The sequence below is a fragment of the Hylobates moloch genome, unplaced genomic scaffold, assembly GCF_009828535.3.
Source record: "Hylobates moloch isolate HMO894 unplaced genomic scaffold, HMol_V3 SCAFFOLD_21, whole genome shotgun sequence".
NCBI lineage: Eukaryota > Metazoa > Chordata > Mammalia > Primates > Hylobatidae > Hylobates > Hylobates moloch.
The window spans coordinates 23,207,564-23,278,235 of record NW_026652296.1 but is presented as its reverse complement, the minus strand read 5'-3'; the positions used below and the strand labels follow the sequence as shown (position 1 = coordinate 23,278,235).

General features: G+C 47.5%; 2 protein-coding genes, 1 long non-coding RNA gene and 1 pseudogene across 7 annotated transcripts; 2 read left to right on the top strand and 2 right to left on the bottom strand.

The window, feature by feature from the left end:
* Positions 1-25,674: 25,674 nt before the first annotated feature.
* Positions 25,675-40,285, bottom strand: LOC131382202 (uncharacterized). Its single transcript, XR_009211464.1, has 3 exons — positions 40,100-40,285; positions 29,238-29,622; positions 25,675-25,971 (listed from the first exon to the last, which is right to left on the bottom strand). It is a non-coding gene; the product is annotated as an uncharacterized LOC131382202 (long non-coding RNA).
* Positions 40,286-40,291: 6 nt separating this feature from the next.
* Positions 40,292-59,173, bottom strand: BLCAP (BLCAP apoptosis inducing factor). Of its 3 annotated transcripts, XR_009211463.1 has the most exons (4): positions 59,039-59,173; positions 50,516-50,634; positions 46,315-46,405; positions 40,292-42,375 (listed from the first exon to the last, which is right to left on the bottom strand). XR_009211463.1 is itself a non-coding variant. In XM_032141820.2 (2 exons), exon 2 carries the CDS (start codon positions 50,456-50,458, stop codon positions 50,195-50,197), a length of 264 nt encoding a protein of 87 aa, XP_031997711.1. In that variant the 5' UTR covers positions 50,459-50,634; positions 59,039-59,159; the 3' UTR covers positions 48,701-50,194. The 3 variants fall into 3 exon arrangements, 1 of the variants encoding a protein (XP_031997711.1); XR_009211462.1 differs by having other exon boundaries at positions 40,292-46,405; positions 59,039-59,160; XM_032141820.2 differs by lacking the exons at positions 40,292-42,375; positions 46,315-46,405 and having other exon boundaries at positions 48,701-50,634; positions 59,039-59,159.
* On the top strand, positions 52,219-54,954 carry NNAT (neuronatin). Of its 3 annotated transcripts, none has more exons than XM_032141817.2 (3): positions 52,219-52,686; positions 53,622-53,702; positions 53,931-54,954. In XM_032141817.2, the coding sequence occupies exons 1-3, from the start codon at positions 52,363-52,365 to the stop codon at positions 54,021-54,023; spliced, it is 498 nt and encodes a 165-aa protein (XP_031997708.1). In that variant the 5' UTR covers positions 52,219-52,362; the 3' UTR covers positions 54,024-54,954. The 3 variants fall into 3 exon arrangements, with proteins under 3 accessions (XP_031997708.1, XP_031997710.1, XP_031997709.1); XM_032141819.2 differs by having other exon boundaries at positions 53,622-53,697; positions 53,931-54,898; XM_032141818.2 differs by lacking the exon at positions 53,622-53,702.
* A 2,103-nt stretch (positions 59,174-61,276) lies between the features above and the next one.
* LOC116460741 (peptidyl-prolyl cis-trans isomerase A-like) lies at positions 61,277-61,782 on the top strand (annotated as a pseudogene).
* The last annotated feature ends 8,890 nt before the right edge of the window (positions 61,783-70,672 follow it).

Below are 70,672 nucleotides of genomic sequence, written 5' to 3'. Positions count from 1 at the left end.
CATCTCCGCCTCAGTCCCGAGCAGCTGGCTCCAGAAATCCCGCTGGCCCTCCTGCTCAGCTGGCTGGTGTCTGGAACCCATCTTGACATTGTCATGTCTCCCACTGCGTTCTTGCTGGGCCTGCTCAGCCCCTTCGGTGCAGAGGACTCCACCTGCAGACTCACTTGGTTACTCTCCACATGGTGGCTGGAGGATCTTTAAGAAATGGAAGTCAGTTCTCAGACCCACAATGCCCCCCACCGCAGTTGGAATAAACTCCAGCAAGGCCCTGCGTGAAGTGCCTCCGTTTCCCACTCCACCCTCCTGCTCCCTTCCCCTTGCTCGCTGGTGCAGCCACACCAGCTTTGTTGCCTGTCCTGGAACACACCAGGACATGGACATCGTGGGGACATGCAATTCAGCCCATTTACAGGGCCCTTGCTTTACAGGATCCCTGTTAATGGGCTGAACTGCACGCCCCCACAATTCATGTGTTCAAGTCCTAACCTCCTATACTCCAGATTGTGACCTTATTTGGAAATAGGGTTGTGCAGGCTGGGAGCGGTGGCTCACACCTGTAATCCCAGCACTTTGAGAGGCCAAAGTGGGTAGATCACCTGAAGTCAGGAGTTCAAGACCAGCCTGGCCAACATGGTGAAACCTCGTCTCTACTAAAAATACAAAAATTAGCCAGGCATGGTGAGACATGCCTGTAATCCCAGATACTCTGGAGGCTGAGGAAGGAGAATCGCTTGAACCCAGGAGGCAGAGGTTGCAGCGGGCCAAGATCACGCCACTGCACTCCAGCCTGGGTGAAAGAGCAAGACTAAATCTCAAAAAAGAAAAAAAAAAGAAATAGGGTTGTGTAGATGTAATTCACTAAGATGATGATATGGTTTGGATCTGTGTCCCCACCTAATCTCATGTTGAAGTGTAATCCCCAGTGTTGAAGGTGAGGCCTGATGGGAGGTGATTGGATCATGGGGCATGGGGCGGTTTCTCATGAACAGTTTAGCACCATCCCCCTCGGTGCTGTTCTTATAAGTTCTCACGAGATCTGGCTGTTTAAAAGTGGGTAGTGCCACCCTACTCCATTTTGATCCTGCTCTGGCTAGATAAGATGAGCCTGCTTCCCCTTCACACCTTCTGCCATGATTCTAAGTTTCCTGAGGCCTCGCCAAAGCAAAAGCTGCTGTTTCCTGTATAGCCTGCACAATTGTGAGCCAATTAAACCTCTTTTCTTTATAAATTACTCAGTCTTAGGTATTTCTTTACAGCAATGCAAGAACAACCTAATACAGATGAGGTCACACTGGAGTAGGGTGAGCCCCTAATCCATTATGACTGGTGTCTTTATAAGAAGGAGAGATTTGGACACAGACACACACAGGGAGAACGCCATGTGAAGGTGAAAATGGACATGCTGGTCTACAAGACTGGGAATGCCGAAGGTCGCCAGCCAACCTCCAGAAGCTAGGAGAAGGCCTGGGACAGATTCTTCCTCACAGCCCCCAGAAGGAATCAGCCCTACTGACACCTTGATCTTGGACTTCTTGCCTCCAGAACAGAGACAATACTTTTTTGATATTGAAGCCACCAGTTTGAAGCACTTATTCTCATAGACCTAGCAAATTAAGACAGTCCCTCTGACAGGCATGCCTCCCTCCCCCAATCAGCACATGACTTACTCCTCGTGTCATTGAGATCTCGGACAGAAAGCTACCTTTTCCAAGAGGCCTTCCCTGAATATCCCGTCTAAATGGCTGGGCCCTTCCCTCGCCCATTGCAAGCGCAGGCTCAGGTCATCCTCCAGCCTGTTGCCCTCATCCTGCATGTTCGCCCTCACACTCATGACCACCTGAAGAGAGAGTATGTAGTCATTTGCACACCTGGTTTTTTGTCTGTCTCCTCTGCTAGTTTAAGACCTTTGTGTGGTCCAGGGCTTCTGGCATCTTCTGCTGTGTCTCCCGTGTCTGGCACAGGGGCTCTCAAATAAGATCTCCATTTGGATGCTTTTAGCCAATCAACAAATATTTAGTGGGAATCTATGCTGGGGAACAAAACAGCCCCAGTCCCTGAGGCAGGGCAGGGAGGGAAGTCAGTTTTTTGTGGAAAGTAGGAGAATGTATGGAGTAGTTGCTGGGGAATGTGGAGGGAAGCGTCTAGAGAGATGGGGAAGGACAAAGGCCCGTTTGTACCCGGTGAGCTGGAGCTGCAGCTGAGCGAGGCATCTGCTGCACCAGGCGACTTCTGATGCTCACATCCCTTGGGTGTCCCCCAGCCCAAGATGTCCTAAACCAAACCTGCCATATTCCACGGAGGACTCTCAGTTCGCCTCCTGCAAGGGATACTACAAACACCCACCAGGTCTCCCGGGTGGGAACCTGGTCACAAGCATCCCATTGTTCTCCCTCCTGTACCCCACATCTGATGGGCCAGCTCATCCTGTGCACCTCCAATCCCCCCTTTCCAATCCTTCTCCTCCACCCTAATGCTAGCTCCTTGAAGCCCTCAAGGATTCATGACATCCAGGTGGCTGTGGTAGCCTCTGGGGAATGAGGGGGGCACTACCTCCATAAATGTATTAATTTTTCAATTATAATATTGAAGTTCAGGCTGGGCATGGTGGCTCATGCCTGTAATCCCAGTGCTTTGGAGGCTGAGGCAGGAGGATCACCTGAGCTCAGAAGTTTGAAACCAGCCTGGGCAACATAGCAAGATCCCATTTCTACAAAAATTTTTAAAAATTAGTATTAGCCTGCCATGGTGGGGAGGAAGGATCACTTGAGTCCAGGAGTTTGAGGCTACAGTGAGCTATGATTGCAGCAATGCACTCCAGCCTGGGCAACAGAGTGAGACCCTATCTCTAAAAAAAAAAAAAAAAAAAAATTAAGTTTACATAAAGAGTGTGAGTGTCTGATGGCAGTTTTCCCCTTCTCAGGGGTCATAACCCTTCACAAGACTCACGAAGGCCACTCCCCAAAGCAGCAAGAGTTGAGGGTCCAGGTGCTGTGAAGGTGGCAGGGATGGTGCTGGTGGGAGTAGCCTGGCCAGCCCCTCTTGTTGCACAGTGATGCTGTTCTAAGGCCCACTTGAGAACTTTACCTGGTTCCCCAAGGATATACCTCTCAGGGCTCAGGCAGACCCCAGGGCCCATTCCCACCCCTTCAACCTGCCAGAGACTGTCTTGGGGGTGCCCACTGACCCCTTGAGCCCCCTTGCTCTGGTTCCATGACTGTGATGTGTACTAGACAACAGGGCTCTGAGTGGCCTCCAGGGCATCCGCTATAGACAGGGAAGGTGGCCTAAGGATCCCGAGAGTCCACCGTGGTCAGGGCCCAAATTGCTGGAAGAAGGGAGTGGTGGCTCTGTGCGCACTCTCCCAGAACCACCTGCCCACTGTTTCTACAGTCAGAGAGACTGAGGTACAGAGAGGGGTGGCCATCCGCCTGGAGTCATGGGGTGAGGCAGGGGTCACTCTGTCCCCTGAGGCCTTTCCTCTGAAAGTGATCCTTGCCCTGAGCCCATCCCATAACCCCGTGGGCTTCCTGTTAGGCCGGCACCTGCCTCCAGAGTTGGGGGCTTTTGAGGCAAGGGAGGACAAACTTGCCCTGAGAATCCTAGTCCTAGTGCATGCAGCCTTTATTTCCTGATCCCACAGGAACCCCAGGAGTCAGGAGCCCTCCCTGTCAACAGCCTCTTCTCCCCTACCCCACACCTACTCTCCCCCAAACCCAGCCTCTGCTCACTATGTCTTCTTTGACACCCCAATTGGTTTCCATCATTTTTTTTTTAAAGATTGAACTGCATTTCAGACATTTGCATTTCATATCAGAAAACGTGAATTCAGCAGTCGCCAGGATGAATGCCAGTCACCAGGTGCTGAGGGTGAAGGTGAGGGCCAGTGTCTCCAGCAGTGGGGCGGGACAAAGTCCCTGTGATGCCAGCTGCGACCAGGACCCAGGGACAGGCGAGAGGGCCCCAGAAGAATGCCGAGCTCACGTTACTTGGCAGAAAGAAAACGATTCAATTTTGTTGTATTCACCGAAACACATGTTCTTGTCCAAAGCTAATTTCCTGCTGCCCCCAGCTTGATTGTGTCTCTGTTTCGTCGCTCACTCCGAACACCGTCCTCTTCTTAAGAACCTTGGGATTCTGAACTGCTTTTCTATTTCCAGAATTCCACATTGTGATTTTCATTTTTCTGTCTCTGCAAAGATATGCCAGTTGCCTTTACAAAGGGGGCCTGAGGGGCTGGAGGACAGGAGGGAGACTTTTTTCTGGGCGGCCTTTTGTGGATTTTGAATTTTGAACCATATAAATGTAGTTTCTAATTTAAGGAAAAACATTTAAAAATTAAAAAATTGTTTCCACTTAAAAATAATACCTTTCGGGACCCTGCTCCCCTGTCTCTCCCCCTTGTCCCTCCCTCCCTTGTAGCTAGAGCCTTGACTGCCTCCCTTTTTACGGCTCCTCTGCCTTCACCCGAGGCTGCTCTGACAAGGATCCCCCCAAAGCCTCCCCAGGGCCAAGTCACCTCCTCTGACCTCTCTGGACACAGCACATGGCCAGCCAGTTCACCTTCTGGAAACCCTCCTCCTTGTGTTCCCGTGTCTCCTCCTCATGTCTGTCCTCTGGCCCTCTCTTTTCAATCTCCCTGGGGGGCCCCCTAAATGCTGGCATGATCTGGGCCTCTGCCTGGACTCTCTCCCGCAGTATCACCCACCCCTGACGCTTTGACACCCTCCTGGACCCAGCGACTTCCAGTGTACACTCCACACCAAATCAGGTCCTGCCCTGCTTGGATCCACTCTTACCCCTCCATCCCTGCTGAGCCCCAGATCCCAGATCCACCTGCCTCCTTGACACCCCATTTGTTTACTTCAGGGAACTCACTCCAACATGTCTGGATGGGCTGGCTTCAAGTCTGAACTCTGCCACCTCCTTGCTGTGGGCAAGTTTCTCAACTTCTTTGTGTCTCTGTTTCCTTGTGTGTAAATGATGATAGATGAGGTAGTATCTACCTTATGGGATAGTTGTAAGTATGAATGAATTAACATTAAGTAACACTCCTAGAACAGTGTCTGGCACATCGTAAATACTAAAATGCATTTGTTGGATAAAAATGTCCCAAATGGAGCTCCTGATTTTCCTCTTGCAAACCTGATCCTCTTGTAGCTTCCTTTCCCGCTGCCATTCAACCCATTCTGAATGCCAGAAACCCAGGGGTCCTGCTTGACACTGCCCTCCTCTTCCTCCTCCTCCTCCTCTGCTTCTCCTCCCCCAGGGTGCACCCCATCCCCAACTCTGACCCATTTTATTTCCTAAATCTCTCTCCGTCTCCACCCTTTCCCTGGCCCATAGTCCCCTGAAATTGCTCTTGTTAAGTTCATCAATGTTCCACTAATTGCCAAATCAAAAGAAATTTTCAGCCTTCATCGGTTTGGATTTTCTGCTACATTTGGTCCTGCTGATCTTGCTCTCCTAGAAACGCTTCACTAGCCCAGTTTCCATGACAACCTGCTCTCCAGCTCTGCTCACGTGGCCACGTGGCACTGACATTTCTTTCTCTTCATTGCTTTTGTAGGTGCCCCAGGCTCTGCCAGCCCCTGAAATGATGGGTTGGAGGTCCTTAGATTCCAACAGGACTCTCCCTACCTCTCAGTCTCCCCAAGACATGGCCGCCCCAACTCTGCATCTCTGGTTGAGATGTCCTCCTGAAAACCAGACTGCTGGACCTGACTTCCCACTGGCCATGACTTCCCACTGGCCATGACTTTCCACTGGCCATCTCCCCTAGGTGTCCACAGGCCCCACAAAGTCAACTTTGAATTGTGGCCATTACTCCTCCCTGATCCACTTGCTTCTCCAAGTCCCGGTGAGATCGTCATAAGACAAATATCTGCCGGTGGCTCTTGCCTGTGGCTCTTGCCTGTGGCTCTTGCCTGCTCAAAACCCTTCCACGGCATCCTAGTGCCTACAAGATTAAGTCCAAGATGTTGAGCATCTTTTTGTATGTTAATTTGCCATCTGTTTATCTTCTTTGGGGAAGTGTTTGTTCAAATCTTTTGCTCATTTCTTATTGGGTTGTTTTTTTTTTAATCATTGAGTTTGAAGACTTCTTTATACATATTCTGGATACAAGTTATTTATCAGATATATGATTTGCAAATATTTTCTCCCAGTTTGTTGTTTGTCCCTTCATTCTCTCAGCAATTAAAAGAGCATACTTAAAAAAAAAATTTGATGGAGTCCAGTTGATCAATTTATTGCTTCATGAATCATGCTTTTATCATTTCATTCTTTTATGGTGCTGTAGCTAAGAAATTTTTGCCTGACCCAAGGTTATGAAGGTTGTTCTCTTATATGTTCTATCCTAGAAGTTTTATCATTTTGGTTTTACCCTTTTTATTTTTTACTTATATTTTTATGCCCTAGTTAGAGTTGGGTTTTTGGTATTGCAAAGAAGGGAGACCCTGCTAATATTGTAATCTATTTGAAAGGCGAAGCTTAAAGACCTTCAATGGCTCCTTGTTGCTCTTGGGATAAAAGTCCTAAATTCCCTAGCATGGCTCAAAGGGCCTGCATGAACTTCCTGGCCTGATTCCCAACCTTTTTCCTTTCTGGCCCCTCATGGTGCCCTGTGTCCTGGCCTGATTCCCGACCCTTTTCCTTTCTGGCCCCTCATGGTGCCTTGTGCTCTGGATGTACACACTGAATGGCATTCCTTGAGCTCAATGCCCAGGGCAATTCTTTCTTGGAGCTTTAGGGCAGGCTAGATCAGACAGGCAGGCTGAAACAAGACTCCATTCCCCCTCTCCTCCGAATATGAAGTTGTTTTTTATGTGAGACTACACCCAGGACCCCACTTGAGCATCTTCCATTTATTTCTCTTTCCCCCATCAAAGCTGACCCATCCTGAGCCCTGTGCCCTTAGGTTCAGGGTCCCAGTGCACTTCCTCCCAGTCTTTATTTGGATGTTCTTTTGTGTTTTCCACAGCTGAGATTATATTCTGCATATAATTTGCACCCTGGCTTCTCAGTTGCTGCTCCACTTTTTATATTATAAGAATTTTCAAGGTTTTTGTAAAAATACAATTAGCGGATGAATAATTGTCCATTTGAGTGGATATAAAATAATTTGCTTAACATTTCCCCTACAGTTGGTTTTTTGGGTTGTTTCCATTTTTTATTAGAAACAAGGGCATACTACATCTCTTTGTACATAAATCTTTGTCGATTTGAGATTATTTCCTTCTGATGGAGCACCATAAGTGTAATTACTGGGTCAAAGGCTGCAGTAATTTACATTCCCATCAGCAGTATTGTCTGTTTCATCACACCCTAGCCAGCATGGGGTATTCTCATTAAAATTTTTTTCTTCACTCTGTGATGGGCAAAAAGTGTTATCTCACTGTTGTTTTAATTTACTTTTTAAAAAATAATTAGATATTGGAAAATGGGTTCAACCTATGAGCCATAAAAAATTAATCTTCTGTTAATTGAGTGTTCATCCCTTCACATTTACCCAGCAGTGATTTGAATTTTTAAAACTCAATTTGTATGGATTCTTAAACACCAAGGATATTAACCCTCTGCGTGACATTCTCGGAAGTTGTTTTCAATTTCCACACAGTTAAATCTAAAATTTTTAATCTATTTTCTTCTTATTTTCTTTGTGATTGCTTCCCTCGCTTTTAAGCTTAGAAGGCTCACCAAGAGTTTGGGGTGAATATTCACTTCTACTTTATTCAAGTGTGATTTTTAATTTAAATCTTTAATCCATCTGAACTTGATGCTGATGTATGACATGAAGTGAAGAATGAGTGGATTTGCTTTTCCAAACAGCTTAGCGATCGTTCCAACACCATTTATTAACTAATCCCTTCTTTCTTCACTGCTTCATGGTGTCCCTTCTTAGCTCTGTGGAGTATGGTAATATTTTTCTGTTATACTGTGTGTGGGTTTAATATCCTCTACCCTCATTCTTCGCCCCACTGTCCAAGCTTCCTGGGTGCACTGTTTTTGGGGTACTGACATTACATAGAGTCCCTGGCTTGGCCTTTGAGCTCCTCTGTGGGCTTTTGTGAATCTGTAGCACAAACCACAGTTGTGTGGACTATTGTCCACAGGGGAGTCTACAGGAATGAGAGCCGTAGCTTTTCAGGGCAAGAGCTGAGACTTGAGAAAGGAAACATTCTAGATTCTACAAAGCTTGGGGGATTTGGAGTTAAAGCCAAAGGAAGAGGCAAAGAGTTTATGCATAGACAACAGATGGAAAAGACAGTTCACGATGGTGGTGGAGCCCGAGCCCCTTGAAGGGGGTAAGAGTTCAACCTGTGGGCAGAAGGAGAGAAATCCAAGGAGATTCAAGCAGAACATTAGTACTGGCTGGATCCCCCAGAAGAGAATCATCTTCCAGCCCCTGAACTGAATCCCAAGGAGGAATATGATGGGGTCCCAGACAAGTCTGGGGGATTCCAGAGCAGAAGCCTTAAGTCTAACCTGGTGGTTACATCAAGGGGAGCAAAGGCAGCAGAATTCCCTGAGCAGCCTTGTGGAGTCGAGCTGGCACCAGAGGGTATCTGGGCTTGGTTGGAGCCGAGAGTGAGCTTGCCGACCCAGGGAAGCTAGGGTTTGCCAAACTCGGGAGACAGAGGCTGTGGTTGCCAGGAAGTGAGGATGGGACCAGAAGAGGCAAGATCCTGCCAGGCAGAGCAGAGCAGTCTATGTATCCTGTCTGTGACAATGTGGCATTCACGCCCATCACACACAAGTCGCCTTTCCCTGAGTCCTGGAGCTTGGACCTGCACCCTGCCACTGTCATCTCATTGATGTGGTTTTGGGTTATATTTTGCTAGCCAGGAAGGCTGGTCAAACCTCCCACTCCAGACAGCCTTCTGGTGAATGCCTTCTCCTCATGACCTGCAAACTCTGCTTTCATCTTTCATAACTTTGACTTCTGATTGTGGACTAGATTCCCCCCGAAGTCAGCTTCTGGACATGAACCTAGTTGGAGCTCACCCTGGGATGTAGAGGGGCTGGGACACTGGAGTCAGAGGCAAGAGGCGCAGAGGTTGAGTCTGCTACCTGCCACTAGTGTGCCCTGAGGCCTTCCACAGCTAGTGCCCTGTGCAGAGTCTCGTTTTCCTTCTTTGCTTCTCCGTGGAATCCCTGTGAGCCTCGTGGGGTTTGTGAGGATCATATTAAACTTAGCTCTGACTCAACTGTGTAAACTGTGAAGTCCCGTGCCCAAACTGGGGTGGGTGATCCTGGTTCTCCCTGCTAAGCAGACCTCCTGTCCCATACCCCATCATCCCTACATGACAAGGATGCCAACCACACAACCTCCTCCCCCAACTCTCCTAGCCCCTCCTTCACTCTGCCGTGCAAAATTTAGCAAACACACTGAATTTGTTTGTTTCAATAATCACAAAGTCTTTTTGGCTAAAAATTTTTGACCTCCTATTTCAGACATTTTATTTCAAATCAGAAAATATCTGTTCAACAGCCCCAGTTGGCTGCTCCAGACTGGGGAGGATTCCAAAACGAATGAGACAGGGTCCTGGCCATGGAGTGGGATGAAATTCCTGCCAAAGGGAGACACAGTTAAAACACAAAGGTCACATACAAGTTCCCAGACAGAAAGTGGAATGCAGATTACTCAGTAAAAGGCCAGTCGAACGCTGTCCCGGGAGGTTGGATGCGTGTTACCACCAGGGTGGATCTCTCTCATCCATGTGGCCGCATTTCCTTGGAGGCCTCATTTAGCTAATTGCCTCTGCTCCACAGTAACTCATATCCCACAGGTACCTTCCTTTGGGAGAATTAATATGCAAATGTTGCCCTTTTATTAAAACCAAAATGAAACAAAAAATTCTGCCCCCCTTTGTTGACTCTCCTCTCTTGACAGATAGACCCTGTATCAACCTTGCTCCTGACCCACCCCTCCACATCCCCGAAAAACTGACAAATGGCCCTGAAGGCCAAGTCCAGGGTCACCAATCAACTGTTACCTCCCCCGAGCTCCCTGCCACCGCCACTGTGTCCTTTTGGAAACTCTCTTCCATGGGCCCCAGGGAGTCCCCCTTGCTGCTTTCCTCTCTGGTCCTTCCTTCTTGGTGTCCTCTTCCCTAACCCAGCCACCTGAACCCGAGTGCTCGCCTGGGCTCAGCCTCTGTCGTCTGCTCATTCCTCTGCACTCTGTTCCTTAATCTCACCCATCTCTGAGCTGCTTCAACACCGCCTCCACCCCAGCTTGGACCCAAAGGCTCTGCAATCTCCAATTCCAGCCCAAGTTCTCCTATGGACTCCAGAACCCACAAGTCCCAAAGGCACCTCACGCTCAACTGACTCAACAGACAACTCTTCTCATCCAAATATGGTGCTTCACCAGAGTCCCACATCTCATGGAGAGATGCCACCAGCCAGTAGACCCAGGAGACACCTGGCATCTTCCTCCACAGCTCACTGGCTCTCACCACCCACCTCCACAGTCCAGCCTCAAGCCTGGAGACATCTCCCAGTGGCTCCTGGGCCCTTCCAGTTCTCTTCAGCTCCACCCCCTCCTGCACTCCTGCCATTCCTTCCTCGCTAGACGCCAGAGTGATTCCTTCCTTCCTTCCTTCCTTCCTTCCTTCCTTCCTTCCCTCCTTCCTTCCTTTGTTCCTTCCTTCTTTCCTTCATTCTTTCCTTTCGTTCTTTCGGTTTCCTTCCTTCCTTTCATTCTTTCATTTTCCTTCCTTCCTTCCTTCCTTCCCTCCTTCCTTCCTTCCTTCCTTCCTTCCTTCCTTCCCTCCCTCCCTCTTTCCTTCCTTCCTTCCTCTTTCTGACAGAGTCTCACTCTGTTATCCAGGCTGGAGAGCAATGGCATCATCTCAGCTCACTGCGTTCTCCATCTCCCAGGTTCAAGTGATTCTCCTGCCTCTGCCTCCTGTGTAGCTGGGATTACAGGCATGCGCCACCACGCCCAGCTAATTTTTTTTTTTTTTTGGTATTTTTTTAGTAGAGACGGGGTTTTGCCTTGTTGGTGAGGCTGGTCTCGAACTCCTGACCTCAGGTGATCCACCGACCTCAGTGTCCCAAAGTGCTGGGATTACAGGCATGAGCCACTGTGCCCAGCCCAGAGTGATACTTTCAACATGCAAATTGGAACAAGTCATTGCCATGCTTAAATGTCTCCAAAGACTCCCAATCATTCTTGGAATAAAGCCCCAAACCTTTCCAGCTGGCTGGCTCTTCCATTCAGATTTTTTACCCTGCTTCCCCTCATCCATTGTGTTCCAGCCTTACTGGCTTTCTTCCCCTCCCAGAACACACTCTGCCCCTCCCAATGCTGGGCCTTTGTCTGGGCTGTTCCCTCTGCCTGGAATGCTCTTTCTGATTCCTCCTAGCCTGGTTGATACCCACTCATCTTTCAGATCCCTTCCGGTGGTCTCCTCACTGTTTTCAGTACCACACACTTGCCCTTCATGAGTATCAGTGTTGCTAATTATCCTTTTATTCATGTAATTAATTCACATCTGTTTCCCCTTTTAGGGGAAGCAACAGGAGCCCCTTTTAGACAATAAGCTCCACATGGGCAGGGATGTGTGTCTGTCTTTTTCACATGGTCTCCCCAACAACTAGCCAGCACACAAGAGGTGCTCAAAAAATATGTGTGGAATTGAGTTGAAAACTTTCTCTTGACTCCACATCTCACTTTCTAGCTCCCAGACAATCCTTCTCTAAACTTTTCTAATTATCGAAACTTAATTATCTAAACTTCTGTAAAAGGGCTGTCTTCACTGACTGACTATCTATCATCCTCAGGCACTGCAGTCGGGGTTCTGCTCCATCACACCCCTGAAACTGCTCTTGCTGAAGGCTCCGATAACCTCCTAATTACCAACTTGAGTGGGTGTTTTTCCAACCCTGTCTTATTGGAATTCTCTGCAGGGTTTGATATTGTTGATCACTGTCGCCTTCTCGAAATGCTGGGCTCTCTTGGTTTCCATGACAACACCCGCTCCTTGTTTTTAACCTGTCTCTATGACGACTTTTCCTTCCCAGTCTCATTAATCAGAACCTCTGACTCAACCACCCTTGAAATGTTAGGGTCCTGAAGATTTGATATTGTAAAGATGTCAATTCTCTCAAAATTAATTTAGAAATTCAATGTCTTCCTCATCAAAATCCCACTAGGATGTTTTAATGGAACTTAATAAGCTGATTCTAAAAGTCATATGGTACAGGAGATGGGCAAGAATAGCCAAGATAATTTTGAGAAAGAAAAACAAGTGGTGGAACACAGTAGGAGAAAAAGGACTGGATTTGCCCTACTAGGTAGCATATGACAAAGCAACAAAAGGATTAAACAGTGTGGCAATGGCACAGGGATAGACACACTGACCTACAGAACTGAGGAGCTCAGGATTTGACCTGCGTCCAGAGGGAATTTGCCATATACTAGAAAGGGCATTTCAAATGATGGACATTGGTCGCCAGGAGCTTGAAGCTCCCTCCCTGTTCTTTAGCTCTGAGGTTTTTTGAAGAAGGCCCACCCAGGCAGCCTCCTCATGCAGAACCATTTTCTTTCCTTTCCTGCCCACCCCCTCCACGTCCTCACCCCTTCAAAAATTGCCTGATGCAGGTACCGTTTCCTTAAGACCTAGCTCTTATTTTTTTCTTCTTTTTCTATTGTAAAAAGAAATACACGGATGGATGAGTATACTGTATTCATTATATTGGTTAGATGGGGAGTATATTGTATTCATTATATTATTCTTGTTCTCTTCTGCACTTTTGAAATATATTATCATATTTCTTTAACAGTCTAAGCAAAATAAATACGGGAAAAATGAAATATATTATCATAAAAACAGCGATATCCAAATATGGCAGAAAATTTGGAAAGAAGTAAGTCATGAAGAACTAAAACATCTTGACAAGAATCCCAGCATCCATTGTCAAGTTCTGTAAAAATGCGCCGGAAAAGCACATCTCTTCTTAGCCTTTTTAATGCATTTATTTACAATAGATGCTTTTATTGTATGTAATTTTGCACCATCCTTTTCCACTGACTATATGCTAAACATTTCCCCATATTAGTCAACATCCTTTGTAATTATTATGTTTAATGGCTGCCTAATAATCCAGTTAATGAACGGAACATAATTTGGTTAACCGTTCTCCTGGAGCTGGAGATTTTGATAACTTCCTTTTTTCTTTTTTGCTATGATACCTAAAGCCACAGTGCACATCTTTTTGCAGAAATCTTTGGGCATTGCTTTAGATCACTTCTTGGGATGAGCTTCCTGCAAATGGAATTACTGAGTCAAACAGTAAGAACCTTTTTGAGGCTCTTCACACATCTTAAACAAATTGCCTTGTAGAAAGATTTTGCCACTTCACAGTCCTGCCAGCTGTGCAAGAGAGGGCCCATGCCACCGGGGCTGAATGAGCTCTGTGAACTCTTGCTTTGTAAAGTACTCATTCGATGGGCCAAAAGTGGTATCCCTGCATTCAAATTTACCTTTATTTTATTATGAGTAAGTTCAACATTTTCAACTGAATTTGCCTTTTGAACTTCATCTTTCATAAATGGGCTCTTACCGCCTTTTATCACCCCAATGTTTCATTATGAAAATTCTTACTGCCTCTGTGAATGTTTTATTTATGAGAATTTCCAACACACAGAAGCTTTACATTTCCTATAGCCAATTATATTTGTATTTTCCAGCACAGTTCTCTGTATTGCTGTAAATGCTACAATGGCCTTCCTCGACCATAGTTTGGATAATGAATCATTTCCAATTTTTTCTAGTTATTACTATGCTTTTTTTTTTTTTTTTTTTTTTCATTTAAATCATCTGACACGGCCGGACATGGTGGCTCATGCCCGTAATCCCAGCACTTTGGGAGGCTGAGGTAGGCGGATCACCTGAAGTCAGGAGTTCAAGACCAGCCTGGCCAACATGGCGAAACCCCGTCTCTACTAAAAATACAAAAAAAAATTAGCCGGGTTATGGTGGTGGGTGCTTGTAATCCCAGCTACTTGGGAGGGTGAGGCAGAAGAACCACTTGAACCCAGGAGGCAGGGGTTACAGTGAGCCAAGATCATGCCATTGTACTCCAGCCTGGGCAACAAGAGTGAAGCTCTGTCTAAAAATAAATAAATAAATAAAATAAAATAAAAATAAAAAAAAATCACCTGACACTTACTGAAAAGATGACATCAATTAAAAAGTAAAGAAGACCAAAAAAAACAGAAAAAAATTTTTAATAAATCACAGGGCATTGATGTTGGTGGTTGGTATAAAGAGAGATAAATAATTGCTTTTCGTTTCTGAAATAGATAAAATAATTTCCCAGCCTCACTAAATGACAAATCATTTCATTCCCCCTGCCTGCCCCCATTCATTTGCAGTGCCTCTGCTCTCATAAGTCATAGAATTAGACATTCTAGGGATCTGCATCTGGGCTTTCTATTCTGTTTCATTGAGATGTCTTTCTTTCTGTTACAAAATAATGGTTATTTTGTTTTGTTTTATTCTGCAATGTCTGTTAGGGTTAGAACCCTTGAAATCTCTGTTTCATATCAGATCACTTCCCCAAGCATCTAACTCCCACACCCAATTTCCCTTTTGGTAATCTAACCTTGGGTTTCCCATAGCACGACTTTTTTACACAATACATGTTTTTCTAGCTACCTCCTCTCCCTAGAGATCACATGGTATTGTTGTGCTCCATAGGGGCAGGCCAGTGGTGCACTCAATCCTGAAATCTTGGAGGCAGGGTCAGGAGATGTGGCTTTGAGCCACATCCCTGCCAGTCATGCACTGTGTGGGTCCTCCCCACACTACTTCGTCTTGGGACATCTCAGCTTCCTTTTCTGTAAAATGGGGTTGTCAAGACCACGTGAGATAGAGAATGTCAATACAGCCTTATTCTTCACTCAACAAATGCGTGCTAGGTGCCAGGGATAAAAGAGCAGGCAGGGTAGAAATGGTCTCTGAAGAAACAGCCTTCAAGGAGCTTACGGTCTATTAGGGGAGAGTCCTCTAAAACAGAGGAAACGGCAGTTGCCAAAGAAGTGATTGCAAAGGCTGTGGAGGAAGCAAACAGAATGTGAGGGAGAGTATGGGGTACAAGCCCCACTTAAGATGGGGGGTTGGGGAGGGTCTCTCTTGGGAAACATTTAAGCTGAGCCCAAAAGTCTGAGAAGAGGGTGGTGGGAAAGTGCTTTCCAGGTATGAGGAGCAATGGGAGCCAAAGCTCTAAGAGAGGAATGAGCTTGGTGCACTGGGGGACTAGAAGAATTTTCTTATGGGTCGGGTGCGGTGGCTCATGCCTGTAATCCCAGCACTTTGGGAAGCTGAGGCGGCCGGATCACCTGAGGTCAGGAGTTCGAGACCAGCCTGACCAACATGGTCAAACCCCATCTCTACTAAAAATACAAAAATTAGCTGGGTGTGGTGGCACATGTCTGCAATTCCAGCTACTCAGGAGGCTGAGGCAGGAGAATCACATGAACCCGGGAGGCAGAAGTTTCAGTGAGCCAAGATGGCACTACTGCATGCCAGCCTGGGTGACAGAGCAAGACTCCGTCTCAAAAACAAAACAAAACAAAACAAAACAAAACAAAACAAAAAAAAGGCTACTCTGGCTGCTCTGTGGGGGTTGGATTATTGGGAAGAAAGTTAGCAAGTACCTGCAGTGACCAAGCAAGAGATGACGGCTTGCACTGAGCCATTGGTCATGATGATGGAGTTGGTTAGGAGGTAAGATCAACTGACCTTTCCATGAGATGTTGCAAGAGAAGAAGGCAGAGATTCTAGGGGACTGCTAAGTGTCTCCCAAAATAGGAGACATCAGTCAAGAACAAATTTGCAGAGGAAAGATTAGGAATTTGAATTAAAGAGCATAATGAAATGAAAAAATAACAAACCAAGAATTTCATTTGGGATATGTTGCTGATATCTGAGATGGCTGGCCATCAGGTTCTGGAGCTCAGACGAGACATCTGGGCTGGACCTGGAAGAGGATGTAGAGAGGAAGATGGGTGTGTTGGACTGCAGCTTAAAGGAGCCCAGTGTGGACTATCAGTTTTGGGAATCAGCCTCCAGGAGGGAGGCAAAGCTTCAAGGATGCAGGAACTTGAGGGAAAAGGTGCACAGTGAGAGAGAAGGCTGGAGTCTGAGCCCTGGGCAGCACCAGCATTGGACAGGGGAAAGGGAGCCTGAGAAAGAGGGGAAGACAGGGAGAGTCCCAGAAGCCCATGAAGGAACATTTCCAGAAAGACAGTGGCCACTGGTGGGCCACATGCACAGAGGTCAGCCGAGGCTCAGGCATCTCCTAGACCTGGCCTTTGGGGACTTTTGTCACAGCAACTTTGGGGCAAGGGGCAGAAGCCCCTGTTGGTGTGGGGGGAATGAACTGGATCTGGCTGAGAAAGGAGGGAGGGGGGTTCGAGCAGGCAGCAGGTCCAGGAAGGAACTGATTCTTCCAGGAGACATGGAAGGGAGGAAGCAGTGCAAGCCCAGTTGGAAGAGCAGGGCGGGGCAGAGAGGGGCCCTGGAGCTCTGAGATTAAGTGTAGAGGTGAAGGGATTAGTAGTGTTGGTGAAAAGGGACAGAAGTAAATTATGTACATTTTAGCAAGTAACCTGACCTCCATGTTCTTTGGGAGGCCTTTTCTCTGCCCTCTGGGTACTGACTCCAGCTCTAGTTACCACTGGTTTCATCTGCCTCATGGCTGGGGCAACGTCTTTCTCATTTTCTTGTACCTTTCAGCACCTAGCGACAGGCAGCCAGCTAGGTAGGGGCAGAATAATTATTTTCTGCTTGAAACCCAGTGTCTGAAATGGAGATTCAGAAGTTTTTCTTTGTACCAAAAATACTTTGTGACAACCCCGAGGAAGTGAGATGACAGGGAAGGAGGTGTTGGGGTACATGGGGATGGAAGGGCCGGAGGGCTGGAAATGTCACCAGGTTAATTTCATGGCTGGGCACTGAGAGATGTGATTGGCAGGGGAGGAAGGGCTAGGACTACTCACCCCACACAGGCCTATCTCTTCACAGCTGATGCGATGCTGCCCAGTGGCCTGTCCTCCCTCAACCTGTTCACTGCTACTATTCTTTCCAGTAAACTCCATTGGCCAATCCAACAGACTTTTCTGTCTTTAACTCACTTGGCCCGGTGGGAGCATCTGACATAGCCAACCACTCCCTCATAAGAGTGGCTCTCTTTGGCTTCCATGACACCAACATCTCCCCGTTAACCTCCTGCCCCAATGGCTGCTGCTCCTGCCTCTCCGCCACTTGCTGCCCACTATGTAAATGTTGAATTCCGTCGGGGCTTGTGTCTGGGCTCTTTGTATCCCTCCCTCTCTCCCTCCCTCCCTTCCTTCCTTCCTTCCTTCCTTCCTCCTTCCCTTCCTTCCTTCCTTCCTTCCTTCCTTCCTTCCTCCTTCCCTCCCTTCCTTCCTTCCTTCCTTCCTTCCTTCCTTCCTTCCTTCCTTCCTTCCGTCCTTCCTTCCTTCCTTCCTCCTTCCCTCCCTTCCTTCCTTCCTTCCTCCTTCCCTCCCTTCCTTCCTTCCTTCCTCCTTCCCTCCCTCCCTCCCTTTCTCTCTTTCAACAGAGTCTCGCTCTGTGGCCCAGGCTGGAGTGCAGTGGCACAATCTCAGCTCACTGCAACCTCTGCCTCCCAGGTTCAAGTGATTCTCCTGCCTCAGCCTCCCAAGTAGCTGGGATTACAGGCACGTGCCACCACGCCCATCTATTTTTTGTATTTTTAGTGGAGACAAGATTTCACCATGTTGGCCAGGCTGGTCTCCAACTCCTGACCTAAAGTGATCTACCTGCCTAGGCCTTCTACAGTGCTGGGATTACAGGCGTGAGCCACCACGCCCAGCCTCTTTGCATCTTTGTCTGTATTCTCATCCTGAGTGATTACTAATGACTCCAATTTCATGCCCTCGGCTCTGCCCTCTCAAGGCTCACATACCACATACCCAACTACCCCATGACAGCTCAATCGGAATGTTAACTGCTCCCCAAAACTACTCCCTCCACCTCCCAACCTCACTTGTCTTCCCCTTCTCTGCAAACAGCCCAACCTTCAACCCAGTTTCCCAAACCAGGTTCTTCAGCATCACCCTTGGCTCTTCCATTGTCCTCTCCCCTCCCATCCAATCCCAGCAAATCTTGGCAGTTCTGTCTTTGGGGAATCATGCCCAAGATGGCCTTCTCTCCACCCTACTGCCCCATCCTGGTTCCAGCCACTTCCCGTCTCGACTTTCTTTCCTTTTTCCTTGCCCATCCACTTACCACACCGAAGAGCAGACTTCTTAAGATGTAAACAGGATCATGTCATTTTCCTTCATATCACCAGCCTTCAGTGACCTTCCATGGGCCTTAGCACCAACTCTGGTCTCTTTCTCAAGGCCTGCAAGACTCACCTGCTCTGCCCTGTCTGTCTCTTCCATCCCCCTTGGGTGCTCCAACTCACTGTCTTCCAGCCATAAGCAAATTCTTTTTTTTTTTTTTTTTTGAGACTGAGTCCACTCTGTCGTCCAGGCTGGAGTGCAGTGGCACGATCTTGGCTCACTGGAACCTCTGCCTCCCAGGTTCAAGCGATTCTTCTGCCTCAGCCTCCCAAGTAGCTGGGACTACAGGCATATACCACCACAACCAGCTAATTTTTTGTATTTTTAGTAGAGAGGGGGTTTCACCATGTTAGCCAGGGTGGTCTCGATCTTCTGACCTCGTTATCTGCCCATTTCTTTCATTTCTGATCATTGGCACAGTGGACACAATGCCTGGAGTGACTACAGCCATCCTGTGACCGTGGGGACAGGCGCCCATATGCTGAGCTTGGGAGAACTGAAGGGTGGACAGAACTTGGGTCCTTAATGACATTACATTTGTCTTCCTTGGGACTTCTCATTATATGTAACAATAAATCTCTCACTGTTTAAACATTTTTGAGTTAGGTTTTCTGCCACTTGTGTCAAAATCATTCTTGCTGATAAGTGCCTCAGCCCTAATGGCTTTCTGGCTCCTGGAACATGCCACCCTCCTTCCATGGAGCTTCACCCCTGCTGTTTTCTCATGTGTCCTTCTCATCCTCATTAACCTCTATGCCCCTGGTTGAATGTTACTTCTCTGATCTAGCAGGGTTTCTCCATGCCACCTATCACAGTTTAAAATTATGGACTTCTTTACTTTTTTTTTATAATTTTTTTTCGAGACAGAGTCTTGCTCTGTCACCCAGGCTAGAGTGCAGTAGCACAATCATAGCTCACTACAGCCTCATCTCCCAGGCTCAAGTGATCCTCCCATCTCAGCCTCCCAAGTAGCTGGGACTACAGGTGCGTGCCACCACACTCGGCTAATTTTTTTTATTTTTAGTAGAGACGAGGTCTCACTATGCTGCCCAGACTGGTCTGGAACTCCTAGCCTCAAGTGATCCTTCCACTTCGGCCTCCCAAAGTGCTGGGATTACAGGTGTGAGCCATGGTGCCCAGCCTCTTTACTGGCTTAACATCTGGCTCCCCGACTGGTGTGGCAGCTCTATACAGGCAAGGCCTAGGGCTGTTTTCACTCACCATTGTGTACCCTCCCACTGTGAAGGCCAGAGAGCTTAGACAAGTTCACTTATTCAGCCGGGGACCTGGTAGGGGAGAGAGATAGTGCATTCCAAAGGATTAAAGTGAAGCTAATTTAATGAAAGGACCATTCACAGAGTGTAGCAGGCTCCAGGGTTGATCAAGCACCCAGGGATGAGCAACAGCTGGAAGCTATCACACTTCTAGGTTTGAAGGAATGAGAGAAGGATATGGGCTTTCGGAACCTGGAGAGAAAGCTGCTGCTTTCAGAAAGAGACCCCACCTGTGGCCATACAAAAAGGAATGCAGACACTGCCAACCCACAGCCAAAAGTAGGCAGCCAGAGAAGCTCACTCTCCTCCCTCCCTCCAACCTCTCCTTGGTTCCCCCATTGGTCACACTCAACTACAGATGCTTCTTGACTTACAATGGGGCTACATCCAAATTAACCCACTCTAAGTCAAAAGTATCATGTCATTAAATGCTTTTATTTTATTTTATTTTGAGACAGAGTCTCACATTATTGCCCAGGCTGGAGTGCAATGCTGTGATCTTGGCTCAATGCAACCTCCATCTCCCGGGTTCAAGCGATTCTAGTGCCTCAATCTCCCAAGTAGCTGAGCCTACAGGCATGCGCCACCACACCCAGCTAATTTTTGTATTTTCATTAGAGATGGGGTTTCGCTGTGTTGGCCAGGCTGGTCTTGAACTTCTGGCCTCAAGTGATCCACCTACCTCGGCCTCCCAAAGTGCTGGGATTACTTACAGGCTTGAGCCACTGTGCCAGGCCCATTAAATGCTTTAATACCCCCAGTACACCCACTATAAAGTTGAAAACTTGTAAGTTGAACCATCACAAGTCAGGGACCCTCTATAGAAGCCAGAAGGCATGGAGTCTGGGCAGTGTTAAGGTTGGCCTCCCAGGCACAGAACAGGATGGAGGATAGAGTATGGCTCTTGGAGGGGACACCAAAGACTATCCAGACCAGTCATCAAATGACCTCCTAGCTACTCATTTCAATGCACCCTTTTCCTTTCTTAACCACCCTACAGAATTTGATAATCAATTTTAACTTTTTCAGGATCAGAAAGTGCACCACGAGGGTCTTTTCCATGCCTTGCTCTCTTCCCTTGAGACATCTCCAATCAGACCCACTTGTTTCCTTTCAGCCGGGCTCAGAGGATAGATCCCAGCTCACTTACAAGTCTTTCTTCTTTTCATCCTCATCCTCTTTCAAGACCAGGAAATTCTAGGGTTTCTCCTGTTTTCAAAAACCCTCCCTTGATCGCCCACATTTTTCTTGCTACCATTCAACTCCTTCCCTAGTCATCCAACCGTCTCTAAGGAAGGTTCTGCCACTCCTCCACGTATTCAGTCCGTTGACCCTGGGGAAGCTAGCTTTTACCCCTTTGCCCCCAAAACAGTTCCTGCCAAGGTTCATAGGAGCCCCCTGATTGCTGGATTCAAAGGACTTGGTGCTTCTTATTTTTCTGAGATTTGGGGCATCGAGCTGTGGTGATTACTTTCTCCCTGAAACTCTTCCCTATCTTGGTTGCTATGGCAATCTCCTCTCCTAGTTATTTGTCTCATTGCTCAGGTCCTTCCTTTTCCTCTCTCCTTTGTCACCCACCCACACCTCCGTCAGCCCCTCACATGTCTCCGGGACTCACGATTCTGCTGTGAGCCCTCTCCCATCTTCCCTCTACACTCTCTGCCTAATGGTCTTGCTCATTCCTGGAGTCCCATTAACCTCTGTCCCCAGGTTGGTCCCTCCAGTCAGATTTCTTCCTGAGTCCCAGCTCTGGCATCCAGCTGTCTGCCAACCTCCTCCTGGCTGTACCCCGGGCCCCTCATATCTACTTCTCTGAGACTGAGCCCATTTCCCCCACCCAAACTGGCTACCATGCTGTGTTACCCATCTCAAGCACCTCCTCACCATCTGCCAAGGATCCCAAAGACACATGGGAATCACCCTTGGTTCTACCCTCTCTCTCACCCCAACAGCCAACAATCCTTATGCATTTCTGACTTTATTTTCTAAATTGGTCTCCCTGCCTAGAGACTATCTTCTTCCAAATATAGTCTTCACACTGACCATCTCAGTGGTCTTCCCAAATAACAAATCCGAACACATCACTCTAGTGTAAAAACTTTCAGCAGTGCCCAATGACTGCAGGACAGTGTCTGAACTCCTTGGCACGGGGGCATCCAAGGCCCTGCAGGGTCTGGTCTCTGTCCAGTTCATCTTGCTCTTCCCATCCCCTGCTTCTTTTATTATAGTCCAGGAACACCAAATACCCTCCAGCTCACTCTTGCTGCTCCTCATTCCCAAGGCTGTGATTGTGCTGTTCCCTCTGTTTGAAAGGTCTTTCCAGTTCCTTCTAGCTTGCTCATTCCTGCTCATCTCTAAGGAGATGTCACTCTAAGACCAATGGTCACCTCTTCTGGAAAGTTCTATGCATATTTATGTTTCATTACTGCACTTACCATACTGTACTATGATGGTCCATTTAAATGCTGTGTAGTATGATCATATTTTATATATTATTTGATGTGCTTCCACACCCCCTACCACACTTCCTTGCCCATCACCATGTTGGTGCACAATAAACTACCCCACACATTAGTGGCTTACAAACACAATATATTGGCCAGGTGCAGTGGCTCACACCTGTAATCCCAGCACTTTGGGAGGCTGAGGCAGGCAAATTACTTGAGCTCAGGAGTTTGAGACCAGCCTGGACAACATGCAGAAGCCCCATCTCTATCAAAAATACAAAAATTAGCCAGGTGTAGTGGTGCACGCCTATAGTTGCAGCCACTCGGGAGGCTGAGGTGGGAGGATTGCCTGAGCTTAGGAGGTCTGATGCTGCATTGAGCCATGATTGTGCCACTGTACTCCGGCTAGATGACACAGAAAGACCCTGTCTCAAAAACAACAACAAAAACCAAAACGGTTTATTATTCCTCATGGTTCCGCGGTTGATAGGGCTCAGCAAAGTGGTTCTTGCTTAAGTGTTTCATGCAGCTGCAGTCAGATGGCAGCTGGGGCTGGAGTCATCTGAGGGCTCATTCACATAGTTGACAGTCAGCTGGGGGCTTGCTGAGACCGTCGACTGGAGTGACCACATATGGACTTACCACAGGACCTGCACTTCTCATAGCATGGCAGCTGGCTTGTAGGAGGGAGTGTTCCAAGGCCAAGCATTGCAAGAGGCCTGGCAGAGGTTACAAGGCTTCCTGAGACCTAGTCTTAAAAATCCCAGAATGTCCCTTCTGCTATATTCTATTGGCCAAGAAAGTCACTAAGGCCAGCCTAGATTCATGGGGAGGGAATTACACTTCTCTTCCTGATACAAGGAGTATGATATATATCGCAGGAAGGCAAGTATTGGTGGTGGCCATCTTTGGAGACTAGCTACCAAGGTCACACTTTCCTGATTCAGTCAGAGCTTTGCAGGATTTGGGTTGTTGCAGCATGAATGCAGTGAGAAAGATGGTCAGTAGTTTCAAAGAGTCTCTTGAAACTTACAGCAGACAGGATGCTTTGTTGCAGTAGCCCGGCTTTTGTAAAGAGGAAAGAGCTTGAGGGACTGAGCACTTGAAATTGATGCCAGAATGGTAAACAGGGAAGAATACAGAAGCTGTTTTTCTGCCTAAAAGGAAATAAAAGTTTGACCAGCTAGTGGGAAGAAAGGAATCACAAAGAGATGTAGCTAATAGTAAATACTAGAGCTCCCAGAGTAAATCTGAGGTATCGCAGAACAGAATGGACTCTTGCCTGGCTCCTCAGGTGTTGCCTGGGAGACCACAAGCTCTTGGCATGGGCTGGAGAGAGGCTGAGGAGCCCTGGTGGGAGAAGGTGGCTGGGAGGTGCCCTCCAGGGTCCTGTTTGTCTTTGTAACACGGTGGTGATGGTGAGGGTGTAGAGAAGAGGGTGAGTGTAGCCGGTGGACTTGGAGGTGCCTCATGGTCAGGACAAAGATTTAGCAGGGATTCTGTGGCTCAGTGGATGGCAGTGGATAGTTGCTGGCAGACCTCAATCACTTGCATGCCCCTGGTGCCAGGTCAGAACAGAAGCCCCCAGAACACTGACTATCCACGAGAAGGAGCAGCGGGAAGCAGAGGAGCTGGAAGTGGACCAAGAATCTACTTAAGAGAGTCTTTTGACATGTCCAGATGTGGCTGTTTACCTTCAACTAAGTTTGTGCTACTGAGCAGAATGGAGTGGCGGTGGTGGTGGGAAGAGTGAACCTGAGTAATGAAGCGACATTTTGAAGAGGCTCTGTTTGTAGGTTTCTGGGCTAGCACCTGGGGCCACCTTCAACCTTTCATTCTGTCTTATCTCTCCCGTGGACTTGGCACCATGCCCCCTATTTCTACCTCCAAAACTTCTCTTGGCTCCACCTTCTTTCCATCTGCACTGTTGCTTAGCTCAGGCCTGCGTTATTTCTCACCTGGACAACTGTGGTGCCTCTTAGGTACTTCCCTACCTCCAGGCTATTGGGGCCTGATCAAACCCTTTTCTGTTGGCAGTCAGAGGGATGACCTCTGTTCTTTACCTAGAACTGTGCCAATCCTTCCTGGAAATCATTCTGCACCCCAACCTATTTGTTTTGAAATTCACCTTCTCATTTATTGCACAACCCACTTTAATGGCCATCACTGATTTGCCAGAGGTGAACCCCAACTCAACTGGGCCAATGGAAGCCTTTGTCTAGATTTCTGGACTTGGGAACAGAGAGAGCTCATAACATGTATGCAGCACTTAGTGTCCATCCCCCAGGTAAGTACTTGATAGACATCATCTCCTTTGACCCTCACAGCATTAGGCTGGTGCTGTTGTTATCCCCATTTCCTAGGTGAGGACACTGAAGACAGAGAAATTAGACAAAACAATGAGTAAGCAAGTAGCCCTGATGCTTAACCAAGTTCCTGCGCTCCTACCTCGATCTCTGTGTGGTCATGAACCTGAGAGGTGTCAAACATTGGCAGTCACGAACGCCAGTGTGTGGAGGAGGCATGCCTGAGAGAGGGAGCTGGCAGGCAGAGAGACCTGGAGACATGGAGATGGGAGAGGGGCAGGCTGCCAGTTGAGTCCCTGGCCCCGGGGGACCGGAAGGCCAACTGAACCTAGCTTGGCCTGTGGTTTGCTTATAGAAGCCAATTAAGTGCCTTCTGTGCCTGAGCTGGTTTGAGTTGAGCTTCTTTCACTGGCAAAGAAAAAAAACTTAACTAAATGAAAGTGATCACACCTGTCTCCCTGCTTAAGAACAGCCACGGCCGGGCATGGTGGCTCACGCCTGTGATCCCAGCGCTTTGAGAGGCCACGACGGGCAGATCACCTGAGGTCAGGAGTTTGGGACCATCCTGGCCAACATAGTGAAATCCTGTCTGTACTAAAAATATAAAAATTAATTGGGCTTGGTGGCACATGCCTGTAATCCCATCTACTCGGGAGGCTGAGGCAGAAGAATCGCTGACCTGGGAGGCAGACATTGCAGTGAGCCGAGATCACGCCACTGCACTCCAGCCTGGGCAACAGAGTGAGACTCTGTCCATTAAAAAACAAAACAAAACAAAACAAAAACAGCCACTGGTTCCTCATTACCCTTGGATAGAAGCTCACTTCTTGTCATGACACAGCAGCACTGCAGGTGCAGCCAGCCTGATCTGTCACCGCTCTCCCTCCTGCCACACCCATGCCCCCAGTCCTGTGTGTCTCAAATCGGCTGGACTCCCTGCAGTTCCCTTAAGAACCCAGGAAGGTTGCTGGCCCTCCAGGATCAGGTGAGGTGAGATCCACCCATAGCTTGCTCCTCATCCCCAGCTCTAACGCCCCTTGAATCCATCTAGGATTTCACCCAGGCAGTCTCACCAGCTGTGGGCCTTTCCTTTTCTGGAGTCAAAACTTAACTTCTCTTATGTGTCAGCTCCTAAGAACATTTGACATCTTAGAAAATTGCAAAGTGTCCAAATGTACCCAGAGGCAACCACTGTTCACATCTTGACACCCTTTTTATCAGAATTGTTTGTTTTTAGGGACAGTGCCTGGTTCTGTTGACCAGGCTGGAATGCAGTGGCTATTCACAGGCACAATCATAGTGCACTGCAGCCTTGAGCTCCTGGGCTCAAGCGATCCTCCTGCCTCAGCCTCCCAGGTAGGTGGGAATACAGGTGCACGATGTGCCTGGCTTATCAGAATTTTTTTTTTTTTTAATCCAAGAGAATAGAAGGGCTTTTGATGAAGAGCAGCAAGTTCGGGATGGACCCTATCCCAACCCCAAACTCTTACCCGAGAGTGTGTGATCTCTGCTCCTGGAGGTTGTCTCCTAGCTGTAAGCTCTCAGCTTGTATTAGGAAGAATGCTTTCACCAGAACACAATATATCACCTAAAAGTGGCTAAACAACAAGAACATTTATTTCAAGTAATGAAAAGTTCAAAAGTCAGTGGCTCCAGGTATCTGAGATCTGAGTGAACAGAGAACCACGAGTCTCCTGGCCTTCCCCTCCTGGTCAGAAGATAGATAGCTGTCAGGGCTCCAAGCATTATGTTTTCACTCAACAGCACCTAGGCCGAAAGAAAGGGGGTAGCCAAGAAACCTCTCCAAGTGCATCCCTCTTTTTCTTTTTTTCTTTTTTCGAGACACGGTCTCACTCTGCCACCCAGGCTGGAGTAGAATGGCATGGTAGTAGCTCACTGAAGCCTCAACCTCCCAAGCTGAAGCAATCTCCTCACCTCAGCCTCTTGAGCAGCTGGGACCACAGGTGCATGCCACCACGCCTGGTTCACTTTTGTATTTTTCGTAGAGATGGGGCTTCACAATGTTGCCCAGGCTAGTCTCGAACTCCTAAGCTCAAGCAGTCTGCCCGCCTCAACCTCCCAAAGTGCTGGGACTACAGGCGAGAGCCACTGTGCCTGGCCCCACATGCATCTCTCTAATTAGGGAGGAAAGTGTTTCCCTGAAGCTGCCTGAAGATATCCCCTTACAAGTCCCAAGTCAAAATTGGGTCATGGGAGCCCTCTAGACAGCATCTGCTACACCCCATTTCTAGTTCATAAGATCCACTGATGTCCCAGTGGATTAGGCATTGGGTCACTTGGAAACTACTCCCCTCTATCCCTACTTCTCCCAACGCGGTCTTTAAGTACCTCTGTTGGTTATCTTTTTAATTTTAAGAAACCTACTTGCCCCTTCATTCCTTATTCTACCACATGTCCACAGAATCTCTTGCCTCCCCACTATTGTCCCTGTCAGCCTTCCTACCCTCTTCCCTTCACTGCTACCTCCCAACTTTTATATTTTTACTTTCACATTGTGACAGATGATAATGTTGACATTCTATTCTGCAACCATAATAAAATTCAGGTCAATACAGAAGTTGAATATTAATGAAAACTAGAAAGATAACATTTTCATTATTTGAGATAAGTATACCATATATTTCCTCTGGGTATCTATATATGTAAGTTTTTAGAAACGTCTAGAAAAGTACACATTAAGCCCATTACTGTGGTTACCTCTGGAGAGGAGGAAGGGAATAGGGTGGCAGTGGGTGGCCAAAAGGGACTCTAGCTTCATCTGCAATGTTCTCTTTTTTTAAAAAAGGGAACGTATTCATGTTTTGCTTGTGTCATTTGACTTCAATTTTTAAAAAAATTACTATTCATTTTCAGCCAATTATGTGGGCTCCGTGTGTTTGGATGTGCTTGCGTGTTTGTGCCCAGGGAGGGGAATATTTACTTTGTGTGTGCCTGTGAATGAAGTAGAGTGATTAGTAAGTAGATGAAAAAGAAATGTAGGAAGCAAAAGCAAAACAAAAAAGGGGGCTGGAGAGAACTAATTCACAACAATAATAAAAACTATAGGAATAAACCCATTAGGAAATGGAAAAGTTCTTTATGGGGAGAACAACAGTGCATGAGTGAAGGACACACAAGATAATAAGAATAAACGTAGAGCTCTACTGTATTCATGAATTCAAAGGCTCAGTATTGTATTGATGTCAATTTCTCCAACTTGACAAGCCGGCTTTACAATTCATGTGGAGGAGTTAGTGTGTGGTACTAGTTAGCTAAGAGAGCTGAGAAGGAAGCACAACGAAACATGGCATTTGACTTCACAGATACCAAAAGGTGGGACAGTAAAGAAAACAGTCTTGTACTGAAAGGAATAAATGGATTGTTGGGAAAAACAGGGGCTTCAGACCCACCTGACTCAGAATATCAGGGAGTTTTACTTCAGGTCAGAGGAGAAAGGAAGAACTAGTCAACCCCTCATACTGCAATAATTGGCTGCCCGTTTGGAGAAAGGTTAGATCATACATCAATATGATAATCCAAATATATTCCAGATGCATTAAAGAACCAAATAAAAATAAAATTATAGAATTATTAGAAAAGAAGAAATAATATATTTAAATCTTAGGAGTAGGGAAGGACTAAACATGGTATCTGTATAAAAAAACGATCAAAGGAAAAGATTGATAAATTGGATTATGTCAAAACTGATAACTTCTAACAAAAGATTCTACAAAGAGTTAAAGGCAATGACAAGCTGGAAGAAAATATTTGTCACATATCTACAAAAGATCAATATCCAGATTACATTACAAAACTCCACAAGCCAGTGGGATAAAGACAACCTAATGCTTAAAATGAGAAAAAATAACAGGCAATTCAGAAAAGAGAAAATACAAATGCTCAATATACATATGAAAATCTCACAAGCAAACAGGAAAATACAAATTTTAAAAAGGATTCAATTTTTCACCCATGAGACTGGCAAATATTTAAAACAACCGCCTATGGGTGTGCGGATTACAGCTCTCTCATACCCTCTGGTTGGAAGCTTAAATGGTACAGAAATCATGGAGGACACTGGTAGTATCTGCTAAAACTAAAACTGTGGACATCTTGAGACCCAACATTCCATTTCCCAATCACTCCCAGAGATATCCCACCACGGAGGAACATGCAATGTGGTTTCCGCAGCACTGCTCATGATGGAGGAAAGAAAAAGAAGCAATTAAATATCCATGGAGCTTACAGAAGATAAAATGTGGTACATTCATGGAAATGAATACAACATAGCTATGAAAGGCGAAAGCAAGCTATGTGTAGCAATAGGAGTATATTGTAAAAATGTAACACTGAGTGAAAAAAACCTGCAGCTTATAGTAAAATCGCTATAATGTGGTATGACTCATTGAAAATACATCAGGACTATGTGTTACTATGGATGGAGACACATAAAACTGTGGAGGGGGTGGGAAATGAGGACTCCAGAGGGTGGCCAAAGGGGACTACAGTTATATTCATATTGTCCTACTTTTAAAAAGGAGAATGTATGCACACTTTACCTGTTTAATTAAAGTATAATTTGAAAAGATTCTAATTTGTTTTCAGCCAATTATGCTGCCTCTGTGCGTCTGGCTGTGCTCAAATGTTTGTGCCCAGGGAGGGAGAACGTTTACTTTGTGTGTGTCTGTGAATCAAGTGCAGTGATTAGTAAACAGGTTGAAATGGGATATGAAAAAACAAGGGCCAAACAAATAAGAGCAGAGGGCAACCTATTCACAGTTAATAGCAAAACCTATAATATACCTAGGAATGAATTCAGCAAGAAATATGTCAGACTTTAACCAGAGAAAACCATAAAACTGACCTGAAAGATGTAAAAGATGACCTGAACTGAGAGTAGAGCAATGTGCCGTGGTAGGAAGACTCTATATGATAAAGATGTCAGTTTTCCTTAAATTTATCCATAAGCTCAGGCCAGGTGCAGTGGCTCACGCCTGTAATCCCAGCACTTTGGGAGGCCGAGGCGAGTGAATCACGAGGTCAGGAGTTCAAGACCAGCCTGGCTAGCATGGTGAAACCCTGTCTCTACTAAGAATACAAAAATTAGCCAGGCATGGTGGTGCACGCCTGTAGTCCCAGCTACTTGGGAGGCTGAGGCAGGAGAATCGTTTGAACTGGGGAAGTGGAGGTCGCAATAAGCTGAGATAATGCCACTGCACTCCAGCCTGGGGAACAGAGCGTGACTCCATCTAAAAACAAACAAACAAAAAAAATTTTCCATAAACTCAATGTAACCCCAATAAAATCCCAGCAGAAATTTTCCCGAAACTTGAAAGGCTTATTTTAAAATTCATGTGGTAGGACTAATATGCAAGAATGACCAAGGTAATTTTGCAAAAACAACAAAGAGGGTGAGATTTGTCCTGCCAGTTAGCAAAGCATATTATCAAGCTCAGGAGCAGACAAATAGATCAGTGGACCAGATATCCTACTGGGATTTACTATCGGACAAAGGTAGCAATTTTAAATTAGTGGGGAAATGATATAGAATTCCACAAGTAGTATTGGGACAATTATTTAACCATTGTTGGGGGATGAGGGGGAACTAAAGTTAGATCCTAAGATTCATGCATGCATATGGAATTTATTTTTTGCATGTGGTAAAAAGGCATATATATGTATATATGTGTATATATATATATACACACACACACACACACACACATATGTAAATGATAAATGTTAGAGAAGAAATACAGGAAAAATGCTTACGACCTCAATACAGGAAAGGCTTTCTTAAATAAAATTGCAAAAAAGACATAAAATTAAAATAGATCAATTTGACTGTATCAAAATTTAAGATTTCTCAAGAGACACAAGAATCACAATACAGAAAATATCTGCAATACACATAAAGTATACAAAATACATAAAGAACTTCTAAAAAATCAATAAGGAAAAGACAACACACCCTAAAAAAAAGAAATGGGCAAAAGATTTGGACAAGTAATGCAGAGAAGGAAATATAAATGGATAGGAAACACACACAGACTTCAGCCATCCTGGTAATTCAGAAAAATGCAAACTAAAACAAGATATTATTTTTCACCCACCGGATTGGTTAAAATGTAAAACTTGGGGGCCAGGCGCGGTGGCTCACGCTGTAATCCCAGCACTTTGGGAGGCCGAGGCGGGCGGATCACGAGGTCAGGAGATCGAGACCACGGTGAAACGCCGTCTCTACTAAAAATACAAAAAATTAGCCGGGCATGGTGGCGGGTGCCTGTAGTCCCAGCTACTCGGAGAGGCTGAGGCAGGAGAATGGCGTGAACCCGGGAGGCGGAGCTTGCAGTGAGCCGAGATTGAGCCACTGCACTCCAGCCTGGGCGACAGAGCGAGACTCCGTCTCAAAAAAAAAAAAAAAAAAAAAAATGTAAAACTTGGAGATGGTCTGGAGAAATGGACACACATACTGCTGGCATGAAATTAAATCAGAAAAGTACTTTGAAGAACATTTCAGCAGTTACTATTAGAATTTAAGATGTGTAGACTCTATGACCCATCAATTCCGTTTCTAAGTATCTGCCCCAGAAAAACACTTGTACATGAGCAAAAGTGGCATATACAAGGATGCTGTTTCACGTTTCTCTTATTGAAACAAGACTGGAAGCCTTTTAATAGTCGATCAATAAGCAGCAACTAAATAAATCATAACACAATCAGTTCTGGTTGCCAGCAGCCAGCTGAAAGGGGCAGTGGAGCCAGCTGCGGCAGGTGACACGCGACATGAGGAGAGTCCTGTAAGGTGCCCTGAGCTCAGGAGCAGCACCTCCAGTGTGTACACCACCACATCTACGCAAGCAAACAAAAACAACAATAGAACACAGGACGTGTTTCAATGTGCATAGGAAAACATTTCGGATCAACAGCAAATGCCTAACAGCAGCTACCTCTAAGGTGGGGAAGGGGCCTGAGGTCAGGTTGGGGAGGCCAGTAGAGACTTCTTTACCTGAAATGCTCTAATTTTATTTAAAGGAAAATGTATTCATGTATTACTTGTATAATTAAAATTTAATTCAAAAATTCTAATTCATTTTCAGCCAATTAGCTCTGATTTACATGTGTGCTGTGTTTTCATTTGTGTGCCCAGGGACAAAGCACATTTGCTGTGTGTGTGTCTCTGAATGAAGCACAGTGATTAGTAAACTGATTAAAATTTGGAAAGCAAAATGAAAAAAGGGACAGTTTTTCCACTCACAAAAGCAACAGAACTAATAAGGTACTCAGGAATAAACCTATTAAGAACTGTGAAAAATCTTTATGACAAAAGCAACCAACCTTTATTAAAAAGCATTAAAAACAAAACAAAACAAAACAAATACAATTCTGATTAAAAGGAGACAGACACCATGTCCACAGATGGGAAGAATTGATATTCTAAAGATGTCAATTTCCCCTTCAATGCAATTCTTCTCAAACTTCCAACAGGTATTTTGTTCACAGAACTTTGACAAGCTGATTATAAAATGTACCTGAAAAAGTAAATGTGCAATATGACCAAGACAATTTTATTTTATTTTTTTCAATGAATAATCAATGTAAAATTTATTGAGAGATCGTATTTTTTTTTGCACTAATTTTCAAAATCTGGTGTACTTAAAACACATCTGAATTTGGGTGCCACATTTTCTTTTTTTTTTTTTTTTTTATTATACTTTAGGTTTTAGGGTACATGTGCACAATGTGCAGGTTTGTTACATATGTATCCATGTGCCATGTTGATTTCCTGCACCCATTAACTCGTCATTTAGCATTAGGTATATCTATTAATGCTGTCCCTCCCCCCTCCCCCAACCCCACAACAGTCCCCGGAGTGTGCTGTTCCCCTTCCTGTGTCCATGAGTTCTCATTGTTCAATTCCCACCTATGAGTGAGAACATGCGGTGTTGACCAAGACAATTTTAAAAAAGAATAAGGGGCTGGGCACGGCGGCTCATGCCTATAATTCCAGCACCTTGGGAGGCCAAGATGGGTGGATCACTTGAGGTCAGGAGTTCGAGACTAGCCTGGCCAACATGGTGAAACCGTATCTCTACCAAAAAATACAAAAATTAGCCGGGCATGGTGGCGCGTGCCTGTAGTCCCAGCTACTCAGGAGGCTGAGGCAGGAGAATCACTTGAACCTGGGAGGCGGAGGTTGCAGTGAGCGGAGACTGCACCACTGAACCCCAGCCTGGGTGGCAGAGCAAGACTCCGTCTCAAAAAGAAAAAAAAGAATAAAGGCCTTGGGGGAAGGGTGGAGTGCTTATCTTATCAAGCGATAAGACACTTTATTAAGCTTTGCTCATTAATATGTACTATTGGCTCAGAAATAGACAAATAGATCAACAGAACTGGAGTCTAGACAGGGAACTGAGAGAAAAGATGGTGTTGGAACTATAAATGGTGCTTAGCAAACTGGATATTTGGAAAAAGAGCAAATTAGAGCTCTGTGTCACACCACACATGAAAATACATCTCAGATGGGTTAAAGATTTAAGCATTTCAAACAACTATAGACATTTTAGATGCAAACACACTATGTATATACGCTGTGGTGGGGACCTGCTTTCATCAGCAGTGTGGCAGGACACTTTAGCATCCAGTAGGGTTCCAGGCTGACCTCACCTCCCACCTTTGGAAAGGGCCTGCCAAGCATCTCTATCTGGACCTCACAGACTCCTCTTCCTCTTTCTCTCCAGCTCCACCTGGTCCTGGGAAGAGGGACTGCCACACTGGATGGACTGAGGTCTGAAGCTAGCTCCTGCCACTTGTGCTCTGTGTCAATAAGGCATCTCCCTCTCTGGCTTCCAGTTCCTCCTCTATGAGTAGGTAATGGGGTAACGCTCCATTTCTTGTGGGGAAATGTGAAACTTGTATGAGATAATGAATGTGAGCATGGATAAATGGCATGGAGCTTACAAGGACGAGGGGAGCAGATACCTCTACTTTGTCTTGATCCACTCCCCATAACCCCTGCTACGCAAGACTTAACATCCAATTCTTCTTCCTTGCATTGTAACTTCTGAATAATTGTCGTAGAATCTTTTTGGTCAAAAGAAGTTTGAGTGTTGACTTCTGACATTTGATTCCAAGGCAGAAAATACTGATTCAGCACCCAAGGAGCTTACTACCTGTTGCTAGGTGCTGAGAAACACACAAAATAATAAGACATAATCCCAGCCAAAAGACAGGATAAAACTGGTGCTAATTAGAACTATAGTCGGTACACAGGTCAGATAAAAGCTCCCAAAAGAACAAGGAGATCAAGTTACTCTCTAAAAGGTACATAATTTAATTTTGCCCCATTCAGTCAAATATACATTATTGCCCCAAACTAATTTATCCACCTCCACAGTTGATCCCAGCCCCTTTGGGAGCTCATCTCACTAATTGTCTCCATCATTAATCGCTCAATTACTCAGGCTCCTTATCCTCAGAATGCTCATCGGCCAGCATTGCTCTCTCTTTTAAGATTAAAAGTCCTGGATCTTGCTGCTTCTTCTTTCCTTAATTGACTCCCACCCATACTGCTCTGGCAGAGATTCTCAGAGGTCACCCAATGGCCCCTTGGGGTGCTCATCAGCAGGGCCACCATGCTACCCAATTCCAGAGGCACCACGGAGGTTGTGCAGATGCACACTGGAGGAGTTCAGGGATCGCCCTGGTCCTCCTGACCTCTCTGCACACACCCACTGCTGACCACCCCGTCTTTCTGCTGAGAAACCTCCCGGCTCTTTCTTTTCAGTGCTCTCAGAGGATTCTTCTTCTCTTTTCTCATCTCCAAGTGTTGGTGCTCCTTGGGCTTGATTTCTTTGTCTTCAGCCATCCCCTGGCCTAAAAATGCCCCAGAAGCCTGTCAACATCTGGATCCATATTTCCATTTGGGAGCCCCCTGGAGCCCTGGACTGGTCTCCATAATTTCTCACCTTGTGCTCTGGAGCTGTGCCTTCAGCTGTTTCTTCTCCATCTGCATTGGGACGTCTCAGCTGTTACCACTGGACTTGGGGTCTACCTTACAGACCTGGCCCCTTTCCAGGGCTCCCCAGCTCTGAAAATGGCATTGCCATCTCACCAGTAAGGCAAACCAGAAGCTCCGGGGTCATCCTGAACACTGCCCTCTTCCAGCCCCACTTCATTCCATCCAGCACCAAGACTAACCAGAATATGCAGATCGTGTCCAAATCCTGTCCACTACAACAAAGCTTCCGAACTTGCCTCCTTGTCTACCCATGCTGCTCTAATGATTTCTTCACAGAACAGCCAGAGTCTCAGGCAGATTACAGCAACATACCAGGGCAGGTCACATCCCCTGCTTCCCTCGCTCTCAGGATGTTGGCAGGAGCTCAGCCTTGGTCTCCAAAGCTCTGCATAGCCAGAACTGCTTGCCTCTCTGGTCTCACCTCTCCTTCCTCCCTAGTCAGGCCCTTTGCTCAGAATGCTTTCCAATTTGCTTTGTCGTTAACTTTGTTCTCTTCTTCCTACCTTGGTTTGGAGGATCACCTCCTCAGGGAAGCCTCCCAGAGTCAGATGAGGGCAGGTCCCCTGGTGGTACACCCTTCAGTACTCAGTACCTTTCCTTCAGAGTTCCTATCAGTGTTGGAAATTGTACATTTACATATGTGATTATCTGACTCTGTCTTTCTCCCCTACTACCATGCATGCTCCATGAGAACAGGGATTCTGACTATTTTAATTCATTCACCCAAGTATCCACAGTGCTAGGCACACTGCTGGGCTGGGCACACAATTAGGTGCTAAAAGAGAATTATGTGGAATGTATCAACTTTCGTATTAAACAATGGATGCTTAACACTTTGGGAGCTGAGCCTATACGCCTGCTCATCTTTCCTAGCCTCAGCCTCCCAGCCCCTACCCTTCACATCTCCAAATCTCCCTTCTGGACTCCTTAGAGGACTCTTAGTGACAGATCATGTCCTCTCACATCTCACCATTATTCCAGCCTAGGCCATCACTCCCTCAACATGCTCATATTAAGGCCATCAAAACTTACTAATCATGAAATCCAAAGGAAAAATTCTCTATCTTATTGGAATTCTCTGCTGCATTTGACAGTGTTGATTACTTTCTCCTTGAAACTCTTCCCTACCTTGGTTGTCATGGCAACCCCCTCTCCTGGTTGTCTGTCGCATCTCTCAGGCCCTTCCTTCTCTTTCTCCTTTTTCGCCTGCCCATACCTGGCTCCTCAAATGTCACTATGACTCATGATTCTGCCCTGAGCCCTCTCCCATTTTTTTCTCTACACACTCTCCCTGGTGATCTCACTTACGCTTAGGGTCCCTATTACTCTTGAGTAGTGACAGCCCTGGGCTAGTGCTTCCAGCTAAATCTCCTCCTGAGCCCTGGACACCAGGATCCAAGTGTCTGCTGGGCCCCACTTGGCTGTGTCTGAGTCCACTATCCTGTCCCTCAAACTGGCTCTCCATGCTGTGTTCCTCACCCCAGGGGCCTCCCCACCATCCACCTAGGACTCCACTCAAGATACATGGGGCTGGGCACGGTGGCTCATGCCTGTAATTGCAGCACTTTGGGAGGTCAAAGTGGGAAGATTGCTTGAGCCCTGGAGATGGAGACCAGCCTGGGCAACATGGTGAGCCCGTCTCTATGAACAAACAAACAAACAAAACCAAGACACATGGGAATTACCTTTGGCTTGACCTTCTCTCTCACTCTCACAGATAAGCACTCACTAATTATTTCTGGTTTTTATCTACCACAAGTTCTGATCTCTCTCCATCCCCACTGGTCTAGTTCAGGCCTTTCCCTCTCTTACCTGGAAGTCTCCTGCCTCTGAGCTGGCTACTTCTTCTAATGGATATCTGGGAGTTTTGGTTTTTTAGCATGCCTTATTCCTCCCTGAAGCCCCTTACTACTTTTAGGGAAATTTTCCATCTTATGTGGCTGTGGTGGGACCTGGGCCATTCTCTCACATGGAAGCCATGGAAGCCCCTCCTCCAGGTCCTGCCTCTTACCACCCAGGTCCTATCACGGGTGGCACAAGGCCCAAGCTCAGCCAGTTAAACCAAGCCTCTCTCTGGACTTTGACTTCTGTCCAAATAGGGAAGAAATAGAATTCTTTGATGTCTAGGCAATACCAACAAACAGACTGCTACTGAGACCCTGAATGTCCCATTCAAGCCTGTGACCTGGGCCTTACCTACTTCATTGCTCCCTGGATATTGTCACGAAGTCTTTTTGATACAAAGAAAAATTTCTGAATCTCTATTTCAGACACTGGATTTCAAGCAGAAAATAATTATTCTGCCCCTACCTAGCTGGCTGCCCGTTGCTAGGTGCCGAAAGGTACAAGAAAATGAGAAAGACATGGCCCCACCCACGAGGCAGACAAACCCATGCTAATTAGAGCTGGAGTCAGTACCCAGAGGGCAGAGAAAAGGCCTCCCAAAGAACGTGGAGATCAGGTTACTAGCTAAAATGTACATAATTTACTTTTGTACCTTTTCACCAACACGGCTAATCCCTTCATCTCTACACTTAATCCCGGAGCTCCAGGGCCCCTCTCACTGCCCCACCCTGCTCTTCCAACTGGGCTTGCACTGCTTCCTCCCTCCCATGTCTCCTGGAAGAATCAGCTCCTTCCTGGACCTACTGCCTGCTCCAACTCCCACTCCCTCCTTTCTCAGCCAGACCCAGTTCATTCCCCCCACATCAAGAGGAGCTTCTGCCCCTTGCCCCAAAGTTGCTGTGACAAAAGTCCCCAAAGGCCAGGTCTAGGAGATGCCTGAGCCTCCACTGACCTCTGTGCATGTGGCCCACCAGTGGCCACTCTGTCCTTTTGGAAACTCTCCTCTGGCTTCTAGGAACCCCATGTTTTTGGTCTTCTCCTCTGGCCCCTCCTTCTCAGTCTCTTCAGCAGGACTCTCTTCCTGTACCCATTTCTAAAATGTCACCAACTCGTTTCTGGCCTTGTCCTTCTTCTTTTGAGTGCATCTCTGGTTCTTCATCTATCCCCGTTGAGATGCCCACACTTCTTTGGTGAGCTTCCAACCGGCGCAGGTACATATACTTTCCTACTTGATGCCAGCTATGCACATTTTCCTTCCTTGCCCACCCTCGCCCTTTGCTCCTGCCTCTGACTCAGACAGGCGGGAGGACTCTAGGTGATAGCCTTCTGGACTGCTCCTATCACATCTATCCTTATGTCATCTCAGTCCAGAGCCAGCTCAGAAATTGTCCCCTGGCCCAAACTGTTACTCTAGCAGCTTTCCCTAAGAGGTGGCCATGCTGCCTGCTTTCCTTGCCCTTTCATTTTCCTCTGCCCCATCTCTCACAGGAAACTGCTCTTGATGAGGGTCTAGTGGCCCCTAATTACTACATCCAGCGGGCTCTTGGTCCCTCTCTAACTGGCCTTTCTCTTTTGTCTGTTGGCTCTCTTTTGGAAGTGCTCCACATCCCCAGGTTTCCATGCCAACATAGGCTGCAGGTGCTTTTTCTATGTCTCTCTGACTTCTTTTTCACCTTTGTGGGCTCCCCTCTCTCTGCCCACCCCTTAAATGGGGGCAAGGCTCTTGTTCCTGGACCCCTCTTTTCTCAGCTGACACGTTCTGCTAGAGCCAGTTCACCAAAGCCCATGGCTACAAGCACCATAGTCTCAATCCAAATCTCTTGTTTAAATCTCCTGCTAGGATCTAGAACCTCCATCTAGCTCCTTGCAGGCCACCTCCTCCTGGATGCCCACCTCTGACTCAACCTGTCCAAAATTGAGCTCAATAATTTTCTCTCAGCCCCCAAACATGCTCTTTCTCCTGGGTGTTCTTTCATTCACCCAGTCACTCACGACAGAAAACAGGAAAGGTATCCTTTACTCTCTTTAACACCAGCAACCAACCAGTCAGCAGATTCTCCCAATTTCACCTCCTGGATCTGACCACTTCCTTCCATCCTCTTGGCCCCTACCCTTATCCCTCCTGGACCCCACCTGGACCAAGGCAATCATCTCCTCTCTGGCCCACACGCCTCCAAATTTCTCCAAGCAACCAGAGTAATCACCCCAAAAGAGAAATCCTACCATGGCACCTGCTTGCACAAAATGCTTCACGGGCTCCCTGTTGCAATTGAAGACCCAAGTCTTAAATTAGACATACTAGCACTATGTGATCTGGTTCTGCTTTCTCCACCCCAGCCTCTCATTTCAAGCTTCAGCAATCTCCAGCTGTCTACGAGTTCATCCATGATGCCTCTCACCTCTGCCTCTGCCTTCTATTTGAATAATTCCTACCCATCCAGTCACCTCTTCTAGGAACCTCCTTGGATATTCCCATGAAAGTTCACACCTGCACCACCAACCCCAGCTGCCCATGCTTCCATGTCCCAGGCATCTCTCTGGCCTTCTCCTTCCTATGTATCATTTTAGTGTCTGTCTGTGTGTTTTTCTTAACTCTTTGAACTCCCAAGGGCAAGGATCATATTTATCTTCGTGTGTGTGTGTGTGTGTGTGTCTGTGTGTACTTTTATAGATACAGGGTCATGCTATGTTGCTCAGGCTGGTCTTGAACTTCTGAGCTCAAGCAATCCTCCTGCCTTGGCCTCCTAAACTGCTGAGATTACAAGCATGAGCCACTGTGCCTGGTCAATATTTAAAAACCTATCATCATGCCTGACACAAAGTAGATACTCAATAAATGTTGAGTAAAGTTACAGGCCACTTACTCTCTCTGAAAACTTCTCTCTTCTTCCGACTTTCCAAGAAGTGTACACCAATTCACATTCCCCCCAGTAGTGTGAAACTGTGCCTATTCCACTATCCTCATCAACACTGGGTATTCTTAAATTTCTTCCCCTAATTTGTTAGGGAAAATTTGTATTTCCTTGTTGTTTTTATTGTTGATCTTTGGTTGTTAGTGAAGTTGAATGTTTTTTCAAAAAGTCTTTCAGTCAATTCCATTTCTTTTCCTGTAAACTCAATTTAGGTGACTTACACACACTTAACTGTTTTGCTTTTACTATTAAAGTTTTCGGTGTGTTCTTTTATACATTAAGAATCTGCAATCACTCTGCTTTTTGGTTGTTTGTGATATTACTTGACTTTGAAAATATTTAGTTTTAATGTAGTCAAATTGGTTGGCCTTTGCCTTCTTGATGTCATTTTGTTGCTTTTTAGCTTAAATGGGCTCCCCCATTCAGTCACTTGTTAAATATTCTTTTCCCTCTGGTTTTAATGGGCTCATTTTTCCTTTTGATCTTTGAAAATAATTTTTGAATTTGGGTGTGTGCTCTGAGGTGAAGTTGGAATGGACTTTTTCTCTTTTTAGTGAATCAACAGTTCATGCCTCAATTTTGGGTAACCCTTTCCTTCTTGGCTCTGGCTCTGAGCTTAGTTATTCTTGGCTGATTACAGCATTTATGGTCACAGCTTTCTCAGAGCACATACCACCTGAACAAGAACTGGAAGGCTACAGGAAGGTATGATTCCAGGCACAGTGACAGTGAAACACAGGGAGGTGTTTAAGGGTTGGGAGCAGAAAGCCTTTCTGGAAGCCCTGACAGAACAGTGTGTGGAAAGATGGATCACCTACTTTGCCAATGTGAATGGCTAAATCTAGCTGGCATCCATCTGTCCTGGAGGCTTCCAATTCTGCAAGGAAACATTATTCAGGGTCACAAGAGACAAAGTGTCCACTCCACTCCTCACCTGCACCAACCTACCTGTATAGACTCTGCCAGCACATTTCACCGTCAGCAGAAAAATCATCTCAGCCAGCTCCTGCCAAGTTCATCTTCTGGGGGCTGCAGCCATCATCACGATTCCTCCATGCTGCAAGATGAGTTCTTGACCCAGAACCTGGGGTCACCATGCTCCTTGTTCAATTACTGCTCTAGGCACCAGGGTATCTGAAGGTAATGCTAGAGCTGGAAGGGAACTGTGGAATTATCTAATCCAACTACCTCATTTCACAGATGGGGAAACCAAGGCCCAGTGAGGGGAGGTGACCCACAGCCATCCAGCAAGTGAGTGGAAAGCATCCTTGCTGGGAAAACTCAGTGTGAGGACTTTGCCTGTCAAATCTTGACCATAAAAATATTTGGACCCTGGGTTCTAAAATAATTACATGGTGAACTTGTATATTGTTCAGGAAAGTGGCATGGTGCATAAAGAAGACAGTGAAATCAGAGGAATACAGGCCTATTTTTGCCAGTTCTTTCTGGAAGAACTGAAGTTTGTTCTCTCCTCTAAAAAATAGGGATAATCAAGAATCCAGGATGATAGAAGCAAACTCACCCAACAGACTGAGGGCAAGTCTACATAGGGTCCTCAAACCTCAAGACCTTAAATGGGGAATACCATGAGTATGTGAGACCCCCCCCCAACAAAAAGAAAGAAAGAAAGAAAAACCCTTGTAAACTGTACAGAACTGTGCCCATAGGAGAGGCTGGTCATTCTAGTACTGACCACCATGTAGGTGTCAATTCTCAATAATCCAGGCAGCCCGACTTAACTAGCCAACAGTGGTTCCTGGCCTTCTTCTATCATCTTTTTTTTTTTTTTTTGAGACAGGGTCTCGCTCTGCCACTGAGGCTGGAGTGCAGCAGCATGATCTCAGCTCACTGCAGCTCCACCTCCTGGGTTTAAGTGATTCTTATGCCTCAATCACCCGAGTAGCTGGGGTTACAGGTGCATGCCACCATGCCCAGCTAATTTTTTGTATTTTTAGTACAGATGGGGTTTTGCCATGTTGGCCAGGCTAGTCTCGAACTCCTGGCCTCAGGTGATCCACCCGCCTTGGCCTCCCAAAGTGCGGGGATTATAGGCATGAGCCACGGCACCTGGTCGCTTCTTCTATCATCAATAGCTTAACGCTGGTATTTTTCCTCTTTGATCTAATTTCCCATTTCAGTTATTTCACCCCAGCAAATATTTATTGAGCAACTCCCAGTGATGGCTTGAGAACAGATGAGGTCACCTGCCGAGTGCTAAGCCTCCCAGGTTTGGGTGGGTGGATCGTTGCATGCTTGCTATCCAAGGCTAAGCCTCTACCTGTCCATCTAGTGCCGTCCACTCTAGGCCACTTGGGACACAGGCCATCACTTATCCCTGTTTGCTGGTGGCCTTTGTCTTCTTGATGTTATGTCATTGCTTTTCAGCTTAGAGAGGTCCTCCACTCAGATACTTGTTAAACATTTTATTCCTTTCCTCCTGGTTTTTAATGGGCTCATATCTCCTATTTGGCTATTAAAAATAGCCTCGCTCTTCCCTGGCCCCTTCCCCCTCTGAACAGTGATGTGTCCCAGACTTCCAGTCCTATCTGAGAACCGGGAGCCTCCCTGGTGCCTTTGCCCCAGCTCCCTAACTGCAGGCAGCCCTCCACCTCCTTCTTCCCCTCATGACTACAGGGAAGACAAGGACAGTGGTGAAAGTGAGGCTCTGAAGGGCAACAGAATGGGACACAAATCCCAGCTCTGCCCCCCATCTTGGGCAAGTGCCCTCATCTTTTGAAGCTCTTCTGTATAGTGGGCAAAACCATGTCAACCCTAGGATGTTCTCTTAAGGTTTCAGGGAGGTATTGTTGACAAAATGCTCATCAGGGCCTGATCCAGAAAAGCACAGGCCAAATATTAGCTAAATAAAAAAAGAACAGTCCAAATGGGTCACTTCCACTCATCCACCTCTTTCCCTTTATAGTTGGAAGAGGTGACCTGTTCCTCTCATCTCCACTTCTTCCTCTTATTCTCTTCTCTTCCCATGGTGATGTGATGTCTGTCTCTATTGCTCTGCCAACCCCAAGATGGATGACAAGACCTCCTAACCGACCAACCCAACTGCCTCTTCTTGGTCGTCTTGCTGGTGCTGCTTACCACTGGAGGCTTCATATTCCTTCTAAAAACCCCTCCCTCCACACCTTCTCCCTGGGCAATCTCCTGGAATCTCAAGTGAAAGGGGCCATCTCTTCCGGGAGGACAGGTGGGCTCCTCTGGCTGGGCACCTGCAGAAGCAGAGCAGGAACACCTAGGGGTAGGGAACCAGACTGTGAAGTGCTCTGCTCCATTAACAGAGAGAATGCCACCCTTTAGGCAATAGGGAAGGACAAAGTTAAGCCAAGAGCCACAGAACATGACCTAAGCTGGTAAAGATGGCCAATGGTAGCCATTTGGTTGGTGGGTTGAAAGAGACAAGATTGAAAGCAGAGAGACATCTGGTGCAACTGTTCAGCAAGAGATGATCTGAATTAAAAGAAGGAGATGGATATAGGAAAAATCAAGGGACCGGAGAGACAGGACTAGAGGTGCAGTGGTGTCATCACGACCAGGGATCGGGAGGCCCAATCTAATCTTGCTGGTTCTGGACATCACTCATACTGCACACCCAGACTGTTAGGAGGGCACAGCTGCCAGGGCTATTAGTCACAGTAGCTGTGGTGTGTGCTATGTGCCTGTGGTCCCCAGTTCCTGTCAGTACAAAATGGAACCATATGGTGTTCATAAAAATGGCTCTGAGGGTGGAAAGAAGAACTGGATCCTATTTGGCCAGTAAGTAAAAACAAACAAAACCCAAAGCCAACCACCAAAAAGCAGCCCCCCAAATGGCCCACCCCATCTGTGAATAGTAGTCTAACCCCCACAGTATTGTAGCTGGAGTCTGGGGGTTGGACTGAGGACAGTTTTTCCCCGGAATGGTCTGAGGGAATAGGACGAAAGGACTTAAATCCCGGTGATGGGCTCATATGGGTGTGTGTGGCAGTGGGGCCCGGCTGCAGGGAGTTCTCAGACTGTTACTCTAAAGAGGACACTCATGATCTAGGAGGGAAGGAGGAGATGGAAATGGGAAAATGAGCAAGGCAGAGGACCATCTAAGATGTGATCAGAGTTCAGGAATCAAGGGCCAGCCTGGTCTAGCTGTGAACTCTTGGGCAAGTCAAGAAACCTCTCAGCAGAGCTTCGGTCAACTCTCTGTGAAACAGTGGTTCACGATCTGCACTCCTGCAAGCTCACCTGCCTGCCAGCCTATGGGGAGGAACTCATAAAAGCAGGAAAGCTGGGGAAGTCCCATATGCAGGGTTAGGGTGTGGGAAAGGTAGAGGGAGGGAAGAAGAGGGAATCCCCTTGGCTTACAAGTGACCCAGGAGTCCACCTACATTCAGATCTTACAGGGTGTCTACCACCTGGTGGGCTACTCCTTAACCACATGTGGGCTGTTGCCACAGTGAGGATGCCAGGCTGGGCAGTCTTTTTTTTTTTTTTTTGAGACGGAGTCTCGCTCTGTCGCCCAGGCTGGAGTGCAGTGGCGCAATCTCGGCTCACTGCAAGCTCCGCCTCCCGGGTTCACGCCATTCTCCTGCCTCAGCCTCTCTGAGTAGCTGGGACCACAGGCGCCCGCCATCACGCCCGGCTAATTTTTTGTATTTTTAGTAGAGTCGGGGTTTCACCGTGGTCTTGATCTCCTGACCTCGTGATCCACCCGCCTCGGCCTCCCAAAGTGCTGGGATTACAAGCGTGAGCAACCACGCCCGGCCCTGGGCAGTCTTTTATAAGGTTCTTCTCACATATCTTTGTTCAAAATACTACTCTGCAGGCTGGAAAATAATCTCTGTCACTTCAGAGTTGCCAAGAGATTTGGGAGGCGAATGGAGTTCCTTTCCTTCTAGGAAAGACTGGGCCACCCAATTACTTAGGGACTCTTAGCAATTGATTGAACCACCTATTCATCTAGCCACCAGGTCAGCCAACCAGCAGGTACTATGCCAGGCCTGGTCAGGTAGGTTCTGTGCTTGGTCAAGGAACAAAGACTAAGCCCCTTATCTTTAAGGGTTGTGCAGGGTCTTGATGACCAAGCCAAGGGATTGGGTCCATAAACAATACGGAATTACTGAAGGGCTTTTTCTGTCTTTCCTGCCTCATAGACACTTCCATGTCTTCTTTGGCTCTAAGCTAAGATCCTTGACAGTTCTGTACCCAAGAGACTTCAAGTTTATTTTTTAATCCAAAAGATCCTTTGATTAAACACTTGATTGTCTTAATACACTTTCTTTCTACCACTATCTCTAAGACTAAAATGACAAGGAGATAAATGTCACTGATGTTTCACAGAAGACAGCTTTGGAAATGTTAAAGACATCTTGGTCCAGCCCCCTCCTTGACTTATAAATGGGGAAACAGAGGCCTAGAGAAGAGTAAGGAGAGCAAAGCCACATGGAAAGTGGATGGGAATCAGCCCCAGGGCCTTAGCACCTGCCTGCCTGCCCCTTCCTTGGAGGGTCACCACTACCAGTGTGGGGCAGGAGGCTGGCAGAAGGTTTGGCTTTGGAAAAGGTGTTGAGCTGTCCAAGTACAGGCTCCACACAAGCTGCTCAGGAAAAGCAGTGAGAGGCCAGAACCACCCAGAAGATTAGTCTTTGGAGAAGACTCGTATCTAACCCTTTGGGATATTTGACAAAGCGCTCTCAAACATATGCCTCCTCTGGTTCCTCATGGGGAGGAGGCTGGACAGACAGGGGTTACCCTCCAACAGAGGGAAATCCATGGAGGGTTGCTGGGTAAACTGGTGGCTAAGTAGGGGCTCAAACTGAGGACTTTGGTCTCCCGGAAATAAGGCTATACCTTGGTGTTTTCCTTTTCAGGATACTGCCTTTGCAGAGAAGGTAAAAAATAATTAATGGACTTCACACAGAGGTCCTGAGATATGGTCTCCCAAATAATCTCTACCTAACTCCACTAAAGCCATAATAACATGGTATTATCTACCCACAAGAATGACTCTGCCCTCCCTCCTGCTGATCTGAGCTCCACAAGGAGGGCATAGTCATTCTGCACCAGCTTCTCAGAGCTTGGAAAAGAGCCTGGCAAATGCTCCTCAAATGAATGAATGAGAGGGAGAGCTGGGGGATCAGATCACATCCCTAACAGGCTGGAGCTTAGTAAGGGCCAGTGGCAGGGAGCCATAAAACAGAGGAAATAACATTTATGGAGACTGTGCCTTGGGGCAGATGCTGTGGTGGTGGTGTGTTCTCTATGTGACAGGTTAGGTATAGTCACAAAGGCAGGGAGTAAGCGCTGGGACTCCCTCAAGCCTTGCATCAAGGTTCTTCAGTCCTTCAAGTCTATCTCTGCCCAGCCTCTGAGTCCCTTTTCCAGGATCCCAAAGGGAGACCCAGGGCTTCTGTCTGAAGCCTTCAGTTGCTGCTTAGCCAGGTTTTCTTCTTTACCTCAAGCCTGCCTAACAATAGAAGTTTTTCTCAACATACTTCATTCTCCCCCTGAAGCCTGGCAAATCAAACTGTGTTCTTCCTGGGACTTTCAGGAAGATACTGGGGAGGGAGAGTTGCTGGGCTGAGACAGGCCAAGCTCCCTAGGCAGGACCATCTTCCATCAAGGAGAGCACTTCTTCAGTCATTCCTCTTTTCAGAACAGTGGTCCTTTCACACATTTTGGTACGTTGGGGAGTGAGTTTTGCATTGGATGCTAGGAGACAGGGTTCTGGCTCTACCCATCAAATGGACACAGGTGACAGCCCTTCTCTGGCCTCCTTTCCTGCAGCTATTCAATAGAAGTTGGCTTTCCTTCTATCATCTTTCACTGCTTCCTTCTCCCCAGCCTACCCTTTCTCCTGTGTCCCTGCCTCATCCACACTCACTCCTTATGTCTACTTCTCCCCACTCCCAGTGATCTAGAGAAGCCAGTAGCCTTCTCCATGGCCCTGCTACTTTCACCACTCAAATGCCATCCTGTTTCTTGCTGACAGAATCCCATCTCAAAGGCTGTTCTGACTGGGTTACTCCCCAGCTCCCATCAGATCCTCATTTGTAATGGTTCCCAGTTGGATGGAAATGAAGAGTTCTCAGGGCTGAGTTTTGGGGCCTGCCAATAGCATTTCAGCTTTAGATTCCCTCAGTATCTCCCAACAATTTGCTAGCTTTAGATAGACTGACCCCTTTATCCCAAAAAGCCTTTTTGGGTTCTGATTCTAGGGCAGCCAGATAGTGGTGGTCCTTCATTTTACTTTCATCCCAGTCTCTTTATCTGTAAGCAGAGATGCTTGATTAGATGGTAAAATAATAATAACATCTCATTTATTACTTCACTGCTCAAACCTTTATATTTGTTCTTCAGGCCTCCACCTGAAAGTCAGTCCTTTCAGGCCTACATTGGGTCCCCTCTTAGACCTTCTCTTCCAGCAGCTGACACAGTCCATGTCTGTGTATCCCTGGCATTATCTGCTCAATGTCGTGCCCTTTCCCACTGGCCTGGAGGGCTCCCTAATGGCAAGAACTGTCCACCCTGTAGTCCCAAGGCCTATTCCTGCATGGGATTCTGCCAAATACCAGCCAAATGACTGACAATGCAGGCCCCCTTGGGAGACAAGAGGAGCCCTCATGGGCCATGCCCTCTAGGAACTCAGTCACTACAGAAGGGGAAGTCTGCCTAACACTAGCAGTAGCACTCAACAGAAGGCTGCTCCAGTCAAGTAGATCTCCAGGGAGAAGAAATCCAGGGAAGCTTCCTGACAGAGGAAGTACCTGGGCTCACATGGTGCACTGACTAAAGCATAAAGCCCATGCTACCCTGAAAGTGCACTGCCACCTACTCAGAGCCCAGCTAACATCCTCAAATGGGTCCAGGAAGACCCTAGATCTTGGGAGAAAGAACTCCCAGGATATTAGGACTAGAAAAACTGTCTGCTCCAAAGACCACATTTTACCTATCTGGAAACGGGCCCATAGCAGGGCAAGGACCAGTTCCTAAAGAAGCCCAGACCTAGGCCTCGTGGGGTCTTGTGGTCACTAGGTACCATGTGGGCAACCATTTCATACTGAGCCACAGCGACCAATGGAATTGTGTGTTTTTCTAAGGCCTGCTGCCCCTACTCTTTTCCAGAAAAGGTATCTACTTTTCATTTTCCTAAAAGGCAGTTCAGGAAGAGGGGGCAGTTGCCTGGCAAGGTAGGAAGCATTGTGGGGTGACAGAATGCTGATTTGGCAGTCACTTTGGGAAGGGGTGGGCTGCAGGCTCCCTGCTGGAAAGGGCCACAAATCTTTCAGAGGGAGGCCTGTTTGTGACTCTTAAGCGGGCTTGACCTAAAACAGAAAGCTGCTTTCCGAGGGAGAGCAAAATAAGCAGTAATCTTGGCTTCATTTATCATCCAGGTGTCGCCACAGGAGAGTAGGGACACAAAAGCCTTTTTTTGTTTGTTTTGTTTTTGGAATTTGCAATTGTCTATTTTGTTAAGTCTTCCCACTAGGCTACAATCATGAGCTCCTGAAGAGTCAGGCCTGAGTCTTGCCCCTGAAATCCCCAGCAAGCCTAGTACAGGGTCTCAATGTTTGTTGAACAAACCATCCTTTCCAGGTATGAGTCTTCAGCTTGTCAAGACTTTGCAGAACCACGAAATCTATCCAGAAACACAGAAAAGAAGAATTCAGAGATAAAAGCAGAAAAGAATCAGATAAGGAAATTACCCAGCAGATATGATCAATAAAAATTTGGTTCTTTGAAAATACCTCTAAAATAGACAAATCTTTGGCAAGTTTTGAATGAAAAAAGGAATAAAGTGACAATGGGGAGACTTAAGTGAACAGGAGAAAACCATACTCAATTTTATAGCAACAAATTTAAAGTCTAGGTAGAACAGGTGATCTTCTATGAAATTACCAAAGCCCTTCACGACTGTGACTCAATAAAACCTCATGACAGCCCTGTGCCTTGGACAGGCAGTATTCCTACTATGCTTTCTAGAAGAAGGAGATTCAGAGGTGAATACCCAGCACAGGACCTGACAAACTAGCCTACACTGTCTCAAAGGTCATGGCCATGGGAGCACGTGCATATCTATAACATGGAACCACACCACTCTCGGCACTTCTAGCCATCACCTTACATCCAGCTGGTTGGACAGCCAGTCTTATTTATTTTTCCACTTGGAATGCCATAAGGGGTTTCACTATTTTTACTTCAAAAGCAGCACCATAAAAATCCTTGATGATTAGAGCTCCAGCTGTCTTAAGTTGTTTGTCAAGGGATCGGTTACTCAAATCTCCTATGGAGGGAAACAATTTCAGGCGAGAAGCCATGGGAGCTGAGAAACGCAAATGTCTCATCTCTGAAAACTTTCAGACTCCCTCCTGTTCACCGCCTGTCCTGCCCCCTGCTCCCCCTCCCCCATCCCCACCATCTGCTCTCCAGAAAGCAGATCGAATTTTCAGGCTAAGGTACTCTGGCGCCAAAGACTCAGCCCCTCCATGCTTCCCCCTGCCCCCTACCAACTCCGAAATCCAACACCACGACCCAAATGGACTGCAGCCACATAAAACCACAAAGTAAAGTTTATAAAGCTTTATTAAACATTTCAAACAGCTGTGCAACGAACACACCAAATAAAAGCTCTAGAATAGCAGTCCAAACGTTTCACAAGTATGGCCTCACAGTCCCATTCCCTAGATGGACTGCCTCCAGTTCTGTTCTCTGCCTGGCCCATCTCTCTTTCCCCTTAGGCAAGAGAGAGATGGATGGATCAGAATGAAAGGACAGGCATGCTGATCTCCAGTAGGCAGGGGCCAGGAGAAAGTCTCGTTTGCCAACACTTGTTACTGAAGCGCAGAAAAAGCAGCAAGTGACAGTCACAAAGTCTTCCTGGGTATTCTTCATAATGTACAGTCTATATGCGCAGGAACGAAGAAGCTCCTGGCAGGAGGATGATGGCCACTGCTCCCCTCTGTCTTGTCTGAACCACCTGGGAGTCCAGTGTGCTGGTCACTCTGCAATCCCCATGCTAAATAAAAACTGTAGCGGCACCTACCATATATAGCTAGCTATTGCTAAACCTCAAAATCAGAACACGTTCGATAAAGCTTCTTTAAAAGGAATATACACATGTATTTGTACACACACACGCACAGGGCACACCGAAAAATATCCAAACATCTATCAAGGGGATCATGGCTGTTATGAAACACACAGGTACTCTTCCACTCACTCAGCTGGGGACTGCCAGAACTACGTGAACACATCATACTTCAATGCTGCAGAGCATGCACGGGAGACAAAATGAGGCCCCCTCCTTGGGACAGTTGAGAAAGGCAGGAGGAAGGGCAAAGGAAGTGAGGCTGGGCGGGAAAGCATGAGCCCAGACACCCAGGTGAAAGAGCAACATCTATCTGTTGCTTTCTTTCTTAAAAATGAAGTGGAGAAAATACTGAAGATTTGTGGACAACTAACAGTCAAGACATGTTTCTGTCTAGCCTGCTGAACAAGGAAAGAAGGATGAAAAAGCGAGGCTCTCGGGCGTCAGCAATCTCTTCAAATTCGAGATAAGTGCAAAAATGAGCCCTGTCTTAGACAGGTACTCCCCAAAAAAGGAAAAGGGTAGAAGAGAAATAAAGGGAAACCAGAAGAGGGACTGAGGAGTCAGTAACATTCTGGGAAGGAAGGAGACCCTGACAAGGAGGGGTCACAGAGGTGACAATGAGACTGGCATTTTATCTGCCCCAGGTCACATTGGGGCGGTTGACCAGGATGGACCCAGACTCCTCGCAGTAATGAGGCGAGGGGGGTGGTCATGCGGCCAGCCAGGACCTAGATAGGGACAGAACACACACAACCACAAGACCACCCACGACTATAGGACTTTACAATAAAAGCACCGGTCAGTGCCATTATTCACATTATAAGGATAAAACATCACAGGCCAAAAAGGCGCCGTCAGGAATGTGACACCCGCGAGGCTGCGGGATTTGAAACTCCAATGCTTTATGACCTATGTCAATGCCTCCCCTCCCGTCTTCTGCTTCCTTGGAAAGCTAACAGGGCAGGCCGTTAGGTGCCCACAACGCCGGGATCATGCGCCGATTCTGGAAGCGGGGAATCGGAGCAGTGGTACAGGAAACAGTTTCCCCAGCAGCTATAGCAGATAAGGAACAAGGCTGCCAGGAAAACCAAGGCACAAATTGTGCAAGGCTTCCGTTCCAGGAGGAAGCTGAGCAGGTAGAAGCCCATGAACATGGAGTGGCTGAACCACAGGGCGGGGTTGAGGGGCTTGGGGATGAGGAGGACGGGCAGCAGCCACTGGAGGCAATACATGATCTCTGCCGGGCAGGGCCTTCACCAAGGCTGCCGGGCACCGCTGCAGGAACCGACCTAATGGGAGCCAGCGGGCGCAGGCGGCTGCCCTCCGCTTTCTTCAACCCTCACTCTCCAGGAGCTGAGCCGCTGTGCTCTCTGGCTGTCAGCCCGGGATCACCAAGGCAGCAGGGATCCTGAAGAGAAAAGTCAACACAACAGACAAACAGACAAAGAACAGACAGACAGACAAAAAAAAAAAAAAAAGAAAACAAAAAAAAAAAAAACAGGAACAGAATGTATACTTATTTGGGAAAATGGATCATGGTTAACAACAGCAAATGTGAAATGCCCTTTCCTCCCTGCCCACCCGTGAAAGTTCTACTCCTCTCCAAGTCACTAATTCGGGAAGCTTCCTGGGATGTCTCCCCGGGGCTTCTCCTGGGGGATCGGGGAGAGGGCTCTTTGGCACGGTTTCACACAGTGGACTGGCTTTGCCTGGGCCCTGCCCAGCAGAGATCATGTATCGCCTCCTGGGGCTGCAGCCCGTCCTCAAGGGGCCCAGACCTCACAATACCGCCCAGTGGTTGCCAAAGGACGACCAAGGGCTCCCTGCTGTGCCCCCACATGGTAAGGACAGGGTTCTGTATCTAGCATCTCTCACAGCCATAGGTGCTCAGGCACTGAGTGCAGAGTTAAAGCTGTTAGCGGGGCACTGCCGGCCACCAGACCACAGGCAAAGGATCCTGAGGCAGCTACAGCCTCGAAATATTTTAAGATGGCAGCCTAGGCTAAGCTTGCCTTTTTCAAATAGCCCGGCGTCACTTTGCCAGAATCTGCCAACTTCTCCGAAAGTCAATGTAGAAAAAAAGTCACTATGCTACTTTGTCCAAACTGAAGTCGCTTGGATCATTACACCTCCATCTGCTGCTGGCACTATATAGAACCTGGCCTCTGGGAGCTTTTAATGAAAGTTAATTTTCTATCCACATAGGGGCAAATGCCAATTGGCCTCTGGGCCAGGCAGCTTGCTGGAAAGAGGTGCTTTCGGCTGGCCACCGGTGCGCGGGGACCACACTCACAAACCGCATTCCGGTCTTCCCGCCCGCAAAATCCGCGCTGTGCGAGGGACCCACAAGACTGGAGGTCTGAAAGGGACCCGCCTCACTTGGAAACGGGGCTGCGGTAGCCACAACCCTCCGGTAGCGGTAGCTTAACCCCGTTCGGTGATCTAGCCGCCCAGCGCAACGGGTACAAAGAACCCCACTGGCTAAGGCCGACCTACCAGGGCTTGGGGGAGGGGAGCGGAAGACAGAGGTCGAAACGACCTGTCCAGCAGAAAACTATCCCCGAGCATATTCCAATCACTTCTCCGTAGAGCTCATTCCTTCCGCGCATACGAAGGGCGCCAATCCTTTCTGTATCCCTCCCACAGATACCGGGTGACTACTGCTTTTGCGCCCAAAGCGCAGTGCCCTGGTTCAGCTCCCTACGGTAGCGACCTCCACTGCAGATTCTCATCTCCTCGCTACCGTAAGAGAGATGTAAAGAATCAGACGGGTTACGCGCTCAGGGACCCCCATGAAGCAGAGGACCTAGGCTTAAAACTCATTCAGTATTAGGAAAAGAGCGCCGAGCACGGGCCTATTATGCCAAAGCTTCTGAAAGGGGCACTACGTTTTTTGCTCTATGGGGCAAATGACCCCTCCCTAATTTCGGTTTTCCATCCATCCCCAAGGTAGGCTCTGGAGTGGCACCGGAGACTGAGCTCAAATTTGCAGGCCAGGGACTGGGGAGAAGGGCGCCACACTAAGAGACCTGCACCCCCATCCTCGCCCTGTACTCTACCCAGAGTCGTGGTACCCCTCCATTTTAAAGCAAAATCCAAAAGCAAGCACGGCGGAATCTTCTGGAAGGGGGCTAAGATGGAACTCAGGAGGCGGGGGTCGGTATGGAAAGAGCAGATGGATTATTTTTTTCCTCTCCTGGCGAATGAGGAGCGCCCCCAGCCACCCCTCCTCATAAACACCCCCCAAGGCGCGCATGCGCACTTAGGTGGCGGGCGGGTACTTAAGGCGCGGCCACCGCGGCTGCGGCAGTGCGCCCAACAGCGGACTCCGAGACCAGCGGATCTCGGCAAACCCTCTCTCGACCACCCACCTACCACTCTTGGAACCATGGCGGCAGTGGCGGCAGCCTCGGCTGAACTGCTTATCATCGGCTGGTACATCTTCCGCGTGCTGCTGCAGGTAAGTCTGCCGGGGTTTCGGGTGGGAGAGGGTTCCCAACTCGCGCCCCTAGAACCCGCAAGACCGCGTTGCGATTGCCGCTTCCCGGACCCGTCCTATTCCGATTGCCGCGATCCCTGCCTGCCCAAGTGCCACTGCCGGCACCGCGCGCCCCCTGCCCATTCCCTGCGCCGTCCTCCTCGCGCTGACCCTCCCTAGTGCGCCCGCGCCTGTCCGGGAACAAAGACTCGGGGCGCGGCGGGCGACCGCTGCGGACGATCACCCAGGCATTTAGCGACCTACGCGGTAAGAAAAACCCGCTACACCCGGACTCGACCCCAGGAGGGAGGCGGGGCACTACTGTGTTGCAAGACTTTACAGCTCGCAGAGTGAAAATTTTCCACCTTAAAAAATTGCGCATTGCGGAGAAATTTTATTTAAAAAAACATATAGCGCTTGCGGGGGTGGAACAAAAAATAAGTTAGAAAAAGGCACTTCTCAGAAAAAAATAAAAATTACTTCGCAAAAAAAAAAAACCCTACAACGAATAAAAGTAGTTCACAGGAAAACAGAAAAACGCGCATTGCAGGAAAAATAAATCGGAGAAAAGCACTTGGCAGAAAAAAATGCATTAGATTAAAAACGCACTGCAGAAAAAAATTAGACAAGGGAGCTAACGGAAAAAAATGAATCGGGCAAAAACGCTTTAAAGAAAAAAATCAGAGGAAAAAGCCCCTCGAGAGAAAAATAGAAGGGGAAAAAAAGCGCTTCCAAAAAAGGACAATTGCTTTACGAAAAAAAAAAATCAAAAAGAGGCAAAAGCGCTTTGTGTAAAAAGAGATAACTCAGAAGAAAGCGCTTTGCCCATAAAATCATTTACCCTAAAAGCTCCCTTTGCAGGAAGAATTCCCTGCTAAGGGAATCCTTTGCCAAAGGAATCGCATATTTCCTTCAAGGTGTTCCTGGAATGCTGCATTTACTGGGTAGGATTCGCTTTTCGAAATCCTCCAGGGACACAGCCCATTGCGAGAAGTGAGGTATACCTAAGTTGTGGGTCCAATCAGCTTGCCGCCATGCAGCTCTCAGCACAGTTGGAAAAGCTCCAGCTGCCCTGACTCGTGGACAAGCTGCGCCCGCGCCCGCCTCTCCAGCCTACGCTGGATGGGCGGGCGGGGCAGGGGGTGGGGCGGGGGTGGGCACGGCAGCACTACAGACATGCTGTGGGTGCTCTCCACTAAGGGTGGGTCTTGGGTTTCTCGCCACAGGTGTTCAGGTACTCCCTGCAGAAGCTGGCGTACACGGTGTCGCGGACCGGGCGGCAGGTGTTGGGGGAGCGCAGGCAGCGAGCCCCCAACTGAGGCCCCAGCTCCCAGCCCTGGGCGGCCGTATCATCAGGTGCTCCTGTGCATCTCGGCCAGCACGGGAGCCAGTGCCGCACAGGAATGTGGGGTCCCCTGTGTTCCCTCGCCAGAGGAGCACTTGGCAAGGTCAGTGAGGGGCCAGTAGACCCCCGGAGAAGCAGTACCGACAATGACGAAGATACCAGATCCCTTCCCAACCCCTTTGCACCGGTCCCACTAAGGGGCAGGGTCGAGAGAGGAGGGGGGATAGGGGGAGCAGACCCCTGAGATCTGGGCATAGGCACCGCATTCTGATCTGGACAAAGTCGGGACAGCACCATCCCAGCCCCGAAGCCAGGGCCATGCCAGCAGGCCCCACCATGGAAATCAAAACACCATACCAGCCAGCAGAATGGACATTCTGACATCGCCAGCCGAAGCCCTGAATCTTGGTGCAGCACCAACCGCGTGCCTGTGTGGCGGGACTGGAGGGCACAGTTGAGGAAGGAGGGTGGTTAAGAAATACAGTGGGGCCCTCTCGCTGTCCCTTGCCCAGGGCACTTGCATTCCAGCCTTGCTGCATTTGCTCCCTCGATTCCCCTTTCCTCCTCACTGCCTCCCAAGCTCACCCTACTCCAAAATAATGTGTCACTTGATTTGGAACTATTCAAGCAGTAAAAGTAAATGAATCTCACCTTTACTAAAACACTTTCTCTGAACCCCCCTTGCCCCTCACTGATCTTGCTTTTCCCTGGTCTCACGCAGTTGTGGTCAATATTGTGGTAATCGCTAATTGTACTGATTGTTTAAGTGTGCATTAGTTGTGTCTCCCCAGCTAGATTGTAAGCTCCTGGAGGACAGGGACCACCTCTACAAAAAATAAAAAAAGTACCTCCCCTGTCTCGCACAGTGTCCCAGGACCCTGCGGTGCAGTGGAGGCGCACCAAAACTTTGTCTCTTGTGATTTCTTTAGCGGCATCAACATACACTTCTAAGACTCAGCTGATGTGCCCATTGTGGAATAGGCACACTGCTTGGTAGGGAGGAAAAGGAGGGCCATCAAAATTGCAATAAGCTGGGCCCCTCACACACGCAACCCCATCTCAATGCTGTCCTGTGATAAAGGACCATTTCCCCCTCTCCCCAAAGAGAAAGGCTGACATCTTCACTTGTGGTCCTGGAATAAGGGACCACTTCCCCCTCCCCAAAGGGATAGGTGCTTTACTTGTGGTCTTAGGATAAGGGGCCAAAGCAGGTAATCACTTTGGGAAAGATGAGAGGAGGGGAAAAAGGTGGGAGTAGCCCTCCAAAGAGGTACTAGGGACCAAGGGGGTGACTTCAGAACACAAAGCCTTACTTCAGGTCTCCATCCAGGAGCCCCAAAGAAATGAGTACTGGGCAGGGTGGACAGTCGCTTAGACAATGAGTATGGGATAAGAGGTGCAGCGTGGTACCTTCTCCACCCAGCTTAATGCTGCAGGCCCCATATCCACCAGGAGCACTACAAAGACAATCTGCCTGGCCTTGCTACTCTGCAGGGTCTCCTGGCCCCACCTCACCCCAGAAACCTCTCTCCCCAATACTGGGTTTCTGCTTTTCCCAGCACCAGCCTCCTTATTCTTAGGGATGCTTACCAGGTCCCTGGCCCTGGGCTCTCCCCTGCCATCACGTCAGGGTGGGCAGTGCTCGGCCTCGGACTTGTCTTCCTCTCCCACTCCCCAGTGAGTCAGGGCTCTTTCTACACGGGGTCAGCTGACTGTCTCACCAAATGGCCCTGCCGCCTGTTCAGCCTTGTCTCTGGCTTTATGTGTCCCTGTCACTACACACCTGTTGCTGGGTCAACACCAACGGAGGGAGTTGGAGGGCCATAAATCTCTCTTCTTGCCACTTCTTCGAATCCCTTAGTCACAGCTGTCACAAATACTTCTGGAGCACAAACTACCTTGCCCTCTTAAGCCTGATCATGTTTCCCTCCCCAAAGCAAGCCCTTATGTTTCTTAGCCCAATCACCAGCACCTCTAAAGGCATCTAAAACTTCATTAGGCATCAGAGAATTATAGGGGTGGGGAGGTGCAGATCCCGGTTCTGGTCTTGGCTTTGCTATCAATCAGCCTAGGGAACCTGGACATGTCACCTTATACCCTTCATCTTCAGTTTCCCTCTCGAAGAGGGCCTCTGAGATGCCAGTGAACCCTAACATGCTAGAAACTGCTGTCGCAGTGGCAATCAGGACTCATCAGGACTCGGAGAGGATGTGCAATCTGAGACTTCATCTTTCTTAGGCTGGGTGGCTATAGCTGCTACCATAGCCTGAAGGTGAGGCAGGTCTCCTCTCGCCCCAGTGTGACTCATCAGCAGGCAATGCCCACACCTCCTCCCTTCTGAACCCCATATCTTGGCAGGCCTCAAAACTGGGAGTTTCTGTGGTTTTCCACACGAATCCCACAGAATCATGAACATACCGACATGTGTTCTCCATGAAGGCTGACCCTCCCTTCAGAGCTTTTGAGGGGTATGCCCATAGCCCCACTGCCCCTGATGCTCTAACCTCAGCCCAAGTGACAAGGTAGCAGATCTCAGGGAGGTGGGCCAAAGGAGCATGGTAAGAGCTGGCTGCTCTGGACACAGCACCTCCTGTGCCCCCACTTAGAAAACAAGAGGCTGCTGGTAGCCCCAGAGCTTTCCATATCATCTTGGCAAAGCCCTTTTCCTCCATCCATCCATCAGCAGGGCTGTGAGTGTGGCAAGGTGAGATGACAGATTTCCAGGCGAGGGCTGCCCTGGTGGCCTGCACCTGCATGTGTGGGCTTCAATGTGCAATGTCCACTCCCCATTTGCATCCTCCACCCACAACACCTCATGTTCTGGCAGCAAACTTAACCCAACAGAGAAGACAGTGCATTCACTTTCCATCCAGTGCAATGCCATGCAATGCCTAGATGGTCCAAACACACCTTGTTTATAAAATTTTTTCCACAAACTATACCATTAAACATTTTATTCTGATAGAGAGCAATGCGAAGAATTGAAAATGACTAGTGTTTTACTGCACAGCCCTTAGTCACAGTGCTGAATGTCCCCTTTGCCTAAACCATCATTGCTCCCAGAAGACTTTGCCCCCACAAGGCCAAGGACACAGCAGATCTGTTGGGAAGGAATTGGGAATGGCTCTGTGGGACTCCATCAACAGGTGAGAGACCCTTGAGACTAATGCTCCAGAATGTTAGTTTCTTAGCCTAACCAGCTGAAGTTAAGTCCAGAGGTGTTTAGGTACCATAACTTTTAGGGATGCAGGGTGCCATGTGACACTGTTACCTTTATCTGTGGAATATTTGAATTGTTACTGAAGGAAGGGATGTCTGCTGCCAGGGAAGGGCAGGGGCAAGTTCCTTGAGCTTGGGCAACAGATTACTGTTGGATCGGGGAGCAGGTTTGCTGTGAGCCATTTACTAGATATCTATTTTGAAATGTGTATCTCCTCAGGAGCCAACACCCCAAAGGGAGATTCTGAATTTGCAGTTAACTTCCCCCCCCCCGCCCCCACCCCCCCAGAGATTTAAACGTGTGCACTCATGCACACACACAAAACACTAGTCAAACAACAATCTCTTTTCCCCTGTTGACCTCTGACTTCCTCTATATGCCCCAGAGACATGTTGTCACCATCTTCCCTGGGAGTGATCCTGTTTATCCTCCCCTCCGGGACTTGCCCTCCCACAGGGCCCATGCCCCAGCAGGATCCAGATTCCTGAGCATTTCCAGAGCAGGAAGTCAAGAGAGGCAGGCAACGCGTGGTTCTTGGTATATCGCACAGGGACAGGCTTGAAATGGAATGCATGTGTTTCAAAGATAGGAGAACAACAACAAAAAAAGACAGCCTAACCCAGATTCCTCTTTGAAACAACATATTACAGATTAAAGGTTAAACTGTTTTTGGCAGCAACTCTAACAAGACTAATTTCAGATATGGAATTGACCTGGTCACTGGAAACCGACCAGGCTTCCCGTGATCAAATCTTTTAACAGATTTGCTTGACATTAACTAGTCTGATTTAAAACAAACAAGCAAACAAGATCTAACACTTGGCATTAGCACTTAAGCTGGAACTTTTTTTTGGTCCCAGCTTTGGTGTTGCCGTCCAGAAGGCTGACGGGATGACTGGACCATGTCAGGCAGGGCAGAGAAGCCGTCCCCAACACACCAGTTCCCTGAAAGGGATAGACGATCCAAACCTATAAACAGAAAGGCTGTTTTTTTCCGAGGACAGACCCCAGTCGCCCAACATTTAGCTCTGAAATGGGACACAGAGGCCTGTAAGGAAACTAAAGGAGATTTGGAAAGGGGAAGGAAAAAACAACTGTCCCCCATCCCCCATGCTTCCTTTCCAGGCCATTAGTGCGCCAGGCATTCCGTTCCTTCAGCTGCCCTTGAGGGCCACTCCCCACGTCTATAGAAGGAAAGGGAAGGGATGTCCACCCTTGATGTAAAGTTGGAGGGAGTAAGAAGCGCCCGCGACTCGTAGCAGAGCGTCAGCCTATCACCCCAGACACCGAAGCGGAGCCTCAGGAGACCCTCTCTCCCCTCACCCCTACCCCCCCCCCCCCCCAAAAAAAACAACTAAAGAAACGCAACTACACTGATGGGGACAGAGTGACAGGCCTCTCACAAGCTGGGCACCCTGCCGTGGAACCCGGGGCCGCACAGATGGTGGGCGCGCTCCCCAGCCCCGTGTCCCCGGCTCTGCCTGTCTCATCCTGCAAGGGCGCTGACCTTGGACAAGGCCAGAGCCAGCACCCAGGAGTACTATGGCCCACCCCCGGGCTGGGAAGGGACCCCTAAGGCCCAGGCTAGGTCCAATCACGGCAATCACCTGAAGGCGGACAGGGGCGCCCTGCCTTCCCGGGGTATGCGGAAGGAAAACCCCAGTGACGGGGACCCGGCGACGCCTAAGGTGACCCAGAAGAGATAATATGGCGGCGCGGCCGCACGGAGGGCCTCTCATCCCGCCCCAAGCAGGTTGACGCCACGGTACCTGCAAGCCCTGCCATGGCGCCGCCGCCACTGTCGCCGTCTGCCGCAGCCTGCCTCCACCTCAGCTCGCCACCGACGCCGCAGGAAGCCGGGGAGACGCCCCCTTAGTCTTCTAGTCGAGCCGGCCGAGGACCCATCCTGGGATCGGGCTGCCTACCGCAGACGCCTGATCACACGGCCCGAAGAGGGGGGCTCACCTTCGCCCCATTTCCCGTAAATATCCTCCACAGACCACCCTTGAGGACTTTGTACGCAATTTTACAAAACTCTGGGAGCGCCGAGGTCCTCAAGCCCGAATAATTTTTATCAGGCGCAGTGTGGACAGCCCCGAAGCGCGGCCGGGTCCCCTCATGCATATGCAGCAGATTGTGATCTTTACTCCGTGAGCGCCGGGCGGGCCGGGTTGTGTTCCTGTTGGTGAACCTGCGTCGTTCTTGCCCGCGTGGATGGTCCGTGGACTCGAGGAAAACTTTCTCGTGGCTCAAAGTCCACTCCTTCCCTAGCTTCTCATCATGCAGCCAAGGCTCAGGAGCTGAAAGGTCCGGGCTCAGAACTTGGGACTGCCTTGGGTCAGGCCCCGACTCCCCCACTTGCCCGGTACCTTGGGCCAGCGAGCCCCTCGCCCACCCCGACCCGGCTTCTGATGAAATGCCCACCTTAGGGCTTTTATGAGGCTTGAATGAGTCCGTGTAGTCATGTATTAGCTAATTAAGCATATTCCTTGGGCGCTTACTGTACCCCAGCGCAGTGCTAAGGGCAGGTAGAGTGGGTGACCTGGGTCTGTTCCTGACCTCAAGGCGCTGCCAGTCTAATGGCGGGTAGGCGGGGAGACAGTCGTATAATCACTGTATATCAGTGACTTTAATCAATACATAATTACACATCATGGGAAGTGCTGTGAGAAGAAGTAGAGAGTGTTAGGAGAAATTAATGGAGTCCTAATGTAGGGAGAGGGTGGAACCTCCTTGGGAAGATGGCATTTAGGTTGAGAAACCAAGGACGATTAGGGCAAGAGTGAGAGGGGAAATGTTCTAGGCAGAAAGAACATTTGTTCCAGATGTGGAGCTGGGAAGGGGCAGAGGTAGGGTGAGGTGAGCACGGCAGAAAACAGGTCAGCTACATACTGAATTTGGCTTTTCTCTTGAGAGTCAGGGGAAGCCACTTTCATCAGGAAAAGGATAGCAAATTTGGGTTTCTGAAAGGCCACCCAGGCCGCGTGGCTTGGAAAGCACTCAGGAGTGGGTGTAGGCAGACCAGTTAGGAGGTGGTTGCAGCTTTCCAGACAAAAGCTTATGCTGACTCAGACAGGGTGGTGGCTTGGGGAGGTGAAGGGTGGAAGATTGGACGTGGGTAGATGTGGAGGCATTGGCAATAACTCCTCGCTAGGTTTTAGCCTTGAGTAAATGAAAGGGTAAAAGAGTCCTTGGCCAAGACGAGAAAGCCTGAAAGAGGAACAGACTGAGGGGGAAGATCAAGTTCGGCTTTGAGAAGTTGTTTGAAATGTCTGGGCAACATGCAGGCAGAGAGGGTGAGTAGGCAGGTTTATGTGACACAGGAGTTGCGAACGGAGGCTGGAGCAGTAGATACATATTTGGGGGCCATCAACACAAAGGTCATGGTGCTGGGTGAGAACGCAAGTGAAAGAAGGTGGAGAGAAAAGTGGGCAGAAAAGGAGGATCCAGGAAAGGAGACTGAGAAGCAGTGGCCAGTGGGGTAGAAAGAGGACCAAGTGAGTGTGGGCCCTAGAGAGGAGGTTTCAGGAAGGAGGGAGTGCTCAGTGGGGCTGATGCTCTAGAGAACAGAAATGGAGCCGTTGGGGTTTGGGAATAAAGAAGGTTGGTGGACTGTATCTTTTATGTTGCAAGTTAAACACACAACTACATCAATTGGATTTAAAAAATAAGTAGCCTGCCACTCAGTGGCTAGGCAGTGTCATCAAGGACCGAGGTTCATTTTATCTTCTGTCCTTGTGCTGGTTTCATGCTCATGGCCACAAGATGGCTATCCAGTTCCTGGGGTCACATCCTAAGCAAGGAGATGTCCATTTCTTCTCCAGCTGAGACTCAAAACAGGCCTGAATGTGGCCTCCCACCATCCTGCTGCTTACAGGCTAAAGGATCAATGCATTCATGGCAGCCACACCCAGTATCCAACACTGAATGACAAGAGGAGTCTTGTAGTGAAAGCTCTTGTTTAGAAAAAGAGAGCCAGCTTTGCAGATGCCACTGGGATCCCCATACTGTCAGCCATGGTCAACCCCACCTTGTTCTTCGACATCACTGTCGACGACAAGCCCTTAGGCCCCTTTCCTTCGAGCTGTTTGCAGACAAGATTCCAAAGACAGCAGAAAACTTTCGTGCTCTGAGCACTGGAGAGAAAGGATTTGGTTATAAGGTTTCGTGCTTTCACAGAATTATTCCAGGGTTTATATGTCAGGGTGGTGACTTCACACGCCATAATGGCACTGGTGGCAAGTCCATCTGTGGGGAGAAATCTGATGATGAGAACTTCATCCTAAAGCATACAGGTCCTAGCATCTTGTCCATGGTAAATGCTGGACCCAACACAAACGGTTCTCAGTTTGTCATCCGTACTGCCAAGACTGAGTGGTTGGATAGCAAGCATGTAGTCTTTGGCAAGGTGAAAGAAGGCATGAAGATTGTGTAGGCCATGGAGCTCTTTGGGTCCAGGAATGGCAAGACCAGCAAGAAGATCACCATTGCTGACTGTAGACAACTCCAATAAGTTTGACTTGTGTTTTATCTTCACCACCAGACCATTCCTTCTGTAGCTCAGGAGAGCACACTTCCACCCTATTTGCTTGCAGTATCCTAGAATCTTTGTGCTCTCGCTGCAGTTGCCTTTGGGTTTCCTGTTTTCCTTGTTCCCTTCCATGCCTAGGTGGATTGCAGAGTTTATGATTATGAAATAAAAACTAACAAAAAAAGAAAAAGAGAGCTGAATGTTGAGAGGCTATGGAGCATCAAATTCTTGCAGTGCTGATGGCAGAGGAAATTGGCACAGCCACTTTGGAAAACTGATAGTATCTACAAAATCTAAACATACACCTATGCTGTGATCTAGAATTTCCACTCCTAGGTATATACCCGAGAGAAATGAGTGCCTATGTCTACATGGAGACTTGTGCAAGAATGTTCATAGAAGACTTTTTCATAGCTCAAATTGGAAATAGTTCAATGTCCATCACCAGAGAATGGATAAATTGTGGCATGTTCATGCAATGGAATACTGTGTTTTATATATAAAAGAACAAACTACTGTTACATGTAATAGTACCAATTAATCTCACATACAGTATGTGGACTAAAAGAAGCCAGATACAGAACAGTACATACCACATGAATCCATTCATATAAAGCTCAAGTAATCTATAGGGTTAGAAATCAAAATGGTAGTTACCTGGGTCAGGTCAGGAGTAGAGATGGGAAAGGAGCAAGAGGAGCTTTTCTGGGGTGCTGGAAGGATTATATCTTCTTCTGGCTGGTGATTACATAAGTGAAAATTCATCAAGTAAAAATTCACCATAAGACTAGGGGACTTCGGGAGGCAGAGGCTGCAGTGAGCCAAGATTGTGCCACTGCTCTCCAGTCTGGGCGACAGAATGAGACCCTGTCTCGGGGGAAGAAAAAGAAAGAAAAAAGACTGGGGGCTTTATGTGCTTTACGTATGTTATACCTCAAGAAAAATAGAAGGAAGGGGCTGGGCATGGTGGCTCACGCCTGTAATCCCAACATTTTGGGAGGCCAAGGCAGGCGGATCATGAGGTCAGGAATTTGAGACCAGCCTGGCCAACATGGTGAAACCCTGTCTCTACTAAAAATATAAAAATTAGCTGGGTATGGTGGTACCCGCCTGTAATCTCAGCTACCCGGGAGGCTGAGGCAGGAGAATCGCTTGAGCCAGGGAGGCGGAGGTTGCAGTGAGCCACGATCGCACCACTGCACTCCAGCCTGGGCGACAGAGCGAGATTCCATCTCAAAAACAAAAACAAGAAAAATAGAAGAAAGGACGGGGTCCTGCCATCCCATGGAATGTGACATGCTGCTAAACAAGGATCAGGTCTGTTTTGTGGGGACACCACCTTCCAGTAACCAGGCTGAGTGTTAGCATGTACAAGGCCTCAGTGGCCAGCCCTTTCTCCCTGGGGCCCAGAAAACTGGGGAAGCTGAGGCAGGGCTTCTAATGCACATGGAACTCGCTCCCGCTCAGCTGGACTCTTTCCCCTCTATCCTCAAGATTGCTCCACCTTCCCAGCTCAGTTCCAGGCTGTGGAAACACCACCAACACCGGCTCTGACTTGAGAGACCTGGAAGGTCATTCTGCCCTAAAATTTTGCTGAGCCGAATTCAACTTCCTACCAAGGCTTCCCCAACTTGCTCCCACCCACCAGACACCTGGAGTCACCTGTGACTCCTGCTCCCTCTTGCTCCATACTCCTCAACTCTTGCCCATTGCTCCTGAATTTCCTTTAGACCTTTTCTGTCCCCACTGCCAAAGTTTGGTCCAGGCCACCATCCCTTCTCCCCTGAACCCTGCAGCAACCTCCTCACTGGCCTCTCTGCTGCCTGTCTCACCCAGAACCTTCATCTTCCACCCGGAAAGGTCTTTTTTTTTTTTTTTTTTTGAGACGGAGTCTTACTCTGTTGCCGAGGCTGGAGTGCAGTGGTGCCATCTCAGCTCACTGTGACCTCCGCCTCCCAGGTTCAAGTGATCCTCCCACCTCAGCTTCCCCAAGTAGCTGGGAGTTCAGGTGCGCACCACCAAGCTCAGCTAATTTTTGTATTTTTAGTAGAGATGGGTTTCACCTTGTTGGACAGGCTGGTCTCAAACTCCTGACCTCAGGTGATCTGCCTGCCTGGCCTCCCAAAGTGCTGGGATTACAGGAATGAGCCACCATGCCGGGCCCAGGATGATCTTTGTAAAATGACCTTGTCACTCTTCTTGAGGTGGTGTCCCCTGTCCCCTGCCCTCATCTGTCAAGATCTTTCCCAGTCTTTAAAGGCCCAGATCAAATGCCACCTCCTCCATGAAACCTTTGCATTCATTCATCAAATATTTTTTGGTTACCTAAAATGTGCCAGGCACTGTGCTAGGCATGGAAGATAGAAAAGAGAATAAGAGCTGGGCACAGTGGCTCGTGCCTGTAATCCCAACACTTTGGGAGGCCGAGGCAGGTGAATCACTTGAGCTCAGGAGTTTGAGGCCAGCCTGGGCGACATGGTGAAACCTTGTCTCTGCAAAAAATAAAAATAAAAATAAAAAAATTAGCTGGGCGTGGTGGTGCGTGCCTGTGGTCCTAGCTGCTTGGGAGGCTGAAGTGGGAGGATTACTTGAGTCTGGGAAGTTGAGGCTGCAAGTGAGCCGTGATCATGCCACTGCACTCTGGGTGCAGTGCCTGGTGACAATGCCTGGGTGACAGAACGAGACCCTATCTCAAAAAAAAAAAAAAAAAAGAGAATATAGATGTTTTCTAAAAAGACACTACAGACAGTCTGGAGAGATGGGCAATTATGCAATGCCAATGCATGTGCATTTTCTGTCTGTTAACACCCATGAGACCGTGAGCTCTTGGAGGGCAGGGCTCATTTTGGGTCTGGTAGGAAGGATGAGGCGGTAACTGTTGAATGAATAAGTGAATGATTGAAAGGCTAGACCGAGGTCCTCCCTTTGTCATGTATCCTCCAAGTCTGTGATTCAGCTGGTAACCAGGTCTATGGAATTCAGTTGGGACTGGATGGCAAATTTGGGGCTAAATGATAAAGAATCAGGAAATGGTTATGTTATGAATAGAACAATGATTTGTGAAATCACAATACTTTCCTATACATCAATCACTCTGATTGACAATTACTTTAAAAAAAATCAACGTTATCTCCTTACCAATACTTATATATTCAGTAAATTCAACCTGTAATGGAACAATAGTTAAATGTTAAAGCACTAAGGAAGCTATGTGATATCAAAAGATTTTAAAAGGGATAAAAAACATTATTACCAAGGTGACCAGAGAATGGACTAAGCTCCAGAATGGTGCAGACTGCAGCCAGAATGCAAGGGTTCATTTCCATTCTACATTTACTGGCTGTATGTCATTGAGCAAGTTAATAAACCTCTCTGTCCCTCAGTTTCTCCATCTGTGAAATGGGGACACATTTGACTCTACCTCATGTGATCATTTGTGGGAATTCAATGAGTTTGTATTATAAAATGCTTAGAATAACACCGGTTGGCTGGGCGCAGTGGCTCACACCTATAATCCCAGCACTTTGGGAGGCCAGAGCGGGTGGATTACCTAAGGTCAGGAATTCGAGACCAGGCTGGCCAACATGGTGAAACCCCATCTCTACTAAAAATACAAAAATTAGCCGGGTGTGGTGATGCACGCCTGTAATCCCAGCTACTAGGGAGGCTGAGGCAGGAGAATCACTTGAATCCAGGAGGCAGAGGTTGCAGTGAACAGAGATCGCGCCATTGCATTCCAGCCTGGGCAACAAGAACAAAACTCCATCTCAAAAAATAAAAGACTAGCACGGGTTACATAGTTAGTACCCTTAATTACCTATTATTACAAATATGTAAAATTATTCCAGGGACTGGAGGCACTGTGGGAGCCCTGGCAGGGAGGGCCTCTCCCCACTATGGCTTTTAAGGTGTCAGGACAACTTTGTTTAAATCCCTGACCTACTTTCCTGACCTTGGGAAATGTTCCCAACTTTAAGGCCCTCTTGTTCCACACTTCCCAGGGCTTTCTTATCTGGGAAGCAAGCGTGCTATTTTAGCCAGGTCTGTGGTGACACCTAATGGTAAAATGGGGAACTGCCTGATCTTACTAAACTTTCACCAACCTATTAATAATAGTACAAGCAATAACTATATATCACATTCTTACCATGAACCAGACACTGAAAGCTGTGTGAACTGTCTTAGTTCACAGCTTAGACTGATTGATTTAACCAATCAGCAAGTCCTGACAGCCCTTCCTCCAAAATAAGTCACAACCTAGCCCATCTTCTTATATCACCACTGCCTCCATGCTTGACCAAGCCACCATCACCCAGACACTAGCCTCCATCTCCCCACCATCTCTTCCCACTTCTTCTCTTGCTCTCCAGTCCATCTAAATCTTCCTAAAGAAAGGGGGGGGGGGGGTCAGTGGGAGGTTTTAAAGAGGAAAGTGATCTGATCTGACTTGCTTTTTTTTTTTTTTTTTTTTTGAGACTGAGTCACGCTCTCGTTGCCCAGGCTGGAGTGCAATGGTGCAATCTCGGCTCACTGCAACCTCCACCTCCCGGGTTCAAGCGATTCTACTGCCTCAACCTCCTGAGTAGCTGGGATTATAGATGCCTGCCACCGATTCCCAGCTAATTTTTTGTATTTTTTTAGTAGAGACAGGGTTTCACCATGTTGGCCAGACTCCAGGCTGGTCTCAAACTCCTGACCTCAGGGGATCCACCCACCTCGGCCTCCCAAAGTGCTGGGATTACAGATGTGAGCCACCGCTCCCGGCCATGACTTGCATTTTTAAAAGATCACTGTAGCTGATGTAAATGGATTGAAGAGCAAGAGAGGAAGTGGGGAGGTGGTCAGGAGGTGGAGGCAGGTCTGGGTGGTGGTAGCCTAGTTAGGCATGGAGGCAGTGGTGATATAGGAAAGTAGGCTAGTTTATGACTTTCTTTGGAGGCAGGGCTGTCAGGACTTGCTGATGGGTTAAATTGTTCAGTAGGTAGTTAGTCAGACATGGTCAGGGCAGGAGAGCTCTTCCCCCTGCCTCCCCACTCACCAGGATTCTCAGGCGACCATCAGGTGATGGTCAGGTGGTTGTTAAAACTGTCTCTCTAAAATAATAATTGGTTGCAGCTGGCGTCAGAAAGGTGGTAGACTGAAACACCTGAAACTGGTGATCAGCAGCTTCCTGATAAGATCACAGGAGTTGGGTGAGTGGGCTCAAGCATGCGCACTATGAGGCAAAGTGGTGGGGTTTAGGTGGTATGTGGCCTTCTAGGAAGACTCGAATGGTAAGGGAAGAACGCCTCAAGTGAGCATGTGTACAACTGCAGTAAACACACTGGGCATGCGGCCCCTCCCAAATGCGGGCAGGCCCCTGTGCATGCAGACAGCCCATCCCAAGGGAAGAATCAGGGGAGAAGTAACGCAACCCCAGAAGCATGCCAACGTATAAGACCCCAAGTCAAAGGTCAAACCGCACACTTGACTCTCTCAAGTCGCCAGCTTGGCCCCCTTCCAAGTGTACTTTACTTCCTTTCATTCATGCTCTAAAGCTTTTTAATAAACTGAAACCACCTTTGCAAAATTATGACTGGGACAGTGAAAGAGATCCAACTTAACAGACTCTTGCTTCGAACCTCCAAGCTGTCCTTGTTCATTCCTGGGCGTAGGCCGAACTAACTTTGGGAGAAACTTAGTTTATGGTTTATAGTTTAAACAAAGACGGTACCAGCCCTTTCCCAAAGCAGACTTCCTTCTTGCCTGGAGACTAGATTGCCTTTGTAGGACTAACATTAGCCACAAGATTAGAAATTATGGTTTAGGTGTCATGCAGCTGGAGGCTCAAGATTCTGAACTCTTGAGATCAATGCTTGAGATATTTTGCAGACCCTGCACTTGATGGATCAGCTGGCCCCATTCAAATCAATAAACTGGCTCATCTGATCTTGTGGCCCCCACCCAGGAACTGACTGAACGCAAGAAGACAGCTCTGACTCCCTATGATTTCATCTCTGACCAATCAGCACTCTTGGCTCACTGGCTTTCCCCCACCCATCAAGCTATCCTTAAAAACTCTGCTCCCACTAAATGCCCACAAGAGAAAGCAGGAAAGATCCAAAATTGACACCCTAACATCACAATTAAAAGAACTAGAAAAGCAAGAGCAAACACATTCAAAAGCTAGCAGAAGGCAAGAAATAACTAAAATCAGAGCAGAACTGAAGGAAATAGAGACACAAAAAACCCTTCAAAAAATTAATGAATCCAGGAGCTGGTTTTTTGAAAAGATCAACAAAATTGATAGACCACTAGCAAGACTAATAAAGAAGAAAAGAGAGAAGAATCAAATAGACGCAATAAAAAATGATAAAGGGGATATCACCACCGATCCCACAGAAACACAAACTACCATCAGAGAATACTACAAACACCTCTACACAAATAAACTAGAAAATCTAGAAGAAATGGATAAATTCCTGGACACATACACCCTCCCAAGACTAAACCAGGAAGAAGTTGAATCTCTGAATAGACCAATAACAGGCTCTGAAATTGCGGCAATAATCAATAGCTTACCAACCAAAAAAAGTCCAGGACCAGATGGATTCACAGCCGAATTCTACCAGAGGTGCAAGGAGGAGCTGGTACCATTCCTTCTGAAAATATTCCAATAAATAGAAAAAGAGGGAATCCTTCCTAACTCATTTTATGAGGCCAGCATCATCCTGATACCAAAGCCTGGCAGAGACCCAACAAAAAAAGAGAATTTTAGACCAATATCTTTGATGAACATTGATGCAAAAATCCTCAATAAAATACTGGCAAACCGAATCCAGCAGCACATCAAAAAGCTTATCCACCATGATCAAGTGGGCTTCATCCCTGGGATGCAAGGCTGGTTCAACATTTGCAAATCAATAAATGTAATCCAGCATATAAACAGAACCAAAGACAAAAACCACATGATTATCTCAATAGATGCAGAAAAGGCCTTTGACAAAATTCAACAACGCTTCATGCTAAAAACTCTCAATAAATTTGGTATTGATGGGACGTATCTCAAAATAGTAAGAGCTATCTATGACAAACTCACAGCCAATATCATACTGAATGGGCAAAAACTGGAAGTATTCTCTTTGAAAACTGGCACAAGACAGGGATGCCCTCTCTCACTGCTCCTATTCAACATAGTGTTGGAAGTTCTGGCCAGGGCAATTAGGCAGGAGAAGAAAATAAAGGGTATTCAATTAGGAAAAGAGGAAGTCAAATTGTCCCTGTTTGCAGATGACATGATTGTATGTCTAGAAAACCCCCTTGTCTCAGCCCAAAATCTCCTTAAGCTGATAAGCAACTTCAGCAAAGTCTCAGGATACAAAATCAATGTACAAAAATCACAAGCATTCTTATACACCAATAACAGACAAACAGAGAGCCAAATCGTGAGTGAACTCCCATTCACAATTGCTTCAAAGAGAATAAAATACATAGGAATCCAACTTACAAGGGATGTGAAGGACCTCTTCAAGGAGAACTACAGACCACTGCTCAATGAAATAAAAGAGGATACAAACAAATGGAAGAACATTCCATGCTCATGGGTAGGAAGAATCAATATCGTGAAAATGGCCATACTGCCCAAGGTAATTGATAGATTCAGTGCCATCCCCATCAAGCTACCAATGACTTTCTTCACAGAATTGGAAAAAGCTACTTTAAAGTTCATGTGGAACCAAAAAGAGCCCACATCTCCAAGTCAATCCTAAGCCAAAAGAACAAAGCTGGAGGCATCACGCTACCTGACTTCAAACTATACTACAAGGCTACAGTAACCAAAACAGCATGGTACTGGTACCAAAACAGAGGTATAGATCAATGGAACAGAACAGAGCCCTCAGAAATAATGCCGCATATCTACAACCATCTGATCTTTGACAAACCTGACAAAAACAAGGAATGGGGAAAGGATTCCCTATTTAATAAATGGTGCTGGAAAACTGGCTAGCCATATGTAGAAAGCTGAAACTGGATCCCTTCCTTACACCTTATACAAAAATTAATTCAAGATGGATTAAAGACTTACATGTTAGACCTAAAACCATAAAAACCCTAGAAGAAAACCTAGGCAATACCATTCAGGACATAGGCGTGGGCAAGGACTTCATGTCTAAAACACCAAAAGCAATGGCAACAAAAGCCAAAATTGACAAATGGGATCTAATTAAACTAAAGAGCTTCTGCACAGCAAAAGAAACCACCATCAGAGTGAACAGGCAACCTACAAAATGGGAGAAAATTTTCGCAACCTACCCATCTGACAAAGGGCTAATATCCAGAATCCACAATGAACTCAAACAAATTTACAAGAAAAAAAACAAACAACCCTATCAAAAAGTGGGTGAAGGATATGAACAGACACTTCTCAAAAGAAGACATTTATGCAGCCAAAAGACACATGAGAAAATGCTCATCACTGGCCATCAGAGAAATGCAAATCAAAACCACAATGAGATACCATCTCACACCAGTTAGAATGGCGATCATTAAAAAGTCAGGAAACAACATGTGCTGGAGAGGATGTGGAGAAAAGGAACACTTTTACACTGTTGGTGGGACTGTAAACTAGTTCAACCATTGTGGAAGTCAGTGTGGTGATTCCTCAGGGATCTAGAACTAGAAATACCATTTGACCCAGCCATCCCATTACTGGGTATATACCCAAAGGATTATAAATCATGCTGCTATAAAGACACATGCATACATATGTTTATTGTGGCACTATTCACAATAGCGAAGACTTGGAACCAACTGAAATGTCCAACAACAATAGACTGGATTAAGAAAATGTGGCACTTATATGCCAGGGAATACTATGCAGCCATAAAAAATG

Bases quoted from the DNA above. Each gene is read 5' to 3' on its own strand.
- BLCAP (XM_032141820.2), bottom strand. From the start codon at position 50,458: ATGTATTGCCTCCAGTGGCTGCTGCCCGTCCTCCTCATCCCCAAGCCC.
- NNAT (XM_032141819.2), top strand. From the start codon at position 52,363: ATGGAACTCAGGAGGCGGGGGTCGGTATGGAAAGAGCAGATGGATTAT. The intron at 52,687-53,621 runs GTAAGTCTGCCG...ATTTCCTTCAAG, and splicing joins TCTTCCGCGTGCTGCTGCAG to GTGTTCCTGGAATGCTGCAT. The intron at 53,698-53,930 runs GTGAGGTATACC...TTCTCGCCACAG, and splicing joins GACACAGCCCATTGCGAGAA to GTGTTCAGGTACTCCCTGCA.